This window comes from Mytilus trossulus, chromosome 14, assembly GCF_036588685.1.
Source record: "Mytilus trossulus isolate FHL-02 chromosome 14, PNRI_Mtr1.1.1.hap1, whole genome shotgun sequence".
NCBI classification, from domain to species: Eukaryota; Metazoa; Mollusca; class Bivalvia; order Mytilida; family Mytilidae; genus Mytilus; species Mytilus trossulus.
The window spans coordinates 79562222-79634310 of record NC_086386.1 but is presented as its reverse complement, the minus strand read 5'-3'; the positions used below and the strand labels follow the sequence as shown (position 1 = coordinate 79634310).

Genomic DNA, 72089 nt, shown 5'->3' with positions numbered 1-72089 from the left:
GAAGACTTATGTTTTCAATTACTATTAAAATTAAACGGGTAGTCGGACTCTAAAATTGTCTACTGTCTACAAATGATGGACATGTATAGTCCCCCTAACAAAAACATCTCAATACAGTACTTTCTTCTTGTTTGAAATAAAAGTGTAAAATTTGATTATACAGAGTCTTCATTTATGGTCTCATTAAATATAACATACCAATCATCTGTGGTGGTGCCGCTAAAATAAAAAAATATATAATTGGTTGCATAAATTATAAAAGAAAGAAGTTTTCTGATAAACTATTAAATGTAATTATTATGCTTAAACGTTATATTCACAAATCCCGAACATCAACGATAGGAATATTTCAATCAGACACCATGCAAGTGGTAATAGCGTTACTGGTGGACGCCTATCGCCAGGAAGTTGAATGCAAAGCCTTTTTTTGTGAATATTTACAAATCTGTAGCTTTTGGTAGTTGCAATCAGATTTTGATCTAAAATTGCAATAAACCTATTGTTTTTTTTATGTAAAAGAAACGTTGTCGCTTTAACAGAAGCAGAGTTGAAATAAGTCAATAAAATTTGTTCTATAAAGTTTTAATTGATAGATAAATGTCAAGGTAACAGTTAGAAACAATTTTTTTGTGTACAAAACAAAAGCACGAAAGATTTAAAAAAAAGTCTTCGATTCATCTTAATTAAGGATGAGGTTAAATTGTACTATTGAAATTTGTGTATTCCTGTCATTAATATTTGCTACTATTCATGGTTCATACATGTATGCCATTTTGTGCTTCCTTGTTATATATTTGTTGTTTTTTAGTGACTGAGATTATAAAAGAATGTTGCCTGTTGTATTCCTTTTTTTGACATTTTTACCTGTAATGACTGTTGTTTTCTTCACGCTTCGTTTTTTTAATATTATGAAATATAATACGTTTGTTATACGAGTTAGAGATTCAGCTAGCTATTAAAATAGGTTCAATCCACCATTTTCTACATCAGAAAACGCCTATTTCAGGTCAGGAATATGACAGTTGGTATCCATTCTTTCGATGTGTTTGTGCTTTTGATTTTACCATTTCATTAGGGACTATCCGTTTTGAATTTTACTCTGAGTTCAGTATTTTTTCTGATTTTACTTTCTTTTACACTAATGGATGTTGTAAACTGCCAAACAGCTTAATACAATGTTTTTTCCTAGAACACTTGTACGAAGAGATACTATCAGTTAACCAACAGATAAACCGACCCAGTACTTGTAAATGAAAATAAATGTGACACTTTGTTTGAAGTTGTGTTTGAAAAACAAAATAACAATATGCTGTTGAAAAAGTGCAAGACTAAAATTTTACTTATCAATTCCTTTCATTTTATTTCATTTATTTCAGAACTAAGGTTTAGCGTTATATATAAGAAGACTTATGTTTTCAATTACTATTAAAATTAAACGGGTAGTCGGACTCTAAAATTGTCTACTGTCTACAAATGATGGACATGTATAGTCCCCCTAACAAAAACATCTCAATACAGTACTTTCTTCTTGTTTGAAATAAAAGTGTAAAATTTGATTATACAGAGTCTTCATTTATGGTCTCATTAAATATAACATACCAATCATCTGTGGTGGTGCCGCTAAAATAAAAAAATATATAATTGGTTGCATAAATTATAAAAGAAAGAAGTTTTCTGATAAACTATTAAATGTAATTATTATGCTTAAACGTTATATTCACAAATCCCGAACATCAACGATAGGAATATTTCAATCAGACACCATGCAAGTGGTAATAGCGTTACTGGTGGACGCCTATCGCCAGGAAGTTGAATGCAAAGCCTTTTTTTGTGAATATTTACAAATCTGTAGCTTTTGGTAGTTGCAATCAGATTTTGATCTAAAATTGCAATAAACCTATTGTTTTTTTTATGTAAAAGAAACGTTGTCGCTTTAACAGAAGCAGAGTTGAAATAAGTCAATAAAATTTGTTCTATAAAGTTTTAATTGATAGATAAATGTCAAGGTAACAGTTAGAAACAATTTTTTTGTGTACAAAACAAAAGCACGAAAGATTTAAAAAAAAGTCTTCGATTCATCTTAATTAAGGATGAGGTTAAATTGTACTATTGAAATTTGTGTATTCCTGTCATTAATATTTGCTACTATTCATGGTTCATACATGTATGCCATTTTGTGCTTCCTTGTTATATATTTGTTGTTTTTTAGTGACTGAGATTATAAAACAATGTTGCCTGTTGTATTCCTTTTTTTGACATTTTTACCTGTAATGACTGTTGTTTTCTTCACGCTTCGTTTATTTGATATTATGAAATATAATACGTTTGTTATACGAGTTAGAGATTCAGCTAGCTATTAAAATAGGTTCAATCCACCATTTTCTACATCAGAAAACGCCTATTTCAGGTCAGGAATATGACAGTTGGTATCCATTCTTTCGATGTGTTTGTGCTTTTGATTTTACCATTTCATTAGGGACTATCCGTTTTGAATTTTACTCTGAGTTCAGTATTTTTTTCTGATTTTACTTTCTTTTACACTAATGGATGTTGTAAACTGCCAAACAGCTGAATACAATGTTTTTTCCTAGAACACTTGTACGAAGAGATACTATCAGTTAACCAACAGATAAACCGACCCAGTACTTGTAAATGAAAATAAATGTGACACTTTGTTTGAAGTTGTGTTTGAAAAACAAAATAACAATATGCTGTTGAAAAAGTGCAAGACTAAAATTTTACTTATCAATTCCTTTCATTTTATTTCATTTATTTCAGAACTAAGGTTTAGCGTTATATATTAGGAAGACTTATGTTTTCAATTACTATTAAGATTAAACGGGTAGTCGGACTCTAAAATTGTCTACTGTCTAAAAATGATGGACATGTATAGTCCCCCTAACAAAAACATCTCAATACAGTACTTTCTTCTTGTTTGAAATAAAAGTGTAAAATTTGATTATACAGAGTCTTCATTTATGGTCTCATTAAATATAACATACCAATCATCTGTGGTGGTGCCGCTAAAATAAAAAAATATATAATTGGTTGCATAAATTATAAAAGAAAGAAGTTTTCTGATAAACTATTAAATGTAATTATTATGCTTAAACGTTATATTCACAAATCCCGAACATCAACGATAGGAATATTTCAATCAGACACCATGCAAGTGGTAATAGCGTTACTGGTGGACGCCTATCGCCAGGAAGTTGAATGCAAAGCCTTTTTTTGTGAATATTTACAAATCTGTAGCTTTTGGTAGTTGCAATCAGATTTTGATCTAAAATTGCAATAAACCTATTGTTTTTTTTTATGTAAAAGAAACGTTGTCGCTTTAACAGAAGCAGAGTTGAAATAAGTCAATAAAATTTGTTCTATAAAGTTTTAATTGATAGATAAATGTCAAGGTAACAGTTAGAAACAATTTTTTTGTGTACAAAACAAAAGCACGAAAGATTTAAAAAAAAGTCTTCGATTCATCTTAATTAAGGATGAGGTTAAATTGTACTATTGAAATTTGTGTATTCCTGTCATTAATATTTGCTACTATTCATGGTTCATACATGTATGCCATTTTGTGCTTCCTTGTTATATATTTGTTGTTTTTTAGTGACTGAGATTATAAAACAATGTTGCCTGTTGTATTCCTTTTTTTGACATTTTTACCTGTAATGACTGTTGTTTTCTTCACGCTTCGTTTTTTTTAATATTATGAAATATAATACGTTTGTTATACGAGTTAGAGATTCAGCTAGCTATTAAAATAGGTTCAATCCACCATTTTCTACATCAGAAAACGCCTATTTCAGGTCAGGAATATGACAGTTGGTATCCATTCTTTCGATGTGTTTGTGCTTTTGATTTTACCATTTCATTAGGGACTATCCGTTTTGAATTTTACTCTGAGTTCAGTATTTTTTCTGATTTTACTTTCTTTTACACTAATGGATGTTGTAAACTGCCAAACAGCTTAATACAATGTTTTTTCCTAGAACACTTGTACGAAGAGATACTATCAGTTAACCAACAGATAAACCGACCCAGTACTTGTAAATGAAAATAAATGTGACACTTTGTTTGAAGTTGTGTTTGAAAAACAAAATAACAATATGCTGTTGAAAAAGTGCAAGACTAAAATTTTACTTATCAATTCCTTTCATTTTATTTCATTTATTTCAGAACTAAGGTTTAGCGTTATATATTAGGAAGACTTATGTTTTCAATTACTATTAAAATTAAACGGGTAGTCGGACTCTAAAATTGTCTACTGTCTACAAATGATGGACATGTATAGTCCCCCTAACAAAAACATCTCAATACAGTACTTTCTTCTTGTTTGAAATAAAAGTGTAAAATTTGATTATACAGAGTCTTCATTTATGGTCTCATTAAATATAACATACCAATCATCTGTGGTGGTGCCGCTAAAATAAAAAAATATATAATTGGTTGCATAAATTATAAAAGAAAGAAGTTTTCTGATAAACTATTAAATGTAATTATTATGCTTAAACGTTATATTCACAAATCCCGAACATCAACGATAGGAATATTTAAATCAGACACCATGAAAGTGGTAATAGCGTTACTGGTGGACGCCTATCGCCAGGAAGTTGAATGCAAAGCCTTTTTTTGTGAATATTTACAAAACTGTAGCTTTTGGTAGTTGCAATCAGATTTTGATCTAAAATTGCAATAAACCTATTGTTTTTTTTATGTAAAAGAAACGTTGTCGCTTTAACAGAAGCAGAGTTGAAATAAGTCAATAAAATTTGTTCTATAAAGTTTTAATTGATAGATAAATGTCAAGGTAACAGTTAGAAACAATTTTTTTGTGTACAAAACAAAAGCACGAAAGATTTAAAAAAAAGTCTTCGATTCATCTTAATTAAGGATGACGTTAAATTGTACTATTGAAATTTGTGTATTCCTGTCATTAATATTTGCTACTATTCATGGTTCATACATGTATGCCATTTTGTGCTTCCTTGTTATATATTTGTTGTTTTTTAGTGACTGAGATTATAAAACAATGTTGCCTGTTGTATTCCTTTTTTTGACATTTTTACCTGTAATGACTGTTGTTTTCTTCACGCTTCGTTTTTTTTAATATTATGAAATATAATACGTTTGTTATACGAGTTAGAGATTCAGCTAGCTATTAAAATAGGTTCAATCCACCATTTTCTACATCAGAAAACGCTTATTTCAGGTCAGGAATATGACAGTTGGTATCCATTCTTTCGATGTGTTTGTGCTTTTGATTTTACCATTTCATTAGGGACTATCCGTTTTGAATTTTACTCTGAGTTCAGTATTTTTTCTGATTTTACTTTCTTTTACACTAATGGATGTTGTAAACTGCCAAACAGCTTAATACAATGTTTTTTCCTAGAACACTTGTACGAAGAGATACTATCAGTTAACCAACAGATAAACCGACCCAGTACTTGTAAATGAAAATAAATGTGACACTTTGTTTGAAGTTGTGTTTGAAAAACAAAATAACAATATGCTGTTGAAAAAGTGCAAGACTAAAATTTTACTTATCAATTCCTTTCATTTTATTTCATTTATTTCAGAACTAAGGTTTAGCGTTATATATTAGGAAGACTTATGTTTTCAATTACTATTAAAATTAAACGGGTAGTCGGACTCTAAAATTGTCTACTGTCTACAAATGATGGACATGTATAGTCCCCCTAACAAAAACATCTCAATACAGTACTTTCTTCTTTTTTGAAATAAAAGTGTAAAATTTGATTATACAAAGTCTTCATTTATGGTCTCATTAAATATAACATACCAATCATCTGTGGTGGTGCCGCTAAAATAAAAAAATATATAATTGGTTGCATAAATTATAAAAGAAAGAAGTTTTCTGATAAACTATTAAATGTAATTATTATGCTTAAACGTTATATTCACAAATCCCGAACATCAACGATAGGAATATTTCAATCAAACACCATGAAAGTGGTAATAGCGTTACTGGTGGACGCCTATCGCCAGGAAGTTGAATGCAAAGCCTTTTTTTGTGAATATTTACAAATCTGTAGCTTTTGGTAGTTGCAATCAGATTTTGATCTAAAATTGCAATAAACCTATTGTTTTTTTTATGTAAAAGAAACGTTGTCGCTTTAACAGAAGCAGAGTTGAAATAAGTCAATAAAATTTGTTCTATAAAGTTTTAATTGATAGATAAATGTCAAGGTAACAGTTAGAAACAATTTTTTTGTGTACAAAACAAAAGCACGAAAGATTTAAAAAAAAGTCTTCGATTCATCTTAATTAAGGATGAGGTTAAATTGTACTATTGAAATTTGTGTATTCCTGTCATTAATATTTGCTACTATTCATGGTTCATACATGTATGCCATTTTGTGCTTCCTTGTTATATATTTGTTGTTTTTTAGTGACTGAGATTATAAAACAATGTTGCCTGTTGTATTCCTTTTTTTGACATTTTTACCTGTAATGACTGTTGTTTTCTTCACGCTTCGTTTTTTTAATATTATGAAATATAATACGTTTGTTATACGAGTTAGAGATTCAGCTAGCTATTAAAATAGGTTCAATCCACCATTTTCTACATCAGAAAACGCCTATTTCAGGTCAGGAATATGACAGTTGGTATCCATTCTTTCGATGTGTTTGTGCTTTTGATTTTACCATTTCATTAGGGACTATCCGTTTTGAATTTTACTCTGAGTTCAGTATTTTTTCTGATTTTACTTTCTTTTACACTAATGGATGTTGTAAACTGCCAAACAGCTTAATACAATGTTTTTTCCTAGAACACTTGTACGAAGAGATACTATCAGTTAACCAACAGATAAACCGACCCAGTACTTGTAAATGAAAATAAATGTGACACTTTGTTTGAAGTTGTGTTTGAAAAACAAAATAACAATATGCTGTTGAAAAAGTGCAAGACTAAAATTTTACTTATCAATTTTTTTCATTTTATTTCATTTATTTCAGAACTACGGTTTAACGTTATATATTAGGAAGACTTATGTTTTCAATTACTATTAAAATTAAACGGGTAGTCGGACTCTAAAATTGTCTACTGTCTACAAATGATGGACATGTATAGTCCCCCTAACAAAAACATCTCAATACAGTACTTTCTTCTTGTTTGAAATAAAAGTGTAAAATTTGATTATACAGAGTCTTCATTTATGGTCTCATTAAATATAACATACCAATCATCTGTGGTGGTGCCGCTAAAATAAAAAAAATATATAATTGGTTGCATAAATTATAAAAGAGAGAAGTTGTCGAATAACTATCAATGTAATTGTTATGCTTAAACGTAATATTCACATATCCATAACTTCAAAAATACAAATTGGTGGGATAAAAGGATTTATGTGTACAAACTAAAATGACGAAAGATTTGAAAAAAAATGTACCCAATAAAATAAAGATGAGCCGATTGTACTATGGTAAATTTGTGTATTCTTGTCTTTAATTTTTTGCTAATATGCATGGTCTATATACCATTTTGTGCCTCTTTTTATATTTGTTGTTTGATAGTGATTAAGGTCATGACACAATGTTGACTATTGTATTCCTATTCTAGACATTTTTACCTGTTATGTTTGTTATTTTATTTACTCTACGGTTTTTCATATTATGGACTTTGATGCGACTTTCATACAGGTGAGAGGTTAATCAATCAATATAACCAGGTGTAAGCCACAATTTTCTACATAAGAAATACCTGTACCAAGTCAGGATTATAAGTGATTGTAAACTGCAAAACAGCTTAATACAATGTTTTGTTCTGGAACGAAGAGATACTATCAGTTAACCAACAATAAACCGACCTAGTACTTGTAAAGGAAAATAAATGTGAAACTTTGTTTGAAGTTATGTTTGAAAACAAAATAAAAATAAAAGAAAAAGTGCAAGACTTAATTTTTACTAATCAATTCTTTTCGTTTTATTTCATTTATTTATGAACAAAGATTGGCGTTATATAGAGAGACTTATTTTTTCAATTGCCATTAAAATGAAACGGTTAGTCGGACCCTAAATTTGTCTACTGTCTATAAATGAAGGACATGTGTAGTCCGCCTAGCGAAAACATCTCACTACAGTATTTTCTTCTTGTTTGAAATAGTTGCGTTAAATTTGATTATACAGAGTCTTCATTTATGGTGTCATTAAATACAACATACCAAGCATCGGTTGCGATTGTGGTGCCACTAAAATAGAAACATAGTTAAAATTAAAAAATAATATAATTGGTTGCGTTAATTATTAAAGAAAGAAGTTTTTCGATAACTATCAAATTGAATGTAATTGTTTTGCTAAAATTTTTTGATTTTTTATTGCAATAAACCTTTTTTTTTAAATTTGTTGTTAGAAAAAACTTGCCGATAAAACAGGAACACGATAACGCTACATGTAGATTCCAACTTCCAGAAAGTGTCATACACTAAGGTGATTGTAAACGTAACGTAAAAGTAACAAGACAACACTAGGAATAGGAAATGTAACAAATATACTCATATTTTTTTTTTGTTAATGCTTTGCTATTCATTTGCTATTCTGTCATTAAAAAACAAATGGTCATCAGGAGATTAAATATAAATAAAATCATACTTATGTGTTTATTTATTTTTGTTTGTATGTGTAAAGGCCAATTTCTTGTTTAGAAATGTAACAAATTTCGTTTTGCAAATTCATTGATTTTTTATGAAACTAACCTAGATACATTGGTTACTTTCCCCATCATATTTTCCCCTGAACATTGAGAAATGGGTCACGACAATTTTGAACCCTTAAATTTTGAATTATATAGAAATATCAGAGTCAATAAATAAGGTATGTTGATTTTTACAATTATTCTATGCATTTCGTGATACTATGAAAGTTAATTTAACTATTTCAATGCTGTTAATGTGAACTTGAGACAATGACAAATATTGCCAATCTGATAATTGTTTATTTTCGAAAATACAAACTTTATTCATTACTTGTGTAAATCCTAGATGTTACAATGACTGTTTACTATATTTTCACACCTATGTTGATATTTTGTGAATGTTTTGAACATTGTTTTTGGTACAAATCTTATGATGATTGCATTTTCTTTGTAGTCAATCTCATCTTACTGTTTATACTTTGGATCCAGTACCTTCACTGTAACTTGGAATATTTTGGAATAAACTTGAGGTGTGAATTGTGTTATATTCATTTACGACTGATATAAGTGGGAAATATTCATTGACTTATTTGACGAATTTGAGCACGTCACAGAAGGAAGAACCCAGTCTATTAATAGATTTCGATTCGACTTTGAAAAGTGAGGACACAGATAACGTTGTCAGCAAAATAGATCAAAATATAATTTTGAAAAGTGTGGACACAGAGTTGGGAGAATTTATACAACCAGAATCAAATATGGATAAGAACTTTGAAACAAATAAAACGGATGAACAGGAAGAACAGAAGACCTCAGAGGCGATAGGCGGAGCTAGGCCAAGAAAGTATACCGATAAGGTAAAGAATTTATTGAAGAACAAATAACCAAATCCTATGATGGATTGAAAAGATTAAGTGAAAAAATAATAAGACTGATTTCTGATAACGAAACATTCGAGACAATAAGATTGCGCCATGGAAATTGGATGCAGGAATATGAACAATTTCATATCCAACATAGAATTCATTTTGATAAACTTAATGAGCAGGAAGATTATATGAAAATTCATACTACAAGAGATACTTTTCTAATGAACAGTAAATTCAAGATACAAGAATATCTCAACGCGAATCAAGTGAAAGTACAAGCAAGTGTTCATGGGAGATCAGTTAGAAGCGCGGGTAGCTCGTCAGTATCTTCAAAACGACTAGAAGTCGAGGAAAAAAGGATTGAGCTTGAGGCAAAACGACAAGCAATGAAACGTAAGCGAGAACTTGAAATGGCAAAAGTGGCATTACAGTTAGATGAAGATGATCTTCAGATGCAAACTGAAATAGCTGTAGCTGATGCAAAAGCTAAGATATACGACAAGTTTGAAAAGGGTGAAATTGACCATGTTGAAACTCCGAAAGTAATACTAGAAAATGTTGAATTGAAATCGAAACCTTTGCAAAGTACAGTACAGCCAGCTATCGAAAGAGCAATTTTAGATCCGATGGCAAAAATATTTCAACCAGTTAAAACGAAATCAGACATTTTAAAGGAAACAAGTAAGTTAGATTTCGTGAATCTTCCGTCCGTCAACATGATCAAAAACACTTCTAAACTTCCGAAACAAAATGTTCATGAATCATACGGACCAACTCAAAGTGACGATATAACATCTGCTCAATTCAAAATTCGGCTATAAATACTCTAGCCTAGTCATGGCAGTGTAGAAACAGCTTTTCAAAGTATGGTGCAGCATTTGAGAAAACCGACACTGGATTTTTTTTTAGTGGAAATCCATTGGAATATAGGAAGTTTTAAGACAATTTGAATCAAAGGTAGTTTTGAACTGTGAACAAGATGATGAGAAGATGAATTAACTCGAGCAACTGACATTTGGAGAAGGACATAAGGTAGTATCTAGTTACAGTCACCTGCCAGGCGATAGAGCATATAAGGCATCAATGCGTCATCTTGAAGAGCGATATGGTGATACAGATGTGATGGCCTCAGCCTTTATTAAAAAGGCATTGGATTGTCCAAATATTAAATCAGGAGATATTCAATCTTTGGACGAATTTGCATTGTTTTTGGTTGAATGTCAGTATGGCACGGAGAGTTTGGAAGCCGGAAGTGTTTTAGAGTATTCTGTAAATATCAAACGTCTGATGTCAAAATTGCTCTTCCATATGCATGATGTTGTTTTTCGTGTAAAGGATTCATAATTCATTCCAATTTAAAAAAAAACAACAACAAAAAAACAATATATTTTATATATAGATCTGGAAGACGAATGCTCGAAGACGGATGACATTGTTCTTGATATTTGGGAATGAGGAAAACATATTTTTCTCTCACTACGAATAAAAGTTTAAAAAAATTAAAATCCTCCAAAACAATTTTATTGATAAGCATTTTTTTTCTATATTGGGCTATCAATAATAAATCTAACCTGTTCTGGTGATAACATTTTTTTACTTTGTCAGATTCCAGATAACTCTTAATGTCGGATAACTAATAATGCTGTATATATGTTATAAAACTTTATGCTCAGCGCTCGCTTCTCATTACTATTTCCTCATATATTACAAACTAGATAAGATCAAATATAACTTATTTATCTAATCTACTGCTTAAATTGTTATCCCATATATCCAATATTATTTTTTTCTGTGTTTCGTTTCAATCAGATATTTAACAAATTTGATAAATGGTTTTATTTTTGTACTGCAAATTCTAAAGGGGCACATAATTTAAAGTATAAGCACATTTTTAATGCAGGAAAGATAAGAATGGCTAAAAGAACTACAGAACAAAGAAATGCACCCCTCCCCCCTTTGTTGTCCCTAATCTAGACCCTCACTGTGTCGGATAGTTTCGTTTAATATATTTGACTGTTTTTGTCTACAAAAAGAATATTGGTACAAAGTGTTGTTAATATTTGTATTTCAAATTACTGACGTAGTGAACACAAAGACAAATATTGCTTGACTCACGGCAAAGTTTGCTATGTATTCTAACCAAATCAAAATCGTAGAAAAATTTATTTGTGTTTAACCCGTTCAATAAAGAAAAAGAACCTCACTAAAAAAATATGGCCAAATAAACAATTAAACTTCAGACATTTATGCATCTTATGGTATCTATTTTATAAGATCACTCATAGACTTACTTGGTAATATTTTTTTTTGAAAAATACCGATTTTAGTTGAAATGATCAGACATTTTTTAAGTGGGAAATCACTTTTGTCCTATGACTGTAAGCGTCATATACCTTGAATTAATATCGAAAACGGACTTAAACTCTTTAGTTGTATTAATGTTGATTTAAAAATATCGCCATAATTCGCCATCCGTAATAATTTAAAAAAAAAATGTTTATTTGGCATGCCATACTCGATAAAAGTGCGGACGTGAAAGAAAGCTCTCTTCTCGGTTTACGATACACTTACGATGATACACACGACGTAACTTGCGGTCAACTTAGTAGTTCTTTACGATGCCTTTGTGAAACACACGTAACGGGAACGTAGAACCACACGTAAACCGATCGTAAACTCATACGATCATCGTAAGTTAAGAAGGCTTTGTGAAACGGTGGCCTGGTATGTAAAGACCAATTTCTTGTTTAGAATTGTAACAAATTTCGTTTTGCAAACTTATTGATTTTTGATGAAACTAACCTAGGTTCATTGGTTGCTTTCGCCATCATATTTTCCCCTGAACATTGAGAAATGGGTCACGACAATTTTGAACCCTTTAATTTTGAATTATATAGAAATATCAGTCAACAAATAAGGTATGTTGATTTTTACAATTATTCTATGCATTTCGTGATACTATGAAAGTTAATTTAACTATTTCAATGCTGTTAATGTGAACTTGAGGTATTGACAAATATTGCCAATCTGATAATTGTTTTTTTCGAAAATACGAACTTTATTCATTATTTGTGTAAATCCTAGATGTGACAATGACTGTTTACTATATTTTCACACCTATGTTTATATTTTGTGAATTTTTTTAACATTGTTTTTGTTACAAAATCATATGATGATTGCATTTTGTTTGTAGTCAATCTCATCTTTCTGTGTATACTTTGGATCCAGTCACTTCACTGGAATATTTTGGAATAAACTTGAGGTGTGAATTGTGTTATATTCATTTACGACTGATATTAGTGGGAAATAGTATGCAGTGATTGTAGGTTTCCGTTTTTTTTAATCATTTGAGTAATGTTTGACGAAAATCAATTTGATTTTTTTAATTTGTGTGTCTATAAAGAGCGAATTTTAAATCCCAATAATGCATACCCTTCCACCCAAATTTCTTTATGATTGCATTATGGTCCTGAATTAAATGTACAGTACTACCTGTGACATTAATTAAAGGTTGCCATACCAACTATGTCCACCACGATGTCCATATGTATCCGCCAATATACTCCCTGGTGCCTAATTAATACACACGTATTATTTAAAAACTAGTTTAGGATAAAGGGAAATCCTGATTGTATTGAATTATTAAAATTATACAACTTTAAAGTAAAGAGTCTTAGGTAAAATATTTGTGTTTGTTGAATTCATTTTTTTGTGATTATATGACAAGACCATAAAAAATAATGAAACAATATACTAATTGAACGTATAGCGCTTTAAAACATTCTTTTTATTGAATTGTCTCACGACTGTTTGATGAAATTTCTCTTAAATAGTTTTCAATTTATGTTACTTTTGACATGTATTTTTGGACAAGTGAAGGATAAACGAATACCATCTTCTACTACAATGCACAATTTCCTATTGACTGCTATTTTCTAACCACAATTTTTTTCTCAAATCTAAAATCGAAATTGTTTATACTTGGAGAAAGTTATTTGCATTCAACATCATGAACATTGTTTGCCAAATATTCGATATTACCTTTAGGACTACTTCTAAATAAAATTTAGGGCAATTCATCATTTCTCTATTGAATCACTATATTCAAAAGATATTCATTACAGCAAAATTTGATAATATTTTTAAAGTCATATATAGTTATCAAAGGTACCAGGATAATAATAGGTTTCTGCCCTCAGTTCTAATGACATTTTTATTAGGGATCCAATATTATAAGCATGTTCCATGTTATAAAGGTTTAGCATTTTTATAATTGTTTTGTTCATGGGTAAGAGGCATTATTATGAAAAGGTAAAACATTTACAATTGGATTATTTCCTAGTAGTTTAGTTAATAGGTAGTGTTGTTCAACGTCCAGCAAGCGTGACAGTTTACATTTTCAATCATTTCTAGGACATTTATATTATCCACAATTTGTTTTTCATAAACTATGACTACTAATTCTCAAATGAGTAAAGTTTACAGTTTTCATCATAAGATTTATTCTGTTTTCTAAAAATATTCTCATGTTTTTTTCTGTAAATTCATTTTAAGTGAAGGTATTTGAAGAGTCTTGATTAGTTCCAGTCCTTGCACTTTTTTTTGTCAAAAAGCCCTGGGTTAATTGTAATATTCTTGGAAAATGTATAACAAAGATTGTTTTCATGCCAGTACGGCAGTTTCGACAATATAATACACAGAACAAAAAGCGATTTAATAAATAGAACATAAAAATGTCATAATTTATAGAGGTGTACAAGTACTTTTATTTTCTATAGAAATATTTTGGCTGTTATTTGACATGCCCGAGAACGAGTTTATTTCGAAGTGCATTTCCTTTAGCCAACAAATTCAAATAAAAAAAATCGCATCTGCTCATTCTCAAATAATGTCAATTAATTAAGGGACTATCTTCATGGACAGAACGTCACAGGACATAAAGTCACATACTTGATAGGACATAAAAAACAATTCCCTGAATATTGATAAATTTTACAACTTTTTATCAACGTTATTGTAAAAGGGTTGAAATATATATATATAAATATATATATAATGTCTAAAAATAGCAACAATCAACATTCAATCTAATTAAGCGTGGATCAGTTTGTGAAAATAAACTGATACAGTTACTGAATTAAAATTATATAAATGTCTAAGAATATAACTAAAACACACTAATTGATACATTAAAAAGTTCTATTGGATGTTAAATAAAATTAGCAATATTTCGCTAAACAAATTAGCTTCATCAGGCGTGTGCATCTCTCAAGGTAAAATCGGATGCATGACAAAAAAATATTTTTGTAGCTTAATCTATACAAGATTTGAGGGACAGTGTAACATATTAATTCGGTCATAAAATATGTTTGTAGCTACAACTACATGAAATTGGAATAAAAGTTTAACACATTTATAGATGTTCGAATAATTGTATGAATTTTTATAAATTAATTTGTATGATTTCAAGATAACTATGGTTTTGATTTGCTTTGAAATCTTTTTTAATCTCTCTCATTGAGTCCATCAGGTTCAAGAGTTCGTAACTGGTGCATCCAAAATCTCTCTCTTTTTTGTCTTCCTTGTGTATCCCTATTTTGATTTTTCTCAATGATTTGAAATGTGATGTTTTCAAAATCATGTCCTGCTCTTAAAAGGTGTCTTGTAATTGGGCAGTTCCAGACTGTCTGGTTCAGTTGCTGAGACTAGTGCTTGAAAACAACAATTTTGTATTCAACGACCAGTACTACTTGCAGGTTGACGGTACCAGTATGGGAACCAAAATGGCACCTTCTTTTGCCAACATTTTCATGGGGAGTCTTGAAGAACGCATCCTTTCGAATGTACCATACAAACCCTTGTCTTGGCTCCGTTATATTGATGACATCGACATCAAATGGAACGAAACTGCAGAACGCCTGCAAGAATTTCTCGATTTCTGTAACAACTTTCATCAATCGATAAAGTTCACATCTGAAGTTTCAAATGAGAAAATTGCGTTTCTCGACACCACCATAACTTAAGAAAACGGAGTCATGACAACAGACCTTCACACAAAAAAAACTGATAAACACCAATTTCTCTCTCCGAAGAGTTGTCACCCGAAACACTGCTCCCGGAGCATTCCGTACAGCCAAGCCATCAGGTTAAAACGGATTTGTTCATCGGAATCAAAGTTAAACCATCGTTTAGGGCAACTCAGACAGCAACTCAAATCAAGAGGGTATAAGAACAAAAGTATTTCAGAAGCTTTCGGAAAAGCAAACGAAAAAGAACGAACAAACCTACTTGAATACAAAGAAAAGACGGCCCAGACAAAAAAATCCCGTTTGTTGTTAGCTTTCATCCTCATCTGACAAATATTTCATCAATTGTCCACAAACACTGGCGTCTTATTGAAAATGATCCTTCCTTAAACGAGATTTTTCCATCACCTCCCGTTATGGCTTACCGCAGACCAAAAAACCTCAAAGATAATCTAGTATCATCCAAAGTATCTAAACGGGATATATCACCAATCGGAGGTTATAAACAATGCGGAAGGGGCAATTGTAAGTGCTGCAAAGTCGCCAATATAGAAACCCAGTTCATCAGCACAGTCACAAAGAAAAATTACAGCATATTTATAACATCAAATTGCAAAACGCAAAATTGCATTTATGTTCTAACGTGTGGAACTTGCAAATTACAATATGTTGGTGAAACAGAAACCCCATTTAACATCCGACTAAATAACCATCGGTCATATTATACAAAAGAAAGGAACTGCCCATGAAATTACAAGACACCTTTTAAGAGCAGGACATGATTTTGAAAACGTCACATTTCAAATCATTGGGAAAAATCAAAATTGGGATACACAAGGAAGACAAAAAAGAGAGAGATTTTGGATGCACCAGTTACGAACTCTTGAACCTGATGGACTCAATGAGACAGACGAAAAAAGATTTCAAAGCAAATCAAAACCATAGTTATCTTGAAATCATACAAATTAATTTATAAAAATTCATACAATTAATCGAACATCTATAAATGTGTTAAACTTTTATTCCAATTTCATGTAGTTGTAGCTACAAACATTTTTTATGACCGAATTAATATGTTACACTGTCCCTCAAATCTTGTATAGATTAAGCTACAAAAATATTTTTTTGTCATGCATCCGATTTCACCTTGAGAGATGCACACGCCTGATGAAGCTAATTTGTTTAGCGAAATATTGCGTATTTCTATTTAACATCTAATAAATGTTTTTAATGTATCAATTAGTGTGTTTTAGTTATATTATTAGACATTTATATAAATATATATATATATATATTTATTGGTCATTCTATTTATTTAAGAAACAGGATTGTTTAATTACTTTCATCATGTTTTTCTTTAACCAGTTGAAGAATTGAATACAATGAACATCATATACAAAACCTGTGTTTATTACCTTTTCAGTGCATGGATCTAACAGAACTCACTGAAATATTGCGGGAATTTGATTGCTGTTATGCAAGGTTTTCATTAAAATACAGTAATCTCTTTTTTTGGCCAACGAGAATGTCTAAAATGCATTTTGGTATAAAGATATGCTGGCACAATATTATAAAGAAGAAGTACTGACTAATATTTTTCGTAAATAACAAAATGTGTTTATATAAGGAACATCCACAATTAAAAATGTAATTTTATCAGAACACTGCATAAAATAAATAAAGCACATGCCATTCATATATCAATTAGTATACGTTGTCCCTTTATTGAAATGTATAAGTCTTTGTTATCCCTACTCCTTATGCAAAAGCTCCAAGTGGTGAACTGGAAATCCTTCATTCGTATATTTTACGTACGCCAGCACGAGTTGTTTACCGTGATAAAATATCCCTTTCACAGATAATAGCAGATATATTCTACTTGTCGAATTCCGAATATCACCTACCTAGTTGGACAAATTATTGAGTTTATAGTAACATGAGCAACATGAGAAAAACGACTGGCGCCACTTTTGTAGCAGATATGCTTGCCCTTTCTTAGTATCAATATTTGTCCGTTAGTCGTTTTCCTCTAGCTATGAAGTTGTTGGTTTATTTTCGACTTATAAATTTGAATGTTCCTCTTATATCTCCGCTTTTTATATATAAAAGAAACACAAGAGGTCCATACGGAAATCATTATGGTAAGTTTGAATGATGCTTGTCATTGTTTTAGTTAGAAACATAGTGGAAATTAAGATATTAGTCTTTGGCACCTTATTTTTCAGTTTCATGCGATTACAAAGAACATTTTAAGTGAAAGATGTATGCAAAAAAAGATGATCTACAAATGTGCATACCTATAATTTGTTGCTGGTGTTGTTGTTGTTGTTGTTGTTGTTGTTGTTGCTGTTGTTGTTGTAGTAGTAGTAGTTGTTGTTGTTGTTGTACTAATTGTTGATGTTGTTGAGCAGACATATTGTAAGCTAAAACATAAGAAGAACCCAAAATGTTTTCAAATTTGAATATTCTTAATTGTTTGCAAATTAAACAAATAGAAAAGTGAGAAAATTGAGATAACTTTTATGTTAACAGCAATGATCTAAAGTAAACACTGACAGGAGATATATAACGACGGTTATGAACTTTGAGTAAGTTAGCAACTTTGAGACCGAAATCTTCCACTAAAGTACTAAGGTATTGCTTAGGTAAAGGTTCAAATAGAATAATAAAATGTTATAGTAAATTATTTGTTCATACACACAATTCTACATAACATAACGTCGCCCTTTTAGTTATGCAGGTAATTGATGCGTAATCATTTTCCTTCCCATTTAAATTACCAGCGTTTGGCATTTGCTTACAGTATAATCACGATAGGTCTAGTGTCCAGCTGGAATATTTTTTTCGAGCGATTCGATCGGGTATTCTCGAGTATGACTCAGTTTTTTTCCTAAATGAATATGAGAAAAGATGTGAACATACTTCTCTGATAAGCCTTTGAAAAACAAAATACAAAGAATAATAGCTGATATCATATTAGGTACTTAGTATATGTAATAATTTTTTTTATCAACCTTACGTATATTTTTTTAAATGTTTTTGATTAAATCTTTCAAATATTTATTCGAAAATACATTCAAAAGACATTTTTTATACACATACCAATGCAAATATATACTAACATTTACACATCAAGTCCAAAAGGATACAACATCATAAAAATATAATCATAAAATCATAAACAATGCTTAAATATTTTGGTTAATTAATACCCTGAATCAGTAAGATGTAAAATGTTTCTTATCTAGACATGTGGTAGTCGAACTAAAATTATAATAATATCGATTTTTATACAAAATATCCCAGATCGATACGGTCAGCATGGTAGATTTCAGTATTGATGTTTGGATGGGGGAATACATTCCTTCAATCTGTGAGATTCCTTTACTGAATCTAGAGTTACAGGAAACCAGTGACGGCATTGACTCATTTGACTTTATTGCTCGTTAATATGTGATAAACCGGCCCACCATACATGTTATATACGCCTGGTTGAAGGTGGCACGGTAGTATTTCCTGGCCCATAAGGGATAATGATAGCCTTTTTAGAACTTTCACCACTTTCTAACACTGCAAAAATTCTACATTCAAGTACTTTCATTTTACTATTCAGAAAAGAATTTGAACATGTATCATGATCGTTTACTTTTTTCGCTATTTTTAAAAACCTAAGGCCACTAGTACTTTTAGGCCTTTTATGGTGCAGTGAATACAAAATTTAAAAAAAATCTAAAAAAAATCATTTTCATCTGTATGTAAAATTATTTCATATTTTTCTACATCTGATTCATCACTCAGTTTGGGAAAGTATGTTCAGTTGATCCTGTATTTGTTGTCCAATCACACTGTTTAGATACATTTACCTAAGTAAGGTACGAAAAAGAGCAACCTAAATTCTGGCAAGCAAATACTACCGTTTCACCTTAATCAAGACATAACAAACTTGAAACCAGTCATGACACCTATGATGCATAGACTTCTTACTTTGGAACATTCAATCTCTATTTCAGACCAATATGAGAGCTAAATGAATAAGTAGGGACCCCTTAACCAATTACTGGTTCCCCAAAAGCTCCAACTGGTGTTATGTTACATCAGAACTACAAATTAAACCTCAAGAAAACTAGTATAGCTGTACTTGTGTTGAAAAAAAAAAAAGAAATTATGCAATTTATTTATCACGGTGAAAATAATAGGATGTACATGCAACCAAAGAATGTCACGTCTCAAATTTACGTCATTGCACATGTGTCAGACACTGCGAAAAGTCAAAGCGAGCATTTATAATTAAAAATGTATTGCAAGTGACATGAAAATAATTAAGTTCTAGTTTCTAGGTAAATTTTTACATTATTACCTACAGATCAGGCAAAATTTGCTGAATCAGCAATTTTTACTCTCAGGGGTGGAATTAAAGGCTTGTTTTTATCAATGTTGCCCTTAATCACTTAAACTTTACATTGATAAACTTACAAATCGCATAGATAAAAAAGTTCCGTTGTTGATTTAGTGTAAAAATGTATATCCCCCTTAAGGTGGCACGGTAGTATTTCCTGGCCCATAAGGGATAATGATAGCCTTTTTAGAATGTTCACCACTTTCTAACACTGCAAACAATTCTACATTCACAGTTGACTGAAGTACTTTCATTTTACTATTCAGAAAAGGAGTTGAATATGTATCATGACCGTTTACTTTTTTCGCTATTTTTAAAAACCATAGGCCACTAGTACTTTTAGGTCTTTTATGGTGCAGTGAATACAAAATTAAAAAAAATCTCAAAAAAATCATTTCCATCTGTATGTAAAATTATTTCATATTTTTCTACACTTGATTCATCAGTCAGTTTGGGAAAGTATGTTCAGTTGATACTGTATTTGTTGTCCAATCACACTGTTTAGATACATTTACCTAAGTAGGTAACACAAAAGAGCAACCTAAATTCTGGAAAGCAAATACTACCGTGCCACCTGAACATACCAGTAACACAAACTTATTACGGCAAAGGCTCAGGTTACCTATTTGTTTTAATTTCATTTCAGATATGTTTGAGAAATCGAGAAAAAGTACGGAAAATTAAGTTTTCAGTGAATATATTCAAATCAAATTTGATATAAAAACAATAATATATACGATTAAAGCTTTAGAAAGGCGGATCTGCATAAACATGATACACATATACTTATGCTAAAGAAAGAAAATCGTTTTAAGAACATATTTTGATAAAAGCACAAGTATGTTCACTTAATTTGGAATATGAAATGACAAAAATTTACCTTAAATATTCAGCAAAAGAAGAAACAAAATCCCTAGGTGTGTTAATTAAAATATACCTGTTGAATGATCAATAGAAAAGTTAAGCAAGTGTGCTGTTATAAAAATCAATGACCTATATCTCAGTTTCAACGTTGTTAAGTAGTTTTGTATTTAAAGTGTCTTTACGTGTAATTTGAGAAAAACACAAAGGTATTCGATTGATATGTTGTATTTATAAATATATCTAAAATGTTTTTTAAATGTTCAATGATTACAGATTATATTTCACAAGAAGCCTTTAACACTTTTTTACAAGTAATAATAGTTGCTGCATACCGATGAATGATTGGATATAGACAAAGCCATTTAAACACACATTCTTTTACATTTTATAAAGGAAACGGTTTATTTCTACATTTAGAATGTTATAGGTAAAATAGTAAAAATTAATTTAGGTGTACACATAATTTGTTTGTGAACAACGGGATTACGTCGTATTATGTTATAACAACACTAAGCTAATGATCTAAGTAATCCAGGTAAATCTTGTGGACAATAAAGGAAAAGACTATTTTATTTATTAATTTCAAAGTACAGTTTGCGTCAGTTATATTCAAAAACTCAAAATGAAATCCTATGAAGGAATACGGCTTTTAACAAGAAATTGAAAACATGAATATATACAACTTAATGGTTATCAACAATACAAATAAAAAAATATTCGTGTGTCAAAATAGGTCAAATTTTCGAAATTTTCCTTACAAGTACAAAATATAACCGTTGCAGACGTCTCAAATATATAAATTACACTCCCTATTTTAAGAATCGAATCGAGAATCGAATAAGCTCTCCATCAGGGTATGTAAACTTAATCATTAAATCTCCATCAGGATATCTATATTGAAGAAACACGCTATAAGGTGGTAAGGGAGTCTAAATAAAAAATGACAGAATTTGTTCATACTTTGCCAAAACGTAGTATCTATAGATATGCGTTAAAAAATATAATATAAAGGATAGGTCATCGTTTATTTATAGGTTATGACAAAATGACACATTTTGTATGGAGTATACAGGAAAAAAAACATCATGATGTGATTAGAAGCTAAACTTATTGATAGAAATGTAAAAATAAAATACGAGAAAATAGCTTTTGGAATATGCTTAGAGAAAATCAAAAGACAGGATAGGGTCACCGTGCGTTTTTTTCTGACTAGAATTCAAAATAGTTTATTTCCATGTCATAAGATACATGTATTACACATTAAGACAGAAGATATTTTATTTCCCTTAAGCCCTCACATGGGGTATGTTAGTACAACATTTTTTAACAAACAATAAAAGTGTGAACATATTTACATTAGAACATGGTTAACAAAGGTGCAATAATAGTATATATAATTAATGCAGATATTTGACAGGATGTACACATTATAGTAACATGATTAAGCACATGTATTAAAAGGTTTTAATAACACTTTTGCAAAAGTTCGCTATTCCAGTAAGTGTAAATAAATCTGATGTATTCATCAATTCTCTAAATTTTAAAACATTTGGGTTATTACATATATTTAAAGGTAAAAATTTAGCTCTTACATTGTTGAAAAAGGTACATTTGAATTAGTAATGAAACTCATCACCAAGTTCATTAGCATTACAAAGAATAGAATGTGTTTCAGTTCTATCAATATTAAAAAATCTGCACGTTTCAATGGGCAATTTATTACTAAGGAAACGGAATTTACATAAATACATTCTTAGATCAGATGGTTACACCGATAAATATTTATCAAAACAAAAACCAGAGTTGTAAAGTCTGTAATTAAGACATTTTGCAGAATTCATAACATTATTACTCCAGTTCAACATAAATTTATCACTTAAACATTTCTTGACATTCTTACTAATATTATCAGATTTAGCAATTATTTGATCATCCCACATCAAATTAAATCCACATTCATATAAAGTATTTTTAATTTCTAACAACCATTTAGAGTGATAGTTACCCCTTTTTACTAAGCTGATACAATATAGAATACAGAGTATATGATTTTTTTCTCTTTTACCACACATGATACGTTGCCAGAAACTAACCATTCTAGCTTTAATAAGAATATGTAAGGGTATTCTGCCCAATTCTCCATAAATCAAACAAAGAGCAGTACTTTTTTAACCTTCAAAATTATTTTACAAAATTGCAAATGCAAGTTTTCTATAATATTACAATTTTCAAAATCCCATACTCCTGCACCATATAACAAAATAGGTACAACCATTTTATCAAAAAGCTCTAATTGCATATCAATTGGTAAATTCAACTTCCTATCCTTTCTTAATGAATATAAACATGGCTTGTCTTGCTTGCCGTACACGCTGTGCTGTGGCGTCATTAAAATTACCCTTACGTGACAATTTAATATCAAGGTATTGAAAATTTGTAACAATATTTAGGCTTTTACCACCATATTTAAAGTTAATATTATCTGTGTTAAGTCTAGATCTTGAAAATATTACAACTTTTGTCTTAGATATCTTAACTTGCATTTTCTAGGTTTGACAATATAAATACATGGTATTTAATGAGGCTTGTAACTCTGCTACCGATTCGGCTAACATTACAGTATCATCTGCATACAATAACAAATATAAACGAAAATATACAGCGACTTCATCAGTACCAAGAAGACGTGCTGCAATACTCATATTAACTAAACCATTATATGAATGTGACATAAATTCGACCAAGTCATTTAAGAAAATGGCAAACAATACAGGAGATAGATTTTCTCTTTGGCGTACACCAACATTGGATTTGAAAAAGTTTGAACAAGAGTTGCCTTGTCTCACACAAGACTTTGCATTGTTATACATACTGTTTATAATCTTAAACATTTTGCCATCAATGGTACAGTTTAACAGGTTTTGCAATAAATACACTCTTCTGACAGAGTCAAAAGCTTTTCGATAGTCAACAAATACACAATACAATTTTCTACCTCTATGAAAGTATAAATCAATCAAGCATTTCAAATTAAAAACATGATCTGTCGTACTATAACCTTTTCTGAACCCTGCTTGTTCTTCACACAATAAACCAGAATTTTCTAAATATGTATGAAGCCTATTATTCAAAATGCAAGTAAATAATTTACCATAACAACTTAAAATAGTAATACCACGATAATTATCCACATCATTTGGATTACTTTTATTCTTAAATAATGGACATATATAACCTTCTGAACAACTATCAGGTATAATACCACTATGAAATACAATATTAAATATTCCTACAAAAACAGGCATTAACCATTTTGTTAACTTTACTGTACCATATTTCAAAAATTCATTCAATATAAGATCACCACCACATGCTTTATTATTTTTCAATGATTTGACAGCATATAATAATTCGTCTTCAGTAATATTTTAATTTAATTCAATATTATAATCAGTAGTATTATTAGGTAATACAATATCGTTATCATCAATATTGAAGTATGAAATACGATTAAATAACATAGGTGACACAATAGCATAATCAATTAGTGTGTGTGTGTGTTTACTTGTTGTAACAGCCCCTACTAATTGATCATTACTAATTCTACCATTAACAATATATTCTTTTGGAAGCAAATTTATGTTTGTTAACTGCATTACTGCATCAAATTTGGCTAACTTGATAGAAAATCTTGACCTTAGATTCTCTGTTTTTCAAAATCCAAAATGAAAACTCCCTCACCATCAATTCGACTAGTTTACTATGTGAAAATGTGGTCGATCGAAAGTGTTAGAGGTCACATTATTCAAAACAATGCGAAATGCATGTACAAATTGGACATTAAATTAATTACTGAACAAGGTGTGTATTTTAAATTACATATTCCTTTTTTTGTATATTTTTTTGTTTGTTAATGATAGCAGTAATAATGGTAATTAATAAATTATGGTCACCATACGGCTTGGTTGCTGATGAACATGTCTTTGATTCAGTGTATTGTTAATATACATGTATCAATTATGATAACAAATACGAGGGGATGCAGGGGTAGATTCAGCTATTTTTTAAAGGGAGTTCTCAACCCAGGAGAAAGGGGGGGGGGGCTGGTCCAGCCCTCGGATCTTCCCCTCCCTAATCCACCACTGAATTGGACAGTATACCTGAATCGAGGCCTGGGAAATGGTGGGAGTTAAGTAAGAGGGGATGGGAGTAGTGCGGGAACCAGGTGACGAGCTCAAGGGTACTAAAAAAGAAAAATTCTTTGCTTCACAAAAAAATTTAAAAATTAAGGGGATGGAAGTCTGAATTGCCTACCCAATGTTCCCCCCTATATTACAGGGCGGGAGCCCGGTGAGGATGGTAGGAAATAAAGAACGATGTATTCCTCACTGACATTAAAAAAATGTAAGGAGGAAAGTGGGAATCATCCCATGTTCACCCCTCAATTACAGGGGTCAGTGTATTAAGATACTAAATGAATTGAAGAATTTAGTCACCAAATTAATTAACGAATTTAGTCACTTAATTAATTAAAGAATTTAGTCACTAAATTAATTTAAGAATTTAATTTTTTAGGTTTCTTACAATTTCGTTTACCTAATTTAACTGTTTTATTGAAAGTAGTACTTTTAACTATTAACCAAACATCAAACAAACTATCTATGAGTCAATGTATTGAAGATTTTAGCTGTACATATTTTTATACGCCTGTGTTTTTGGACGGAGCAAGTTATGGTATACCGTTGCCTGATCGTCTGTCTTCTTCATCAGGTGATACAATAACTACAACCTGCTGTCACCAGTGCATGAGAACTTAGGTGTATTGTTCATGAATAAATATATATTCATGTTAGCTCCCTTCTCGATTTTCAGAAATTTCATATTTAATGTTTAAGAAAAGAAAAGTGGGATTGCAGTTTTCAGACTATAGCTCAAAAACACTTTCACCAATTTCTATGAAATTTGATGAATAGTTTGAATCTACAAATGTAAGGTTTCTTTCAATATTTATAATTAGATTTTATGTCTGGATCAATTTGTGGACTTATTATAAATTCACAAACGGGGATTTCCACGTAGTCGACATAAAGCTCGATCAGTTTCCTTCTAACCATACTAGGAGATGCCGGTTAAAACCATATGTCCTATTCGAATACATTGATCGTTTAAAAAAGGGGTTGAAAAAAATGATGTTCCAATCCCAGGACCATCTCCCCCGTCCTTTAATAGTATAGATCACATGTCATATTAACACAACATTGGGATCAATATAAGAAAGCTCTCTTTCGATTAAAATAACACGATTATGTGTTTTCTGTGGAAAAAGATATTGTTTGGAAGACGTTAAGGAAGTAAAAATCACTACGTTTATATGTCATATCATAAATAGTTTATTCAACATTTTTTCAGAGGAGTTCAATAAAATCGGTCTCTTCCTTTTGTAGTATGCATCTCATTAAATTAACAAGTTCCGCTTTTAAGAACGCTTTAAATAGTCTAGTCAACCGTTATTAATAGAAAATTAATCACATATTATTTAAATATAAATCCAATTGATATGAATACATAAACCGTCCTTTTGTCTTGTTGTAAAAATGAAACAGTACTTCTCTATAAGCTCTGAGACCACATTTACAGGACCTGTGATACAATGAATCCCCGATACATTATTAAGATAAATAGTCATCATTGCAGTATATTAGCGCAGAAGAATAATTACTTTGGCAACTATAAATTTTACTTAACAAAATTTACTAATTGCAATCTTCATATTTGCTCTTAATATGCATGATATATTTGGGACTGTACATCATGCAATAAACCACCAAGATGGATGTAATGCAAATGATTATGTTGAATAGTAACAACTGTCGTTGAACAAGCCAATGTTAGAGATCTAGAACATTAAGAAAACGTTCACTTGTCTAGTAAAAACTGACATGATAAAACTAAATGTTTAATATTTGTGAAATAGCTTCATCTAAAAATTGTACTTTAATAATCAGAAAGATTACAGTTTTATATGGACAAACCTTACTAAGAAATTAACACTTCAAAGGAACACAAATAGAACCATACACATATAACATGCTTACAGGTTCTTGGGTGATATTGTATATTAAAATCATATCAAGCAGAACTACACCTAATGTGATCCTCTTCTTATTTTGAGCTTTCCGATATCCGATATGAAAAGTGTGGAACATTTTTAATCGGAATCATTTGGCAATCTTTAGCTTCTTTACGTAAATCTCTGCAGTATTGGAGGCCACTCAGCTAGCTGTGTTCCATTAAATGATCATTGTAAAAATGTTAATGTATTCAAATAGAAGTTTTTTCAAATGTTGAAAGGAAATTCCCGAAATAAAAGTTCGATATACACAAAATTCATTTCAAATTCAATTACATACACTAAGCAGTCATAGTATGTTGGCCAATATGCAGATTTGATATTATATATTGATAAAATCTATGAAAGGTTGGCACTGATTTAAATTAGTGTCTTCTTCGTGACATTCTTGAACATTAAAACTAAATATTTAAAAAAATATACTGCTTAATTAGTGTTTTGTACAGGTTGGCTGTCATTGCTCAACACAGTTCAACATAGAAAACAATGTCAACCTCTCCAAATATCATGCATATACTATCCACACTGGTCTGTTTAGTTTTAATACAAAAAAGGGTGATGTAGTAGGATTGCATATGACAACAACACTTCACCATAGCTTCAAAATTAAGCAAAGCACATACAGAATATTCCACATTAAAACTACGAAATACATCTAACTTAAACACAGAGCGGACGTGGATATGTACCTGTACATCCCTACAACAAAATATTAGCACAAATCTAATCTAAGAGTACCCGCAGTTACTTACACCTAGTTCAAAGCTAAAAACAACTAATTAGAAATAAACATACATTTTAAACTAAAATTTCAATTATTACACATCCAACATCCTTTGGATTTAGAATAAAGATGGCATAAAGTCTATCATATTTTCCCCTGTATTTACTCTTTCCTAGAACACGTTTCAAATTAACTCTGTATTAATAAGTGTAAAAGTATAGAAGGCTTCTTCTTGTTGAAACAACTTGATCATGCTGATGAAATTTGGTTGAAGTGCATTGACAAACGTCTAAAGTTTTTCTATGCAAACCTTCCAAAATATATGTTGATCTTGGACTTTCTGGTTTTTTTTCAAAATCAGAATTTATTCAATCTTTGAAACTTAAGTTGAAAGTGTTGGTTACTATTTAATGCTGTACTTTTTCCTTTCGACAATTTTTTGTACACTTTAAATGCTTTTACTATACTCTTTCTTTAAAAAAAAGAAAAAAAATCATAAAACTGATGAATTTTACTATTAAAATTACATGCTTTTATTCTCAAGAAATTAAATATTAGAAACACTGAATATGATGCTTGATACATGTTTTCAAACAACAAATAATTTTATTTTTTACACACATTTCATATATATAATCATTTCTATAAAATTTCTACAGGTAAGATACATGTGATCTAATCTAATAACTAACACAACATATTTTGCAATAATGATATTTATATTTGTTCTTTCCATAATCTCCCATGTAGGAATAGCAAGATTTGTAAAATACAAAATGTAGGAGTAGCCAGAAGACACCAATGGACACTTCCCCCTTACCCTACTGCATTACACCAATATTCAAGACATTTAGCTTCCTTTCGCTATGCTTTGTGAATTTTTCTGATAAAAAAAAGAATAGAAAAATCGTATGCACGTATCACCCTGATATGAGTCGTAATGGATTTTTAGTTTACATACTTTTGACTTGAATATTGACAATATCTCTTCCTTAATTTGGATTTTTCTGACAAATACTTAACTAATGCAATGAACTCTTTTAGGTTCGCTTTCAAGGACTCCCAAATTTCGTCTAGTTCATTTTGTATACATGACTCAAAATTATATTCATACATACACATAAAGAATCTGTTACTTGCGTGCAATGTAAAAACATGATCTCAAATTATATACCTACTCATTTATTACATCCCAGCTCCTTTGTTCTAACAGGGGTCAGATCCGAGCCGGACAATCCCTACCAGATCACCCTAGTTTGAGTTTCTTTGTTATGCATGCTCTCGTTTGTTCTGTAACATTTTGTCGGGAATGTCAAATGCACTATAAAACTTATAATTGTAATAGGGTTCTTGGACAGAATAAAAGGATTCGTCAAGTTTAGGATGTTTTATTCATACGACATGAAAAAATTAACCCTGAAAGTACACAAATAACAAAACGTAAATACATAGACAGTACAGTGTACAAAGGGATATAACTCTAAATCATAAAACGGAAAGTACATGTATAAAATACGATAAACTAGCTCTTTTATGTAAGAATACAACCAATACGGTTTAAGTGAATATATTATAAATATATGAATTCAATCAAACTCAATTATCAACAAAGTCAGGATTAAGTGCTACATTATGTCCAGTTATGTTACGCTACTCATTCATAGATTTCTGAATGAAATATTTCTTACTATAATGTTTACATGTAATAATTGACAGACAGGTAACTACTATTCAGAAGACACAAACAATACATATACTGAACTAAAATTAAATAGACAAACACAGACAATACAGTAAACTAAAAATACATGTAACACTGATCTTACCATATATATGGTACAAAGGTCTATCTCCTATTTGGAAACATCACCAGATCAATACAATATGAAGATATTCTGGTCCTGTTAAAAATACAAATATAACCTACATAAGTCTAATGAACTAACTATATCAACATAGCATTTATAAACAATAAGTAAAATGTTCAGTAGACATTGTTTTAGACCTTTTATAATTATAATAAAATAACTGTACCAATAAATGTATCATTAATATATCTATGATATATTATTCTCTAAGTTCATGAAAATACTTCTTTAAAATAAAACATAATTCCTGCACAATCATTCTGACTTATTCAAAATACATTTTCTCTCAGATTCAAACTAAAGAAATACTGTGCAAATATTAAAGACTAAGAAATATTAGTAACTGACCTGATTAATATGGAATAAGTGTCCAGAATATTAAACTATATAACAATTTAAATATGGCTGCTACATGTAAAGCTTTTTCTCAAGGTATATCAAAAGAGTGGTAAAAAACTATGAACTCAATGACTGTGACCAATAGTAGACAAGATAATATGACACATGACTGACTGACTAATAAACCAGAAAAAATAGAGTAGAACTGTACTTAAAGATAAAAGAGAATAGAAGAATTGATGAACTCTTAATATACATTTCATAAAACCACTTATTAATATTAATTATTCTGAAAGAAAATAATATTAATGGTAAACACTCTACCACATAATAAATTACGGAAAAGACTATCTATCAAAATTCACGTACTAGAAAAAATCCAGTGTAAAGACTGGGATTCGAACTCAAGACCTTTCGCATATCAAGCCACGACACATACCACTACACCATGACGACAGGATACAAACTAACAGTAATTTAACATACTAAAAGGAAGCAATATCATTTTATAAGTGGGACAAGTTGGAAGATTTTCATTCAGTGGGGTTTAAGCCTTTTTCGTAAATAAGTGAGTTGTTCAGTTTGATTTTACACTTTTTCAAAAGTGGGGCGAGTCGATAAAGAAGAGTTGGGCGATTTTTTTTATAAAGAGGCAATATAGTGTGGGCCGATTGGCAAAAGGGGCGAGTTGCCATTGTTTGATGTCTACTCATTGTGTTCGGGGGTCATAAGGGGTATACATCATATAGTAATAATAAAGTATATTATAATGGTTGTTTGACTTTCTAAACTAGATTTTATGAATTGTAAATGGTTTTTATCTAAACTAAAAACAGCTGGAATATAAAATAGTTATCCCACTCTGACTTGGTGTGTCAGTGTTAAATCACCCTCTGGCCTCCGGCCATCGAGATGATCTTACACTGTCACACCGCGTCCTTTTTGGATAACTATTAAAGAATATGTTGCCTGCTTGGAATGAAAAAAACATGATCCCAAATTACATACTTACTTATTTCAGAACCTGTACTTGCGTTGGAATGTAAAAAAAAACATGACTCCAAACTACATACTTACTCATTTAAGCTTATTTTACTTGCCTGGAATGTAAAAATATGACTCAAAATTACATACCTACTCATTTCAGAATATGTTACATTTGTACTTGCGTTGAAATGTAAAATACATGACTCACGACTACATAATTACTCATTTAATAGTATTTTACTTGCCTTGAATGTAACATGATCCAATATAATCCTTGTTTTCGTTTTTTTTTGTATTACATTTTCCATGTTTGATTCCCATTTTGGAATTGACTAAATAAAGTTACAGTTAAATATTACTATGTTATAAATCATTTATAAAAACAATCGGTATACGGGTTTTATTACTTATTTATGCTTTGTTTTAAAATCATTTCTGACTATCGTTAGAAAATCCGATACATGAATGTGATAAGTGTTCTGGTATAAATGTAAACTCAGTTGTAAGAAAAGGAATGAAATTTGAGGCTACTCGAATATCTCCGAGCATTAGATAGAAAATAAAAAGGAGAAAGAATCATGAAAATCTGCAAAGTTTGTAAAAGACATGGGATGTGTCCTTGAATTGTAGTGTGTTTATCTAAGTGCATTTCGTTTGTTTTCGTTTTATGCAAATGAAAGTATAAAAACAAACGTATAAGCCCAAATATTAACAAACAAACATGTCACTGAAACGTATATAAAATATGTTTACCAAGCCATTGACGCATTCATAAGGTTATTAAATATATCTAACTTCAAAGATTTCCTGTCTGTTCCTCTTTTTTTTGTAGAAATGCTTTAGGAGTAAAAAGAGACAAGACAACCGTATGTTCAGGCTGCTGTAATGTTGATTTATGTAATTTTGTCGACAACTGTCGAATAAGTATATTATAATCATGAATCCTTACTAGTCCTAAAACACTGCTTAACTAAATCTACAATGAAATACTAACAAACACGATGTATCATTTTAACCATAATCTGTAATCGGTACGCATTGCTTATTCGAATCGACTATGGAATATCAACAAACACTTGTCAGCATATTTCTTACATGACGTGTAAATGATATAATTCCACCTTATGTAATAATGCTGTATTTTGCTGGATGAGAGACATGGTATTTTTCACCAATTTCTATGTATTGAGATTTTCTTTTCTCTGCCGGGTTATTTGTCATTAGGGAATTCCATGTCAGTCGGGGTATTTACTAGCAAATACCATGGAAGATGGGGAATACCGTGTCTAAAATAACTCAATGAATTATTTCTATTCAAATATGACAAATTCATAGTCATTCTAAATATACGGTTCCAGATGGTTTATTTATGATAAAAAGCATCATTATTAAATTTTGAGCGAATTACGTAAAAATTCCGCGAACCTGTTCTTTTAATGACGTCATAGATAAAACTCAACGGAAACGCGTTGTCAACCGGTCATACACATAAAAACTGGAATCGGCTTGTATTACGCTTCACTCAAACTAATGAACAAAGTGTAGTAGTCAGTCGATAACCAGCTTATCCCAAACAGGGATATATATATATCCGGATCTGGTGTACTAAAGATATATTGACACCGTATGTTTGTGGAACAAGATCGTGGCCACAAGTTAACATTTTTTTTTCTGTTTAGTATTAAATTTATATTAAGATCCATTTTGTTACATCTTGTGATCAATTTTATTTGGCAATCGCCAATGGTAGTCAGCAGGGTTAAAGAACATCTGATTCAGTTGTTCGACCTGTTAGTCAAATGCGCTTTGTTTAAATATACTTTTTCACTTTTTTGGTCTTTTGGAAAATGTTGTTTGTGCTGTTTTTAGACCCTTCTACAACGAAATTTGTTTGACATGCACAAGTATAAAAATTGCGGTTTTTATCCAACGCAATCATAGGTTTCAACGTAGTTTTCAATTTAAACTCGTTTATATTTTTTGTTTGGGCATGTATCATATTTTCCCTCCGGTTTATATGATCCGTTCATCCTATATTGACTCTTAAAATTCAAGAGTTGATCTAAAAATGAGGGTACTTTTTCTATGGTCTTCCAATACCGTTTCGATCCCTAACATCACTGAAGAGACATTTATTGTCGAAATCCGGATCTGGTGTACTAAAGATATATTGACACAAATTGCGGTTTTTATCCAACGTTTTCAATTTAGACTCGTATATATATATATACATCTTCATGCCTTATATATCATGTACTGTAGTACGCCGCTAGATTAAAACTGACGTGGAAAGGTAACATATGGCCACCGAAAGCTCTTTTTTTGAGAGCCCAGGTGGTCGTGTGGTCTAGCGGGACGGCTGCAGTGCAGGCGATTTGGTGTCACGATATCACAGTAGCATGGGTTCGAATCCCGGCGAGGGAAGAACCAAAAATTTGCGAAAGCAAATTTATAGATCTAACATTGTTGGGTTGATGTTTAGACGAGTTGTATATATATATATATATATATACAACTCGTCTAAACATCAACCCAACAATGTTAGATCTGTAAATTTGCTTTCGCATATATTTGCTTTCGTATATATATATACGGTCAGTGACTGTACATAAAAACGGATAAGAAATTAGTATACGACCAATGCAGTTTGACTGCGCAAATAGCACAGCTGCAGTGTATAACTTAATTAATTTTTGTATTCTTTACAAAAGTCTTTTGAAAATAAAGCAAAAGGTTAACGGTTGCTTTATTTTATGTATCAATTATATATAAAAATATTCAGTTAGCGACAGAGTCTTCAAGGAGCATCTAGTTTATATATATCGACGTTATAATCAGATTTTGACCAATGAAGAACTGAGATCTAACGAACCATACGCTGATTATATTAAAATAAGCCACACGTCGCGAAAAAAATAAATCGTGTTAAAACTAGAGACAATGTCTCATCACATCAGACACATTTGTGGACAATAAATTATATTTAAACTATTGAACAGATGCCATGGAAGTCAACCAAGGTAAACAAATAAATGTCAAATACGTGACTACTTTGAATACGTTGAAACAAATAATATAATTTTCATGAACAGTCACCAGTATATTCAAATATCAAAAACTATTTAACGCATGGCCTACTTCGATTCGTTTAACTCGGGTTGACTCGAGTTAAACGATCAGTGGTCATGCGGATGAACGCAACCTTTCACAATTGAAGTCAAAACTCTATAACGAGTTGGGTATCATAAGTGACAAAAAATTTAATCTACTGACCATTGAAATAATTAAAAAAAAATATATGTTTCAGAAAGAAAAGTCCGGATCCTGAATGCTTTTGCAAAAAAAGTTTGTAAGTGAAGAAATGTGAGATAAAAAATCCGTTCTGAAAAAAAAACCCAGTCTAATTTATTAACATGACCGACAGTTGATATCAACATGAACAATATTTTTTGATTCCAAAATTAAGGCAAAATTAAATTCCACTTGTCAGCCCCTTTCGTCGGCTGTATTTTTTCAAAAAAATAATTATTTTGTATCAAGGATTTTTTGTTGCAATTATTTGACGCCATCTTGAAACTCAACAAATCCTACCCCGACCTAGGGTTGATGTCGAGTTAACTCGGGTAGCTTCAAAAGGTCAAACACGGGGGAGGGGGAAACACTATACTAACCCGAGTTAGACGAATTGAAGTAGGCCCTGCAGCTGACCGAACGAAAACGTTAAAAATCTGATGCATTACGTTAAGTCATATATTAACATGGGAGACTACCGATAAATTGTATGTGTTATAAGATTACTGATTAAAATAGTAATCCTTAGAATGTTTTAGTTATAAATCTATTAATTTATCTGGACATATTATGCATATCTTGGGATGTTACACCTGATTGAAAACTTTATTTTTTGCAGCAGCTGATTTTATCGTATTCAACTATACAAGATATTGCTATTCATGTTCAAATTGAAGACAAACTTCAGACGATTGCAACCAAATTACACAGTATGGACTAGATAAGGTATTCAACCGATATGTACTATATTTACCATCTTTATATGACAAATCAAAACACACAAAATGAAAACAAAATAGAACGCAGAGAAGAGATTGAGATTGAGAGAGAGAGAGAGAGAGAGAGAGAGAGAGAGAGAGAGAGAGAGAGAGAGAGAGAGAGAGAGAGAGAGAGAGAGAGAGAGAGAGAGAGATGTATTCATAAAGTTTACGTGTTTGTAGCGATCTTCAGGTCAGGTCTTACCTTGACATAATTTTGATTTAGATGATGACAAAACATACCATCTATGTCAACAGTTCAAATGAAAAATGCAAAATAGACTTACTTTTGGTAAGATTCTATCCAATTGCTTGATGAATAGTTTCAACATTTTCCCGTTTTGAACTACTAGTACTGTTTTTAAAATCCTAATGACGTCTAAAACTGAATAAAGTTGGTAGACACGTCACCATTTTTTAATAACTAATCAAATTTTGTCATCTAATATAACCTAAAAGATCCTGGAAACTTAATTCGACTTTGTAAATATGATGATATTTAAGAATTTACACTATTGTTATAACAATGTTAGTATGCAGTGGCCTTTTTTTTTTTTACAGTTTTGTCAAATTAAACAAACATTTAACATATTGAATGAAACAAGATGGATAACTGGGTGTGCAGTAAAACAATTCGAACGAGAAAACCAACGGCCTAATAATGAACGGGAAAACAAAAATGTTACTCAGTTTACTCATCATAACTCTATGTAGTTAACATATGCATATTTATTTATTTATGGAGTTATATTGAATCGGGTACCTTTGTATGATAACAGGTCTAATTATACGGTGAATAAGTGTTTTTTTTTATACAATTTTATATATTTTTGTCTGAGTTCGATGTTTCTGTTATTCAGTTGTCTTCTTCTTATAGATAATGGAGCACTCGGTTTTGGTTAGTGACGATTTGTTTTCGCTTAATTGAAAAATGACTATTGAACAAGAGTATACTACTGTAGCTTTTACAAATTTTATAACTGTCAACTTTTATTACAGGATTAAATAAAGGCAACAGTAGTATACCGCAGTTCAAAACTCATAAATCCATGGAAAAAAACAAAATCGTGGTAACAAACTAAAACCGAGGGAAACGCATTAAATATAAGTGTTAAGATAATATTGAATATAACGCATTTTAAAGGAATTTATTGGTGTATAAACTCAACCAATTCACTCACAAACAAACAAAAGTCTAAAGGACTCTTATGAAATGTTTGTGTGTGACTTGTTCCAGTTTTATGATATGTTTGTGAGTGACTTGGTCCAGTTTAGACACACATAAATTCCTTTCAAATATGTCATACAAGTGAGAGGTTAAGCTATCTATGAAACAAGGCTTAATTCACTATTGTCTACGTGCAAAAATGCCTGTACCAAGTAAAGAATAAGACAGTTGTCATCAATCGTTTGATGTGTTTGGGCTTTTCATTCTACCATTTGATGAGGCACTTTCTGTGTCGAATATTCCGGTGTTTACTGCTGTACCCCTTTACTTGACTTTTTATCTATTATATTTGTTTGTTTTGTTTCCACATCGTTGCGAAATTTGCTGCGCCTGTCATACAAGCTATTTTGTTTATTTGTTTTTTTTTTTTACCTTATATTGTTTTACAGAAGAAGGGTGCTCAATTTTAATTATATCATATTCAGAATATAGAATAATTGGCCAAAAAAAATGAAGTATAGAGAAAATTGTTCTAGCAAAAAAAAAGATAAGAGATTATTGGTGAACTAAAATAAAGGTTGATATTGGAAAATTAAGAATATTGAAACATGGGCCAAAAAATATTTTGAGGTTTTTAAAATATTTAAAGAAAAGACGAATTAAAGTTGGATAGAGGAGAATGACATAAAGAATTAATTACAGTGAATTATGAAGACACTCATCATACAAACTACAACATTTTAGACTCCTTTTGAATAATTTGGTAGTCCTTAAAAGGACTATTTATTTTTGACTCTGTTTTTCTGTTAAATCAGTATTTTACTGCTGCATGTCTCTCTTTCACCTCTTTCTAATCAAGCCGATTTTGAATTGAATTTTCATCGGCTTTCAGACGAAAAGACGTGCCCATTTGTACTTCTTTCTTTTTCATTTTAAAGTAAGAAAACTACATAATGTTAGATGCATTTTAAGCTAGCTAAACCTTTCTCTGATATGACAGTCGCAACAAATTTCGTTATATTGACAACGATGTGTAAACAAAACAAACAGATATAATACGTAAAAATGTTGTTTGATGAATTAGTAACTGATTTGATTTTTAGCAATGCAATGAAATCAGCCAACAGATACACAATGATTGCAGTAACAGATGTTGCACCCAAAAGGTATGTTATACGGGGTGCAACAATACAATAATACCTACCCAGCTTCTATGTAAGTAAATTAAATTAAATATTAAATCAAAGTCATGCAAGTTTTCTCAATAAATGATATATATATATATATAAACATTTGTATTTTGTGATATTAATTATTCATGTGTTGTGAGTATAAAAATCAGAACACGGACTGCCTTTTTAAAAACATATTTTTAACTGTTAAATCTTCAAGCAATCGGCGGTGGCAATTGTGCTGCAGGACATACTCATATGTTCGGAGCATCGGATAGGAACCAAGGTTAATGTTTTGTTTGGGTTCGTGTTACACAGTCTTTAGTTGTTTTTATCATTTTGATTCTCCCTTCAAAACCTTTCGATTTTCTTTTAAATTACGCAATATAGATACTAAATATATGTAACATAATAATTATGAAAGTAAAGAATAATAGGATATTGAAACCGTAGTTTCTGAATGATTTTTGAAGAAAATTGTCTGCTGAGATCTATCTTTTTATCATTCAGTATTGATTACAAATAAGACTTTTGTAACAATATAGTAAATAAAAAAATAATTTGTTATGTATAAAATGAACTCAACATTGAATTGTTTATCTATTTATTTCTTTCCTAAGTTGATACATGTGACAAAGTTCTAAAGTGACCGATTTTGATATCCGCACGTAAAGACAGTTTGACAAATACCAAGACACTTTTTATATCATGTATCCCATTTTAAGCTGGGGGTTATTTGCATTGCCATTAGTTTGTGTTATAATAACCTTGATGCACATTTACAATTTTCAGCAAAATCCAGTTGTTCATTCGATGGGAAAAATACCTGTTACTGGACTTCAGAGAGAAAGCACCAATTAGGTATTAAACACTGGGAATTATCCGACAATAGACCTTTGTTTGAACACTCATGGTATTTCAAAGCTGGTAATGAATTATGTATTATTTGACATATACAAGTCACATCAAGTAGCTTTGGGACAATTGGTAAAGCTTCAAATCAAACTTATGAATAGATAATATGACTGCTGTATTTGACAACAATTTATATTTTTAAATAATGAGATAAATCGGTATGTATTGATCAACACTACGGGTGCCACATGTGGAACAGGGTCTGCTGACCATTTCGGAGCACCAGAAATCACCCTTAGTTTTTGGTGGGGTTCGTGTTGCTCAGTCTTTATTTTTATACGTCGTTTTTTGTGAACTATTATTTGTCTGTAAATACAAAGCAGCTGTATAAGTTTATCAGTAATAACAAACACAACAAATGGTCGAAGAATAAACCATGGTATACGTATTTTCTTCCGAATATGCCCTCACATCATAATTGTAATATTTAAGGACAAAATATTTCGCGTAGGCATTTTAAAAATATGTGACCACAAATGAACGGTTTTCAACATTTGTTCAATGTGTTAAGTTCAAGTGTCAGTGAATTAATTGACAAAAATTGGACCCTTACGGAAATATAACGAAAATTATGTCTTATATTTCTATTCAATTAGTCTTTTGTAATGTTGGTAGTTTTCTGTTTTCTTATGATGTGTTTTCGATCATATAAAGATGACTGTTTATTAGCTTATCTCTACCCCATTACAGATCAATCTACGTGCATAAACCAAAACATATTCCTTTATAAGCTTGATCAACCTCATCAAATATCTTTGAAAATACGAAAACATAAAATTATAAACAAACAAAAGTAAGAAAAATAGGCACTTGTTCAACATATTGCATCCAAAGGGTTTTTCAGCCCAAAATTGTCAGAACGAACAATTCACAAATACTTGACTAATAAAATAACGCGATGACAGTGGGGAATGGTGGTAATCCTTTATATAAACCACTCTTTGGAGAGGTGTTATGCTTCTCAGTCTTCATTTCTATTGGTTTAGTGATATATTCTAGATGTTTTGGTGTCCTGGCATTGTCAGTTTGTCTTCAACCTATGAATTTGATTACCTCAACGCTTGAACAATTTCGGTATATGGGATAGTGAATACGTTTAGTTACACAGTGTGCTATTGACCTAAAACGATATAAATGGGGTCAGTAAATAACATTTAGAGTTAGAGCAAAGCTCAAATTTTAATGGAAATTTCTTACTTAGTCCCTTGGCTTCTCCAGGGAGCATAGGCTACTGACGAACTTCCTCTATCTAACTCCAGTTAGCACCATTTTTTTCTAAATTTACTGACACTATTCATATCGTTTAATGTAATTTACCCATGTGTAACGAATTTATCCTAAAAGTGGTATTTAGACTAGTGGCATATCAACATGATCAAGTCTTCAATACTTTGTATTATCAACCTAATTACGTTTGTCTATATAAAACAAACGGAATCAATAGCAACGAGTTAGCTTGCACTTTGTTTAATGAGTTTAATTCAATCGTTCATCATCAATTTCATCGTAATGTTTGGCTTTATAAATATTTTGATTTGAGCGTCACTGATGAGTCTTATGTAAACGAAACGCGCGTCTGGCGTACTAAATAATAATCCTGGTACCGTTGATAACTATTTACACCACTGGGTCGATGCCACTGCTGGTGGACGTTTCGTCCCCGAGGGTATCACCAGTCCAGTAGTCAACACTTCGGTGTTGACATGTATATCAAGAATGTGGTAGTTTTTATAAATTTCCTGTTTTCAAAAGATTGAATTTTTCGAAAAACTAAGGATTTTCTTATCCCAGGCATAGATTACATTAGCCGTATTTGGCACAACGTTTTGGAATTTTGGATCCTCAATGCTCTTCAACTTTGTACTTGTTTAGCTTTATAAATATTTAATTTTAGCGTCACTGATGAGTCTTATGTAGACGAAACGCGCGTCTGGCGTACTAAATTATAATCCTGGTACCTTTGATAACTATTTGGAACCTTTCAAAATTATCATCAAACGATGTTGGTTTGACAAAGGGACATAACATAACAACTTACCGTGCAATGATAAGCCCTGCCTTCTAACCAAATATGGAACCAAATAGGGAACCCTACTAACAAAATAAGGAATACTTTTAAGTAATCCTATACCTAAAAATGTAAAGGAGGTAAGATGAAGTATAATATAGCTTTCATCTAAAGATGTGTTGTTTATATTTCTCAAACATTAGTCTTTCATAGTAAGAAATGAGTCTTGCATTATATCTATTACAGATCCTGGACATTTTTTGTGGGCTAAAATGGATTCTAATCACAGCGGTTATATTTCATTGACGTCACCGACATTTCAACCAGATGTATCGTATTGTGTTAGTCTTTGGTATTATACGCCGGACCAAAACTTCATAAGTTTATATGTTTTGGTAAAATTCTTTCAATATTTGGTCTTAAAATTGATATAAATTAAAACATGAAGAAAAAAGTAAAATCACAAAAATACTGAAATCAGAGGAAAATCAAATCGAAAAGTCCATAATCACATGGTAAAATCAAAAGACAAATACAGAAAAAACGAATGGAAAAATAACTGCACAAAATGTAAGCATTTAAAAAACATAGCTTTGATTGTACTTTAATGTGTTTTTTGATAGCATTGGAGTGATATACATGAACATACTTGTTCAAAATGCTATAAGTTCAGATCTACAAAAATGTAAATGACGAAAAGGCAAACGATGTTTATACAAAATCTAATTTAATGATCGAATGGTGTATGTGAAAACATAATTTTGATAAAGGGTGTCATCAACATTGAATATGATACGCTCTTCTGTATTGTAGGAGGACAGAGTCATGTGTAGCCTTATACACGAGTATCGTTTAGTGGCTAAAGTAGTAAATGAATGGAGAAAATTTCAAACAACTCTAAACCAAACAGATTCGTTTAAAATAAGGATCGAAGCACATATTATCGCACATTCAAACAGACAACAAAACCGAGTGTCCATCGACAATATTGAAGTTGAAGGAGGACCTTGCAATTAAATATTGACTACAAGCTTTTATATAACCAGCTTGATGGCTTTATTTTAGTGTTATCATTTCTTAAATATCTTTTCAATATTACCTTTCTACATGGATAGTTCCTTGATATGATATGAATGGCTCATTCATACAGTAAATTATCAGTCAATTGTATTACTTCACATTAACAAAGGTAAATCCTTTCTACCGAGAACGATTGTCTTTTTACCGTAGGTCTTTTTTCCCTGATGAAAGTTTTATAATATATGGTTGTCTCTCAATGTCTATTCATTGATTTTAAAATCTAATGGTGTCTATTTTGTTCATTGTTAAAGGCTTAAAATTTACTGTGACCTATTGTTACATCCATGTCATTTGGTGTCTTGTTGTCATTTCATTTGTTGGTCTTTAGTTTAACTCAGCATGGTATTCGCGTCAAAATGTCCTAATCTGTAATGTTCATTTTTTTACCACATAAAGGATCATTGACCTTAAATAATGTGATGGCAACAACACACATTAAGCAAATTTTTTTTATACCTCAAACTTGTCCAGTTCATAAGAAGATGACTGCCTATGAGAACACTATCCTTCACAATCATGATGTGTAAAAAGTTAACAATAATAGGTCAACGTAAATTATGTTTTAATTACGTAACTGTAGTCTGTACGCCAATAGTTGTCTAGTAATTGTAAGTATAGTTGATAAATGCACCATCATGACCATTTGTTAAACCTAAAAGCTACCCAACTTGAGGAAGTACTTGACACATTTTTGTGAATATAAATCCACTGAAAAACATAACATGGATCTAGACCCGGTCTCAAACTGCAAACATCACAAACAATTGAGTTGTTCTTCAATTTTTTTCCAACGGATTTTGTTTTTCTTGTTGTTAAAAGGAAACAACATTACAAAAATATCAATATTACATGAAAAATAGGATACGAATAGGAACATCAAACTCATTAGTCAAAAACAATTCACTGTTAAAATACCATGACCTGCATGTATCTTAAGTAAAACAACAGTATGCAAAAAAAAACAACGTACAAAACTAACTGAACATCAACGTTGTTTTCGCAAGTTCTCTAAAATCGTCGGCATTGTATGTTTTTCGCGGCTCGACTCTGACAACAATTATTGATTATTTTAATAATTTTGCGTGTCTTTTAATGAAAACAAAGAGGCATTTTTAAAACAAATTTAATTCACAGTTTATACCTCTGACAATTTCTTTGGTTTTACGAATAGAAAAGAAACTGTTGTCCTCGAATAGCGGTTTAAATTATTTTCTTTAAGATCCAAATGAAAAAGCAGGCAACTATAACATTTGTATAAACGTTTCCAAAATGATAGAAATTATCATTAACGTTTCTTTAGTTACAACGGAGATATAAGCACTATACGTTATGAGAATATCTAGCGTCTAAAAGTGGAACATCACGGCAGGAAATAATGGTCGGTGGATACGTTTGGGCTGGGTAAAAAAAGTCACACTTTGAGCGATGAAGATGCTAACTAGATATAAGAAGATCTGGTTTTAGTTAGAGCCAATGAAAAAACACTCCATTCAAGTAACAATTGGTAAATAAAACAAACTTCGTGCATAATATGCATAAGACATAACCAGTTATTTTTTCGGTGCCGGGATTGCAATCTTTATGTTTGAGGTTTTTATTCACATTTTCGTATCAATCCAGGATGTCATGATAAATAAGTAATGTACATATAAACAAAATTACATATAAAACAAAATTGATAGAATGCTAATGAATTTAAAATTGGAATATTATACTTAATAGGATTAATAGATTTTGTGTGGTTAAGTGTACAGAAGAAAGGGGAGTGTACCGGAAACGTATCAATATGTGATGTCGTAAATGGTTTCAGTGTTTCCGATACTACAATAATATGTATTGTGTTGATAAAACATTAATATCATACTATTCAACGTCAAAGATTTAAAATTGAGGTTAATCTGTATTGTTCAAAAGGTTATTTTAATCAATTTCACTTGTATTTTCGTCATATGTCCGAAAACAAGCTTTCCAAATATTGTTTAACAATGTGATATGGACCATATGTTGATTTAACACAATACCATCAGAAATTAATACATTGATTACTTATATCAAATTATTGTAGCGTACACATTCTGAATTCAAATCTCACTGTAACATGTTTAATCGTATTATAATATAGCATAAAGTATGATGCTTACAATAATTTATACAGGCATTCATATCATTATTTCATTAATACATAAACACAGAATACTATGACGATAAAGTGTCAACTTGGCTCCTATTTTAACTGTAACAGTATTTTCAATATGGCTAAAGTTTTGATCGGATGGTTTATTATTTATTGTTGCATTGGATTATTTGGTACAGGTAAGTAGACGTTGTTATACATAGGATAGATGTTATTATCTTGTATTAATGAAAATAAGTTAAAATGAGTGTTTCTTCAAAACTTTGATTGTGAAGGCCTTTCCCTAAGGATTTTTCGGTCTATACTTAACTGTAGGTTACCCACATTTGAATCCTAGTTCCTTGAGGTTCCACGCCATTTTGGCTTATTTCCTAACATTGGACCAATTGATAAATATATCAAAATACATGTAGCTTACTTTTAATAAAATTCAATTTGATTATTTAAACAAAAAATAATTATTTAGAGGCGAAGAATTACCGTGTAATCCTATTTCATGGCGACCAAACAATTATTATCACGACTGTACAACAATATTTGTAACTAAATAAGTCCTAAGGAATCGTGTTTATACGTGTTTTCAAGTAAATCAACCTTGGTACACGAATGAACAAATACAGAAAAGAAAAATCAACAAGTTAGAAATATTTATCATTAACTGAATTGTATAAACTTACTATTTCTTAAGTTTCCCTTTTCAAACAGTAAATAGGAGTGTGTATATCTTTTAACGAATCCCTTATTGTTTAATTGATTAATCACATATTTTTTTTATATTTTAACTTAAAAGAAATAATCTTGATGTTAAAGGGAATAAATCACCCCCCCCCCGCCCCCCCCCCCCAAAAAATAAATAAATAAAACAAAACAAAACAATAAAAATATAAAATAAATATCAAAAACCCAACTACTCTCACAATATTTTTCTTTTACTTTTATGTTTGATTCATTGTAGTAATTGGTGTCGCAATTCTGTTAATGGTCGCCGTTAACACAGACAATTATATCGCTTCATTTAAAACTAAAGACAAAACCCGACAAATCCAATTCATCCAATATGAAAATTTAAAAAGTAATGATTGAACAGCTCCTTAGTCGTCAAACAGCCTGCGGCGATCGTTTCTCATTATACGCCGGATTAAACAGAAATAATGCCCGAAATATTTGAATTTCAGCATAACGATTCCTGTTTTGATCCTTATCAGAAGGTGTGATTGTTCACGACTGTTTCACTATGTCACGTAATTAATTCCGAAAAGTTGCTGCGACCTTTTTGCAATTTTGCGTAAAGCATTTCAATTTTTCGATATATGCAACCGTGAAACTGTTATTATAGTTTGATATAAACGTCTGATACGGGTTTTAAGTCAAATTTGCTTTGAAGGAATTATTGGTTGTAAGCGCGGAGTGGTTAATATGACAGATATATTCCATGTATTCGGTACACACAGAAAAGCATTATCAACCAACCTAAATTCATGTATTACAAAATGCACAGATTTTTCGAATACAATATTTACATTAGATGTATGTTTAATTGTAATACGTTATTCTGATTGGCTACATTGCAATCTCGCGTTATTCCTTACTCAACTTCATTACACAATACAATTTATCTTTTACGATGACACGAGATCCCACAATAAAGTCCACAGGTAATTAAATAAAAACCTAATAAAAATCGTGTTTTCATAATCCTAGCTAAAAATGTAATCATAAGTATTGAATACTTCTTTTTGTAACTTCATAGGGTTGTAAAAGCGTTTACCATGCGCACATTTTTAGAATGAAGCGCTTCCACAATTCATACAAAATGTACGTAAGCCTACGCTTTTACATCCCAAAGAAGCATATAATTCTTAAATGTTTTACTGAACGAGCCATTCAAAATTCAAACTACATGTATCTTTTGTGAAAGAAAGCATATTAAACGGATTTGCATGGACGAACCATGTAAACACCATTACAGTGTTCTTAACATTCATAGTTGACAATGCTTTTGAGTATTATTGTTCCGGTAGTTGATCAAACAATAATATAACATATTTGGAAATGTCTGTTTATATAGGTTGCAAACGCAATTATAACAACCCTAGACATTTAAATGTATTCATAGGAAAGTTATATCTGAATTCTGAACAAAATATCACTAGGGTTCAACAGGTTCCGGGTTTTATCATGTGTCCGTGTGAAACATACGAAACACATTAACATTGGAAAATCCAAAATCTTTTAATAAAAAAAACACCTTACCAAAACTTCGAAACGGCAATCTGAAATTAAATTTTTCATAGATAGTTTTTAACGAAAATAATGTCTATTTTTTTTGTCTTAATGATCCATTTCTGGTCAATAGTTTAAGAACCGTTGATACACAAAGTTAAGTATTGAACAAAAAGGATACAAATGATCAAGTTTGAGTTTTAGATTTTTTCGTATTTGGTGTAACTTTACAGTTTTGAATGCATTGATGCGAATTATATTAAGCGATTGTAACTGATCCGCTAAGTTGTTAAAGATCAACGAAATTGTTTTCAAATGTTGTTTATATGAAAATATTGAACACAATTGTTTGGCTTTGAATTTTGGTCTTTTAATCAACGAAAAATCACTTTTTGGGGACAACATACATCCTTTGAATTACTCGTGAAATGAAAGTTTTTGTAAAAGATAACGTCACTGAGTAGCATTTATAGTTGTAATACCACCATTGATTTTTCCCTATTAGTCTTTGTTAAATTGGCACTTTTTAAAAAAATGTACAGTATTTACCTTAATTTCAACCAAAGAAATACTTTGCATGTGTAAAATTCAATCCTTTCCAGTGATACAGTGAAAATTTCACACTACATTTCATTGCATGTAAGAAAGTAATCACCGCCGGAAGTAAACAACCTAATTTTTATACTGTTATTTACTGGTTACCTGCTTTGGTAACTATGTAACCTTAACGTTCCGAAATATTTTATAAGACCATCAAATAAAAAAAGAATGATGTTTTCAGACATCCAACATACATATTTACAACTCAGAAAAATTTAAGTGCATTGAAATGCAGGGTTAATTTTCTACAACTGTCAAATTCAAGGGAATATTTTTTTAGGCCTACTTTCGTATGCAACCGGATGTGACGTACCATGATTTGGTGGTATTACATCTAAAGAACACCGTAATGTCAAATTAACTCAATGTAATTTTTTTCCCTCCAATTGCAAGTTATTTCAAGCATAACTGTCAAGTTTTGTGTCAGTCAGAACTATAGTTTCAGAGAAAATCACTATAATGTAAGGCCATATCCTACGGCAATTTCTGTCTAATTTCTTCGAAAAATCCTAATTTCAGTGTATCATTATAAAATGCAGTGTTGAATTATATCTGATCACAAAATCATGATCTATGCATTCAAACAAAAAAATAGAATACAAAAGACAACTTTAAGAAGATAAACAATTTTATTGCACCTTTTAGAGTTCATTTGAAGGTTTGTTTTGGTCTGTTGTGGTCCATTTTTCCTCCTTCCTTCCTTTTTCATCACAACTTGATATCTTTTGTCTGAAAAATAAAACAAATGTGATTATTTTCCCTCAGAAATGAAAAAAATGTAATGTTAAATCAATAATTAAAGTGTTTTAGCTGAAACAACTGTCTCTATAAATGTTAACAGTCTACACGGACGTTTCTATAAGCCCTTATGCGTAATTTGAGTTTTTGGTCTGTTCCCCTAGTGTGACAAATAACGGTTCCCTTTCAGTCAATCATTTATTGATACTGGTTTCAAGGTCTTTTTATTTACTCATAACAGTATGTTTCTAATAGATTTACACAAAAAGTCCACTTCTTGTATTTTACATTAAAAAATGGGGAGAAAAATAATAAAAAAATACCTCAAAATGTTTTTAAAAAGGGTTATGTCCATGGAATGCTGGTACAAAAAAAATTGGTAAGAATTATACAGTTTAAGTATGTGAGACTGGATTCTTAAGTGTACAAAACTCTTTAGTGTACAAATCCAGGGCAAATAAGTGTTTAGATGATTTATTGTCTGTGCAAAATGTAGACGGCACAATGGCAAATTGTAAACTTTTGCGGCCAAAACAAAAAAAGACCATGATTATAGTTGATACATACTTTAATGCTGAAGTGTCATCTGCAGACCAATTCACATATAAGATTTTTCAACAGAATGCTCTTCAGAACATGGTCAACACTGAAAAAAAATGCACATGTTGTATAAACAAAACTGTAAGGGTAATTTAAAATTTAACGCAGTAAACTAAATAAAGCTTCATCGTTCCACCTATTTGACTTAGAAAACACCCGTAAACCCCCATTTCAAGGCAATTTTACCTCAAACGTGCTTTCTGTGTTTAAATCCATTCCGAATAGTCCATGTTTACAATGTATGAACTGGTTTATTAATAACTTTTAAAAATGAAAGTACAATAAGGTCACGAGTGCACATGTAGTTTCCCTAAATAGGTGTAATACCACCATTGATTTTTCCCTATTAGTCTTTGTTGAATTGGCACTTTTAAAAAAATTGTACAGTATTTACCTTTATTTCAACCAAAGAAATACTTTGCATGTGTAAAGTTCAATCCTTTCCAGTGATACAGTGAAAATTTCCCACTACATTTCATTGCATATAAGAAAGTAATCACCGCCGGAAGTAAACAACCTAATTTTTACACTGTTATTTACTGGTTACCTGCTTTGGTTACTATGTACCCTGAACGTTCCGAAATATTTTATAAGACCATCAAATAAAAGAAGAATGATGTTTTCAAACATCTAACATACATATTAACGACTCAGAAAAATTTAAGTGCATTGAAATGCAGGGTTAATTTTCTAATAAATTTAAAATAGAGCACTGATTGCAAAACCGATGCATCAAAGTTAAATGCGGAGCTGGAGATTCGTGTTCACACAAAACGTCTTGTTTGTTATTCTTAAATAGTTAACACATTTGTGTGTTCATATTTGAAATTGAAATTATTGTTATTACCATACATATATATTTGTTTCTGTAATATTTTTCGTTATAGAAGTAACATGAGTACAATCTTTCAATATATCCGTTTATAACAGTATCCGACAATAACTGATCACCAAAAATATTGTTTAAACGATGAGAAGCATATTTGCGTTGAATATAAATATTTATCAATGAGTACATGTAAATGAATACCCCCCAACCAAAAACAAATATTGAAACATAGTAATCTACATATTATGGTTCAGTGGTAAATGTTTTAAGGTAAAATTCAAGGTTACAAGAATGATGAAAAAAAAAATGTCGTTTTAGCAATAATGTTTGAAGTGAATGAATAAGTAACTTAACTTTATGTTGAAGTCCTAACGGATCTATCCATTTTGGGGAATTGTCTCATTCGCAATTATACAAAGTCTTCGTATTTCAACGGGTAGATAATTTAAAATGCCTACAACAAAAGTTGCATGCCAATATAAAAATTGAGAAAAAAGAACATGAAAAATATATACTATATAATAATTGTATATCAAGACCAGGACAAATAAAACAACCATTGTTGGCCATCGTAAAGTCACCAATATTTTTAGCCCCAAAACCGACTATGGGAAACTGAATAAAAGAAAAGCTTGACGTCATATAGCCATTAAGCACAAACACACAAACAAAAAGGTATAATACAAAACGTACTGATCTAAGAGTACTCTACTGCGTATACTTAAAAGCTCTATCAAAATACTTTTATGATATTTGTTAATATGCAGTGTCTTGTCATCTTTTATTCCTCTTTTTGTTGTTATTACTTGTACCTGTATTATAACAAGTGAACGACAGTCCGATATTCCTTTACGGGTCAGGAACATGCATAATCAATACTCGAGAGTAACATTTGTAATCCCCCCCCCGAACAATGCTGCATGCTAAGGTATTTCCATTATATACTACTACTAACATTTTGTAGGTCAGAATATTCGTTTTCAATCTTCTTTTGGAAATATTATAACGTTGTCAGTTTTATTCTGATCTATGAGTTTGAATGTCTCTCTTGTATCGTACGTCCCTCATTTAATCTACTTTCATATTCAAACCAGATTTCTATCATTTTACAGATGGAACTCTTTTGGACGTTCATATCTCGAAGATAGTGACAGGAAAAATATACTTTCCTATGGACCAACCAGTGGAAGAAGATAAAAATTACAGCTTATCACAGTGTATATTGCAATGTCGGAGTAAATCAGCAACATGCAAAATGGTTATATATGACTCATCAATAAGCGACTGTGGACTAATCAGCAAGTTCTACGATGAAAAAAGTCTAGCAGACTGTACTGAGCAAGTCAGGTCCCTTCGTTCTGATATTTTAGCATATCAGATATGAAGAACACGTATTGAAACAGTTAAAGGTGACACATTGTGGATGTTTCAAGCAATCAGTTAATAACGATTCAATTTCAGAACAATATTCAATGGTTTTTCCTCTGGAGCAAGGTTATTTTGGAAATAATTCATCACTGTTTAATTTAAGACTGTTATAAAATTAAATATTACACCAACTTCATTCATTGATTTAAATTTGGCAATAATACAGAATTTTAGACTGTTAAAGATAAAACACTTCAGTATTTTTTTTCCTTTTGATTTGAAAACAATACAACATTTTATAGTTTTGACTGCTACAATTAAAACACCACAAAAGCTTTCATTTATAGATATGAAAAAAATACAAAAGTGTATTTATCTAGATTGTTACAAATAAAACACAACATAACTTGTCATCCATTGATTTGAAAACAATACTTTATTGTATAATTTAAGATAGTTACAAATAAAACACTACACCATCTTTCATCTATTGATTTGGAAACAATATAGAATAGTATCATTTTAGACTATTACAAATAAAATCCTACATAATCTTTCGTCCATGTATTAAGCAACAATACAGAAATTAAAACTGTTACAAATAAAACACTACATCATATTTCATCCATTGATTTTTGACACAATACAGATTCGTATTATTTTAGACTGTTACAAATAAACTACTAATTATGCGTACAATAAAATCAACAATCTGACCTTAGATATATATAGTTACTTCCTAGCAGACCGTGCATTCAAAATTTTGTGAGGAGTGCTTCAGCTGGTAAAATTGATATGCCGTGTAATCGAATTAAGACATGCGCGTTACATTGACCTGTGCATGAACTGTAGCAAGTCTTGTCTTCCTCTGATAACGTGATTTAACGGTCAAGCCCTTTAAATCGAATTATTTTGGAAATAATTCATCACTGTTTAATTTAAGACTGTTATAAAATTAAATATTACACCAACTTCATTCATTGATTTAAATTTGGCAATAATACAGAATTTTAGACTGTTAAAGATAAAACACTTCAGTATTTTTTTTTCCTTTTGATTTGAAAACAATACAACATTTTATAGTTTTGACTGCTACAATTAAAACACCACAAAAGCTTTCATTTATAGATATGAAAAAAATACAAAAGTGTATTTATCTAGATTGTTACAAATAAAACACAACATAACTTGTCATCCATTGATTTGAAAACAATACTTTATTGTATAATTTAAGATAGTTACAAATAGAACACTACACCATCTTTCATCTATTGATTTGGAAACAATATAGAATAGTATCATTTTAGACTATTACAAATAAAATCCTACATAATCTTTCGTCCATGTATTAAGCAACAATACAGAAATTAAAACTGTTACAAATAAAACACTACATCATATTTCATCCATTGATTTTTGACACAATACAGATTCGTATTATTTTAGACTGTTACAAATAAACTACAACGTCTTTTATCCTTCTATAAATTCTACTTGATTTGCATTAATTTTATGTACATTATATCAAACTTTTAATTATTCTAAACGCCAACATTCACTATATTTAGTATAAAGACAAAATATATGGTATGATTTCAAATGAGACAACTCTACTCAAATGACCAAATGACAAAGAAATTAACAACCATAGGTCGCCATACGGCCCTTAATAATTAGGAAAGCCCATATCGCATAGTCAGCTATAACATGCCACGAAATGACAAATATAAAACATTTCAAACGAGAAGACTAATGGCTTACTGTATGTACAAACAAAAAAAAAGAAAATCAAATTTGTAACACAGCAACTAACGACAACTAATGCTTTAAAGGCTCCTGACTTTGGCAAATGACACGAATAAAGTGGCATAGTTCAACATAAAATAAGTAAACAAAACAACATAAAATTAGGTGCCCAACTCGCTCGCTAACCTCGGAAAGTGGTGTAACAGTACAACATAATAACAAATTACTTGATAAAGAATAATTCATCAGATTGGTACAAATAGAAGAAATACATCCCACAATTTAACAAAACAAAAGTGTGGGCGTGGAGGGCTTCTTGTGCAAAAACACTACACTAAGTAAAGATCTGCAGTGATTTAATGTATTTAAGTATTATGTAAAGAACAACGCTACCACTAATAATTTAAAACTTTTACTAAATTTATTCATAAATACAAAGATTTTACTAGTAAATTCCACTTCCCTAAACATGCTAAAGTATACGGTAATATTGTACATCACTCTGTGATCCGTGTTTACTTATCTGCACATCAAGCCGTTAAACAAGCTCATTGTTAAAGGTGATCTTATCATTGTTGTTATTAAACATTTGAATATTATTATCAGTGGCAAAAAAATATCGATTTTGTCATTATGAAATACATAACGCCAGACGCGTGTTTCGTCTACATAAGACTCCACTATACTACTGCCTGTAGATACATGTATTTTTTGCATTGGACAAATCATTTCTTAGACTTGACGTTAAAATACTTTTTTTAGGATGTGTTTTTGTTGATATATGTCTCTGATGCACGATTTTGATTTTTATTATTACTTGTTCTTGATTTTTTTACTAGATTGCAGAAATTGCGTGTACTCTCAAATCGTGCTTTCGTGTTTCAACTTTTGATACAATTTGTAAGTTTTTTTGTAATTTAATGTTTACTTATTTAATTTAATGTTGACTTATTTAATACAATTTTTGATTCCAGCGTCACTGATGAGTCTTTTGTAGACGAAACGTACGTTTGGCGTAAATATAAAATTTCAATCCTTCTATCTATGATGAGTTTATTTAAAGTAATATTTCGTCTATCTATTTTTGATATATATAAATTCTTCGTACCATTAAAACGTTTAATCCCGCAGCGATTGTTACCACCAGTCCTAAGTTAGGAATGTGATGATCAGTGGCGATTGCCAGTTTATGTGGTTCATAAGTGTTTTTCGTTTTTTATTTAGATTAGACCATTGGTTTTCCCTTTTCAATGGTTTTACACTAGAAAAATTTGGGACCATTTATAGCTTGCTTTTAGATGTGAGTGTAGGCTCCGCGTTGATGACTGTGTCATGACCTATAATGGTTTACCTTTATAAATTGTGACTTTGATAGAGAGTTGTCTCATTGACATTCAATACCACATCTTCTTTTATCTATTTGATAATTGTATGTTAAGACTTTAAATTTCCAAATCTGTTTTCGCACTATGAACAACAAAATTATTCATTTTGTATAAATAATTACTAAATTACAGTAGACAATAAATTGGATTTTTCTGTGTACATTGTGCTATTTGTTCAAGGTTATTTTGTCTTTCTGGAATTAATCAACATTTCACTCCTTATTCTATAATTTTGTATTTATATTGTTTAATAGATTAATTTTTTCGTTCGATGTATATTCACTTGTTTGGGTTAATATTTCTTTTCATTGAGTTAAGCAGTTTTAATTTATATTTCAGACTATATTTCAGATTAGAATGTAATTAATTAAATTACACATAACATTGCAAAAATGATCCATTACACTAATTACACATTACACAGTTTTTGAAATGTAATTAATTAAATTAAAATTACTTTACTAAAGTAATTAATTAAATTACACATTACATTTCATCATGATATTTTTTAACAATATTATACATGTATATATATATTAAATGCATCTGTTAAATATGCATGTAAGCATAGTTTAAGCGTTGCATTTGATAATCATTAGTTATTTTAAAATAATTTTTTGTCATTTAGTCTGAATCTCTCTGGTCTGAATACTTTGACAGCAATTGTAAATGGTCTTTCGACATGAGCTAATGTGGCAGATATTGCTTTATCAGAACATGGACATTCCATGATTAGAAGATCATCATATTGATAGGAGAGGGAATTTGTTCTTATTAGCTTGCCAATACATCAAGGGGTATTTTGACTTCTCAGAAATTAAATTAAACATAATAAGAATAAAGAAATTATACATGTAAATGAATTAAAAATATTTTTGTTACTTAAAAAATATTAAAAGTGTGCTTGTCACAATATTGAAAATAATTTTTAGTACAAACAATGTATATAATGTCTAAATATTAGCAATATTTTGTTAATTAGATAAAATACATGTAATAGTTGCATTGCCCCTGGATATTTTAATCTGATAAATTGCTGTTTGTTTTTACAACTGTTAAATTTTATTTCTATAATCCTTTTGTGTATACTAATTTGATTAAATGATTGTGTGCAGTGATTTTAAATTTTAAATGAACTGTCTAAGAAAGATTTTTCACAGTGACACATTTTTTTGTTTTTGTTGTAGAAGGTGATTAATTACTTCTCAATCTTTTAAGTTAAATGATCTTACTTAAAAACTGAACAACACTAAGATATGATTCTCACCTTTTTTAAATTAAAAGACTATTATTTTTTTTTCTGTAGATCAAGTAAATGATATAAAAACTTCAGAACAAATACAGACTTCATATATATTAAAAAAGTATGTGATATCAATATTTGAAAAAGAAATATAATGTTACAATTTATATTATTAATCACAAATCCTTATCTTTAACACAATAAATGTACATGTAATTGAAATGTAATTCAAAAGTAATTGAGCATTACATGCTTTTTTCAATGTAATTAATTAAATTACCATTACATGTAATTAAAAAAATGCTCAATTACACATTACAGTCAATTACATGGAAAATTTTAATGCATTACACTTAATTACCATTACATTTTCAATTACCCCATCCCTGTTATATTTCATAGTTTTCTTGCTTATTATGTGATGTTGTACTATTGGTTCAGGTGAGGGTATATGTTGGTACCTATTAGATAAAGGCAATAGTAGTTTACGCTGTTTGAAATTCATAAATCGAGGGCTAAAAACATATTCGGGTTACAAACTAAATACATCAAATATTAGAGGAGATCTACAACACAACAGGAACGCAACATGTAAATGTAACACACACATACACGAACTATAATATAACAATGGCCATTTTCCTGACATGGTAAGGAATTTTAAATAAAAAAAATGGTGGTGAAATGTTTAAACCCGCTGCATTTGTTTGCACCTGACTTAAGGTAACACGATACCGAATGGCATATCTTCCGATTTCCCAAATTTTTGGCACACGTGTTCTTTGAATCAAGTTACATCGGAATATGTAATAAAAAATGGGGGTCACCATTTTTGTTTTCTTGGTATTTTCATAAGAAAACGTCAATTTTGGCAACAGATTTACTTAGGTATATAGGGGAAATGTCTATTTTTCGGCTTGCCTTTTTAGATTTTCCAATGGATGGCTATGTTCTTATATACGGAGAAAAACAAAAAACTAACATAATATTTAGGATTGCATTCTAAATCCATACACGTATAGAAACTTATATGTCACCATCCTTGTTTTTGAGATAAATGGCTTCAAAGTTGATTGATACCCTTACAATTTGGCCGAAAACGTGTGACGTTATTGAATACAGAATGTAACGTACGTTAATATTACTCAGAGAAATGGAAAACAAAATATACGGAATCTGAATGGTGTTTATTTTATTTTCATTTCCCCTGTCGGTTGTTGTAAATTTCCTAGTAATGCAATATGAAATATTTTGTCCTGCAAATGGAAATTACACTCAAATGAATTAACAATAATTTTGTCTAATTTTCACTGTTTCACACCAAACGAGCATATTGTAATTCAGTGGTTGTTGTTTGTTTATGTGTTACATATTTGTTTTTCGTTCATTGTTTTATATGAGTAAGGCCGTTAGTTTTCTCGTTTATATTGTTTTACATTGTCATTTCGGAGCCTATTATAGCTGACTATGCGGTATAGGCTTTTCTTTTTATTAAAGGCCGTATGGTGACCTACAGTTGTTTATTTCTGTGTCATTACGGTCTCTTGTGGAGTGTTGTCTCATTGGCAGTCATACCACATCTTCTTTTTTTATATATACTTGAAACTTGCTTGAAATGGTCGGTTCAACGTGAATCTTATGATAATAGTTCATGAATAAATCACCGGAAAGATAGAAGATCTTAATTCTAAAATTTAATTAAAATCATGAAAAATACCTTTAAATTTTTATAAAGTTCACGTGGAAATAACATGACAAATTCACGTGTGATTTGAATAACTGAGTTTTTTCTCCATCCTTTAAGACAAAGATGGTATCATCGCTTCATCCATGCAGAAATAGAAAAATATGATTCAGTTAACAGTTTTATGATTGCTCGGCCACGGTTTTTGGTGGTTGTTTAACGTTCAGTGGCAAATAGTTAATGCATGTTCGGGATGATACACTATAATATTGAAAACAGTTGTTTATAAAAGACACATTTAATGCACCAGTCAAAAAAGGGTGAATATTCTGTTAGTTGTGAAAATTATGAGTGAAAGTAATTATCCTGATAAAATACACATTTTAAAAAATAAAATAACAAAACTGAAAGAAAATTTTAGAACTCACATTCTTGATTTGCTACATACATATTAAGTATAGCGTACTCTGCGTGGTGTTAATGTGTCAGGTGGTTGCTTAGCAAGTCGGACAAACATTGCGAACTGTACGCAAGCATTCACAAAATTCAACAGTCTCTTATTTGTGGAAAATTATTTACAAAACAAATTTACAAATCTTGAGATTAGATTTGCATTCTTTATAAGTAAAACAAACTGCGAAATATAAAGGTTCCAGCTTGAAATTCCACATGTAGGAGATGTAAGCCGGAGTCTGTACTCTGCGTGCCTTTTTTTTTTTTTTATCAAAATGCCTAATCTAGCAACCTGTCATGAACAAAAATAAGGAAAATCCAGACGATATGCGCATCTTTAAGTTTAAACACCATGTACATAATTTTAACTTGAAGTAAAAAGACTGTAGTGCTAAATACCTAGCCGTATACACCCTATATACCAAGTGCGGGATTGACGGTTGAAAGGACACAAGTGACACAATATGATGATACGTACCTATTAGGATTTTGGTGACAAAACGTATTATTGAATATCCAGCTCATATAATTGAATAGTTATTTGGAGATCTAAAATGAAGTAGCAATGTAAGCAAACTTACATTTCAGTCATTTTGTCTTTGGTGGAAAGTTGATTAATTGGCAATTTTACCGCACGTCCACCTTATTTCATTATGGTTTGAATTTTCTACTGAAGAATAAAAATTTTAAGACCTAAACAAATATGTACCAAGAGACTGAAATGTTACTGGGATAATTATACTTATCAAAACTTTCCAATCTCGGGGACCAACGATTACTAAAACTACAAATTAGAAATAAAAGATACTCGTCCAATTAGCTAGCTCCAGTCACAATTTGCTTGATTTCTTTGGTTTTGATGTCGTTAGGTAGATATAGGAAGATGTGGTGTGAGTGCCAATGAGACAACTCTCCATCCAAATAACCATTTAACTTGAAGTAAAAAGTAAACCATTATAGTTCAATGTACGGCCTTCAACACGGAGCCTTGGCTCCAGATATTGCTTTCTTATAAATTGCATATCCCATATCTCCATTTATCATTATAACAGCCAACTGTTGTACAAATAAAATTTTCCATATAATTATTTGCTTTATTTATACTTATACTTTTACTAGTCTCATGTTACCCTCTTCCATAATGAGCAAACGGTAAAGTAGATATTTCTTTTTGCGTAAATGTTCGTAACTTTTGTCGATTACTAAGAAAAATTAGAGGCAATGATTTGAAATTTAACAACTAAAGTTTCAAATGACGGTTGTAAATTGTCGGATTGATTGCTGTTTGCTTAACGTCCAGTGGCAAATAGATAATGTATTTTAAGGACGAGAACAAGTTAACAATGAATACAATTGGTAGGTTATGTAATAGAGGCGTTACGGGATTATGGTCGAGTAAATTTGGAATGACACTGGAAAATGAGGGTATTTTGGAAAGGGTCAGAAATTTTATCTTGGAACAAGCTACCTACGGACCCCTCAAAGAGTTGCTGTAAAGGTTTTTGATTTTCAATTGCACTCTCTTTATTGGAGGCATCGGATTTAATGTCCCAATTCTGACCGGATGTAGCTGCAAACTTGATACATCCCGCACAGTCAAATATACGTCTCACTTTCGAAGCCGGCATTTTACTGTCGGTCGGAAGAAGACCAAGTGATCATTTCTATTCCCTAGTCACCCTTGTGGTGTAATTCGAAGAATAAAAGAAAATATGTAAAAAATTATGTAATTGTCAGAAATATAAAATGTATTTGTTCTCACTACGAAACAAGTCTCTTTCTGTTGTTTGAATAAAAAGTTAGTCAGTCGTTTGCTTGTAAATTTCAAGAGAGAAAAATTGTAACAGAACCAGTCTGATAAGAGCCAGTCCTGCATGACTATCAACTTGTGTTTATAGACGGAAGTGGATACATGGGGCTGTCTTTAATCAGACTTTAACTGGAATTGAATTGTTTTTAATTTTATTTTTGCCAAATCAAGTTCTCATGTATTTCTCAGTCTACGTTAACTTTCTCAGACCTCATTCCAAATTTGATGTCTGTCCCGTGTAGATTTGGTCTACAGGATTACAAAGCTAGCACTTTATTTTATAAATATTTCAGAAACTATATTGTATTCATTCTATACAGACCAATGAATTTCAGAGACTGTTTATACTTGGAACACAGGGAATGTTTTTAGGCAAAATAACAAAGTTAAACCACTTTTTTACATTCCATACTAACAAACCATTTTCTGTAGGAGTTTCAAAGTCTGATTGTACCACGTATTATTCTTTTGCGCCTAATTCTGTTCGAATTTTCATCTAGATGATAACTTTTTTCCATTTAGCCCGAGCGGTGTTTTTGACGACCATTTCAACACGAATTGATAGTTGTACAATTCCTGTTTTATTATGCATCATCCTAAGTTTCTATAGATTAGATTTCTACGAAAATTTCATGGGGATACGGCGTGCATCATGAATAAGCATTTATTGCAAATATAAACCAAGAATAAAATAAAGTGACAAAACTCAATCTTTTATGCATAAGAACATAATTATATAGATAAATCGTGCAGATGCTTCAATATTCGAGAAACAGAATATTTAAAAGCAAAGTAATACATTTTTAAAGGTTAACAATGAGCAGAAGTACTTTCTCATATCACGAGTATGGTATTACGAATAATCATATGATGATATGATATAATTTCTGTACAAAATAAGAGAAAACAGGAACTTTTAATGCGTTTAGCAGAAGTTGACACGGATTTTGTAAAGCAATAAACTTGTTACGTGAAACCTCTTGGGATGGTAGGTAAGTTATCTAAGCTATTTAAGGACCCAAAATGCCAAATGTAAAACTATTTAGACGAGAAAAGTAACCATCTAATTTTGTATAAACAACATATAAAATAAGTGAAGGTTTACGACTTAGGTCAGGCACATACACATTGTGGCGGGGGTAAACATTTTAGTTGGCGCCTTACCCTCCCAATAACTAGGGACTAACTGACAACTATTATCAAGTAAATAACCAAAAATTTCCGTTCTTTTTCGTTTATAAATTTTAATTTTAACGGCAGATTGCAGACATTTTCTGATATATATATATACGTATATAGCTTATTTGTACTCGGACCAAATTCATAATTTGCTATAATATACATGTAGTATTAAATGATCAAAAAGCAGGGCACGATGTGATTAGTCTTAAGATTTTAAAATATATCCTGTTAATGTAGCCGTCATATTCGCTAAATAATGCTTTAAAAAAATCGTTTATCTGCCAAAATATCGTTTTGACTGGAAATTATCACTAGTTAAAAAAAAAAAAAAAATTGAAAACTATAAATTACGAAAAGTTTAGTTAATACTGCGAAGGCCATTTATATCTTTGGTATTTAAAGTCCGGAAAAATTGGCTTCGCCATTACAAAAAAAGGACGAAGAGACAAACAAGCTTTCAAATCAGTTCATAATACTCCACTAGCGACAAGTGTCGTGCTAGTCATGTCCAATACATTGCTGATTCATATCTAGTGAATTATCATTTTACTATAGAGCATTTGTAAACGTTTTTTAACTAATACTTCAAAGAAAAGTGCTTGATTACTCGCTCCTTTATTTTTTGAAAGTTTTAAGGCCGTTAGCTTTCTCGTTTGAATTGTTTTACATCGTCTTATCGGGGCCTTTTATAGCTGACTATGCGGTATGGGCTTTGCTGATTGTTGAAGGCCGTACGGTAACCTATAGTTGGTAATGTCTGTGTCATTTTGGGTTTTTTTGTGGATAGTTGTCTCATTGGCAATCATACCACATCTTCTTTTTTTTTTATATTAGTATAGCAAACTATGATATCTAAGTAAATGTTTCTCTTTTTGAAGTGTGTATTTTCCGTACAAAGCAATATACAAAACTTTGTTTTCTGATTTGTGTTCTACTTGCAGATATTAACCAATGAGATGATGGGAAGATCAACAATATCAGTAATGGTTATTTTCATATGTATCGAGTGTTTTATGTGTAAACAATGCCCTAACCAGGTATGCACATGTTACAGATCTAGTAAATTAGCAAAATGTTCGAGGCGTTCATATATACCAACATTTCCGAAGTATGTCAAATCCATTCATTTACAAAACAACAAATTGTATACTCTGACAAGACGTTTGTTTTCAAATATAACACGATACTATATACAATCCTTATCTCTGGTTTCAAACTCAGTTCGTCATATTGATGACGAAGCGTTCGTCGACTTAAAGTGTTTACGCTCTTTAGAAATTTCAAAAGAAAAACGATTAAATATCACATATTTCAAAAAAGCATTTAGTGGACGTGGGACAACATTTGCGAAAATTCGTCTAGAAGACAATGGTTGGTCATTTGTTCCAGATTTTGTTGTATCTTCTTCAGCTTTAACAAACATTACCGAAATACATCTTGGGAGAAATAGTTTTTCGAATTTTTCCATGAAAGGAATAGCGAATCTCAAAAACTTGGAGACACTAGATCTGTCCCAAAATAAACTTATTACATTTATTATACCAACGATTGTGAATATACGTAAATTAATTCTGAATAATAACGATATTGTGCGACTTCCAAGGTTTTGCGTTAACAATAGCGATACAAGTAATGTTCCAAGACTTAGATCAATCTTTTTAAACGAAAATGCACTATCTAAGATAGATCCCAAAACGTTCAGATGTTTGCCATCTCTTGAAATCCTTCAACTCAATGGAAATAGATTAAATGTTTTGTTGCCTTCGGCTTTTGACACAATGCCTCAATTGAAAAATTTATCTATTGAAAAAAATAAGTTAACAAAAATATACGGAAAAGCTTTTCAAAGTCTATCCCTACACAGGCTGAATATTGGTTTCAACAATTTTCACTTTCATCGATTAAGAGGAGTCGATTAAGACAATATCTTTTTACATACTCCTAAGCTGAAATACCTTGATTTAACAAACAACTTTTTAACTGTATCAGACATATTACATAGAATGTTTAGTCCTCTAACAAATCTTACCAATTTGAATCTGGACTCTACTCGTCTAACATGGATACCACCTAAAGCTTTTCAATCACTGCGATCACTAAAATGGCTGACTCTACAAGGCAACTCTTTGTCCTCGTGGAATGACAGGCTATTTGAGCCGATGAAAAACTTGCGGTACTTGAATCTTCAAGGTAATTATATCAGCCTTATCAACGAATCATCGTTCCCAGATGAAATGTTAAACAGACTTGAAACACTTGATCTATCAAAAAATCATTTTGCCTGTACATGCAATCTTATGTGGTTTCGAGATTGGATCAGACACAAAAATCTTAGTTTACCAAAACTGACCAACTTTCCACGTGAATATAAATGCATTTATCCAGAAAAAATGCATAGAGTACTCTTAAAAGATTATAATCCAACGAAAGAGAGTTGTACGCCCTGGAACCCGTTATTCACAGTAGTGATAACGTTAGCATCATTTACAGTGTTGGTTCTTGTTCTATTACTAACCGCATACAAATGTCATTCCAATATCAGAAACTACTGCTACCTGTTCCGACTGAACACACTTAAACGCAAAGGCTATATAAGATTAAATAGTAGCGAGGATTACGAGTACCATGCATTTGTAGTATACTGTGACGCAGACAGGAAATGGGTCCATAATATTTTCTTGCCTAAACTTGAAAACGAAGGTTTCAAGCTGTGTATACATTTCCGAGACTTTGATGTTGGGGTCTCAAAAACTGAAAACGTAGATACTTATCTAAAGAAATGTTGGAAAATTATAGTTATTATGAGCAATGAATTTGCAAAGAGTGAATGGTGTCAATGGGAGCTAGAATTTTCACAAGACCGCAGACGCAGGCAAGGAAGAAACGCATTTCTACCAATTATGCTGAAAACCATTAATTCAAAGCACATGATATGTCCAATTAGGACATTGCTGAAAACAACTCCATATGTTACACATCAAACTGGAGTAGGAGAGGATTTATTTTGGAAAGCTGTAATTGAAGGCATACAGAAACCTCTGGGCAATCCACCCGTTGCAGTTTGACAGACTATGTACTCTTTAGTAAAATTTTCGTTTTTTTACATTGTTGTTATGACCTGATTTATTTCACTTGACTGGACGGGGTTTAAGAAGTTCGCTTATTAAAAACTAGTTCAACTATAGACAGGAGTTTCAGGATAAATTCATCAATGAAGTGACCAGTTATTAGTTCCGTATCATACTTTCATTTCATTTGTATATACGTTTTGGTGCCACCGATAGGTGATTTTAATTCAACAATAATTATAACAGCAATCATCCATGTCACACACATCTTCTAATCGACTGTCCAGGGTTATTAAAGTTAAAACATTAGCTCTGTCCGATCTGTTGAAATAATGGGGGTAATATTCTAATGCTGAAGTAAGATGATTAAACGTTTTATACCGAGGGATTTATAGATATCGCTAGGTCATGATGTCAAAATGCTTGTTAATTATTATATTGAATTTGAATAACTCAATTTGATTTCAAGCGATAACAAACTTGTACGACTTATTAAATCTTTTTTTGTCATGGTAATAAATCTCATCAGATAAGTGTTCGAAATATAAACAGTATTCGTTTTAAGTTGTTTGAATGTTTCAAAATGAATTAAATGTGACAAAGCGAATATTTTTAATTAAGAGTTTTTTGTAAATTATTGAGGAAGTCCTTTATCCCCGTAGACAAACAGAAAGACACAATTTCGTTGGATCACATTGAAACGAAATCATTTCAATTCGTATAATATATTCATATGAAATTATAATCTGTGTGATAAGGGAACGTTTTGTTCCCTGTTAACAGATAAATTTTCGACATTCTTTGTTTTTGTTATGTTATCGAGAAGATTAAAAGAAACGCATGTTTTACGGTAAAAGGAAACCTGAAGTTGAAAGGCATACACATACTAGAAAGACTATTGTACACGCTACAAGCTGACAAAACAACTAACGGTAACTATTCTAAAATACATATCAAGTGTCTCTAATGTATATGCTATAAGTATTTTTCAAAACCAAACTAATTTTTTTTTGTACTGCTTTGAAACATTCTACACCAAGAATAAAATACGTTTAAAATATTTGCGATCCGACTATTTCATTTGAATATCTGTATGTATAGAATATATGCAATGGAGACAATGCATATTGAAAATCGTATGCTGGCATTTGTAGGATGTAACGCAAACCATTTTATACCGATCCAATCTTCTGTGTTAAGGGAGGGATTTAGAAGTGTTTAATAATTTTAATAACCCCATTGTCATTTCATTTAAAAATTTGGAAAAATAGATCAAAAAGTAAATTGTATTTATATAAAAGTTTAAAGCACAATTTAGAAATGGAAAACTACTCAAACTGTAAATCTTTTGAAAATAGAAGTAACATAACAAAAATGAGAATTGGCGATCATAAATTGATTATAGAAAAAGGAAGACATTTAAAAATACCTAGAGAAAAAAGACTATGCATTTCCTGTAATACAATGGAGGATGAATCCCATTTTATATTATACTGCCAAAAAATTGCTAAACTAAGAGATAACTTTATAGGAAATGTAATTAAACATATACCAGAGTTTATGTCCTGGCAAGAAAGCTTAGGGTCCTATTCAAACAGGCATTAGAACTGATGACAGGGGACTCTTGATTTATTTATAAAATATATTAATATATCATATAGATAGATTGTTTTGCCTTTTTTGCTTTTTTTGTTTTCATGGTTTTGTTTGTTAAATGTATTTGGTGTATATTTATGTTATTTGTTACAAACTTATTGTTCAGAGTTTATATGACAATAAATATTTGAATTGAATTGAATTGATACAAAATATAAATGAAAAATAAGCTAAAATGCTAAATAAGCTGGCTTGAGGGCATCAAATCTTGGTATGATATTTGTAAAAGCAGAATGTTTGTCTGGTTCACTTCATTTTTTCAAATGTTTAAAGGTACTCTTTTAAGAATAAGAATAGTAAATTTTAAATGGATAAAGCAGAATTCAATAGTGTTACCCAATTTCTCGCTGGTACTTGAAGCTTTGAAGTAAAATGAAAAAGAATGATCTACATAAAGTGGGTCTCAGTGTGGTCTAAGCGTGACGCGGGATGCCGATTTTTTTGTAAGCGTCACACGTGAAAGTCAAATTATTGTGCCCTGAAAAAGGGAAATGAAGTCTAGCGGGACACGGGAGATTACAAAAAAATGAGAACTGCTTACGTACATAGTGTAAACGGAATACGGGAATCTAAAAAAAAAAACAGTAAGTGGGATCTGGGATCAGACCCTCCTTTTATTAGACCTTCCTAAAGGATTTGGTTTTATTTCAGATCGCAACTAAATCATCTCATAAACTTCGGAATCGCGACTTGATCATGTTAATAGTAAAGTATTAAAAAGTGAAATAGTGTAAATGTATAGCCATCTATATGTAGACATGTAGAACATACATTAACAATCAAACTCATATAAACCGTTAGTAAATGTATTTAGTTTAATAATTTTCTTTTTGTTTGCTTGAGAAATGTACATTGGCTTGATAATCACACGTGCATTGACATTTACAACCGCCATTCATGTTTAAAGTAGATAGCAGGTTAAGCATTTAAGCTAGCTATAAAACAAACACACCATGTTCTTCAAGAAATAGATATAGGAAGATGTGGTGTGAGTGCCAATGAGACTGCCTTTTTACAAGATTTTTTTTTTATAAACATGATAAAGACAGCATGTTATTTCAAATTATTTTAAAGGCAAAAACAAAGACCAGCTGGTTAAAGTTTAAGATACAAGGTCACACTTCACTATCACTATTCAAGTTAGAATGTAAATACCAATAGGGAAGTTGTAGATATAGATTTGGTGTCTATTTCATCAAAGATGAGATTGATATATTTGAGTTTTACAAGCTGAAAGCAGCTGATGATTTGTGTAAATATCATTTTATCAGCACGAAATAATCTATTGAAATTAAACTTTTCTAGATGATCAAATAAGTGAGACGATAGTATATTTCTGTCAAAAGGTTAATGAACATCCTAATACACACATTTACAAATATATTTTACTATTGTATTTAGCTATATATAAGATGTGATACAAGTATCAGATATACGATGGAATCTTAGTCACCATTTCGTTCACGTTTTATTAATTTAAAAAAGTTCATACAAAAAAAAATGTAAAATTAATTGTTTTCCTCAGTAATTCAGCTGATGTAATGGTCAACAAAAATATGTGCCTAAGTATTTCAAGATTTTAAAAATCAACTAATTAAGAGTTTTAAAACGTGCACTACATTTATAATGTACAAACATAAGTATGAGGTATAATTACCTAGACAACTCTTCACATGACACATAAATTAACATTTAGAGGTGACGGTGAGTTTTTTTCTCTCCCAATTTAGAGTACAAAATAATTGGCTCAAAATATTGACACACTGGCGGATTAATGAAGGAAGCAATATTTAACTGCTATTCAAATATACTCAACCGATTACGAAAGAACATATTACAAAGATCGAAAAACGCAGATCCTAAGTAGAAGACCGGGTGCGACGTTTATGTTAATGTCTCTGGCTATGCATACATGATCCACCAGGCAAATGCACCGACAGTCAAATAAACTCAGCATAGATACCAGGACTAAATTCTGTACATACGACAGACGCGCGTTTCGTCTTCTAAAGACTCATCAGTGACTCTCGAATCCAAAAAAAATAAAAAGGACAAATAAAGTACGAAGTTGAAGAGCGTTGACGACCAAAATTCCTAACATTTGCCAAATACAGCTAAGGTAATCTATGCCTGAGGTAGAAAAGCCTTAGCATTTAAAAAAAAATCCCAAATTTTGTAAACAGTTAATTTATAAACAAAACTATATCATTGATAATTCATGTCAACACAAAAAGTGCTTACTATTGGGCCTGTGATAGCGGAATCTACCCAAATTGTCATAATTTGGAACATTAAAGATCAGACGACCTCGCCGGCATCAGCATATTTGACAGAGAAATCATGAATTGAGTAAGTTGAGACAACTACAAATCCAATCGTGACCTGTGGACTGTTAATTCAGATTATTGTGTGTATAAATATATATTTGCGATTTTTGAGAAATAAACAATGATGCAAGATGAATTAATGTGATATAATGACAATCTGGATACTGGAAGCTTACCCCGTCGCATTATTCACATTAATAAAAACATCGCAATAATAATTTCTAAATTTACAGAATAGGTTTAACTTACATGTATGTTATGTTTTATAAGTATCGGATAACATGTCCATCTAATGTTAAACTGTTAATTTTTTTTTATATAACGAACCCGTAATACAACGTAGAACGCACTGAGTAAAAGTTCAAAATAAGCTAGCATTAAAAAGGTATCAACATTAAATTTCAATATAGATTTAAATGTAGCAAGATGCATCGGGGTTCATATCAAACAAATACTTTCATGTTTTAAATTAGATTTTTTATCTCAGAATAGTGGATTTTTTTCTTTTTAAACTGTACGTGTATGATAGCTTTTATCGCATCGGTTACTGTCTCAGCAAACTAAATGAATAGAAAAGGAAAATATCTCAATGAAGCTCGTATTGACCACCATACAATGATTAAAGCTGTTAGTAAAGGAAATTATAAAAGACTTACAAAAATTAAAAGAACTCGTCAAATTATTATGACAATTAGGATATTTTTAAATGTGTTTGTATTTACTTTAAGCTTTATGTAGAACTGCTATTTTGTACAGATGAAACGTTTGTTACTTTTCAATTAACTAAAAATTTACGATTCCTTTTCTAAAACAGAAAAGTGTTCGTTTTATAACCATTAAAAACCCATGAAGATTTCCTCTCAGTATAACGCAACGTTATTGTGTGTTAATATTTACCTATTCAAATGTTCCTATTTATAACTGACATGGTATAAAACGAACAAACAAAGTAGGTTAAATTTTCATATTTAAAACACCTTGAACCTTTTGAAAAAACATTTATTTTTACTTGACAATATCTCCTATTTCCTCTACAAATTGTGAAGTGAACGATCTTTATCAATATAGGATAACCTATTGCCTTTAGCATATATCAAAATCAGTAAGGAAGTTATTTTGATACATCTGTAGAAGTTGATATGTATACAAGCAAGGTCGCAGTAAGTAAAATAATATAAACATGCCGTCAATACTAAAACTTATTTCAGACTAAAATGTGACTTCATAATATTTTAATTCTTTTGTGTAATTCTTATAATAAGATATTTATATAAAGTATTGCAGTCTTGGTGTAATATGCCAAGTCTGCCATTCAACATTTTAATCTAGGTATTTATGATGATAGATATAGGAAGATGTGTCAATGAGACAACTCTCCATCCAAGTAACAATTTATAAAAGTAACGGTCAAGCTTCGGTCTTCCACACGGATCCATTGTACATCAGATTCCTGACTCATGACAGGTGCAAACAATTGCAGCGGGATTAAACACTTTGATTGTACCACACCTTCTCCCTTTTCTGAGACAATAGTATCACATCACAACATAGAAAGACACACTATAAAATATTAGTTTATTCACGAATACTGGTGTATACTTAACTGCTGGTGGAGGGTATTTCGGAGGCATTACCAGCCAAGTTGTCACTATTATTGATATGGTCATGATAATAAATTAACTGTTTACAAACTTTGAATGTTTAAAAATATGTGGTATTTTCTACTACCAGGTATAGAAAAAGATAAAAGCTATTATAGAAAAAACCATGAAGAAGTGACGCTCCAATCAAAACATTGGGTTGGCCAATAATCAATTTTCATGAATTCATCTCGGGAGTCCTTACAAATTTTCGACCTTTTTATGAATGTTGTTATAGAACATGTTGAGTTGTCTGTTACTGTCAATTTGAGCACTTTCAGGGCGACTACGGTGCATACATTTCTAGATCTGTATATTGAATCTAGTGTGAGGTATTCATCCATAATACAGAAAACATACTAAATATTCTCCCAACATCGGATATATCTATATCAAAGGAAGAATGCAAAGATCGTATGTGTTATATATTTTATGAATTAGCTTCTGAGGACAGATAATTTCGATATAATGCATTTGATTTTAATATTGCATTTGACTATACAACCATACTCTTTAATATATATACATGCACAACAAAAGACTTAAAAAAGAAACAGCACAGTGGGACTTCATATGTTTATATTTGGTTCTATACAGTAGTATAATAGATCGACCTTGTAGATAATTGAAAGGCTTCTATTTTGCAGATAAAAGATAACGTGTCCAAGCATTGTTCGTTGTTTCCTGTGGAATTTATATACTGAATATACGTTTAGTATTTTTTAAATGAAGTAGTAGAATTTGTGTCTAATACTACTAGGTGAACATGATTTTGATAGCTTATATACCCTCAATTGACAGTTGAGATTCGCAGTCTTTCCTGGTGAATGATAGAACAGTAATAAATAATTTCCGTACGTGTACTTTATACTAGTTAAAGTAATGAGTATGTTTTTATCTTCACAATTACAGAAATGCCTAATCAAAAAACATATATCCTGTTTGTTTTCATGTGTATTTATTACGGCTGTTCATCTTGTGACCTAAAATGTAGATGTGATGTAAAAACAAGATCAGCTTTTTGTTCTAAGCTCACATACATACCAAGATTTCCAGAATATGTGAAATCTATCTCTTTAACCAACAACAAATTTCACATTATCAACAGGGAATTTATGTCAAATTTAACGAAAAACGACATAACATCTCTAACGCTTACCTCGAATGCAATTCGAATTCTAGATGAGGACGCGTTTTCTGGTTTGCCAGTTTTGAAAAGTCTCATTTTATCAGGTGAGAAGGAATTGAATATTCCTGATGTCAAAAAGGCATTAAGTAAATTAATAGCTTCTCTGGAATACATTGGCTTAATGGAAAATGGTTGGACTTATATTCCTTCTGGCATATTCGATGCAAAGGCTTTTAAAAATATAAGGAAAATTCATCTTTCCAAGAATAAACTCCTAGAATTTACTTTTGCCGAAGTCGCAAATCTTACGAACTTGAATCGACTTGATCTCACAACAAATAAACTCATCACTCTTAATGTGACACACTATATTACTGTGAAAGACATGATTGTTGATGGAAACGATATTGTTCGTCTTTCGAGTTTTTGTAACAGCATTGACGGGACAAGTCTACTGCAAAAACTTCAATTACTACGCATAAACGACAACGCTCTTTCTGAACTAACACCGACCATGTTCAAATGTTTGCCGTCACTTAAAACCCTCCAGCTGAGTGGTAATAGATTGACTGTGTTGTTGAACGATACGTTTAGCAGTATACCTCAGCTGACCGAATTACATGTGCAATACAACAAATTGAAAAAAATTGAGCGAAATGCTTTTAAAAGTTTATCGTTGCAAAGGCTTAGATTTGGATATAACGGATTTCATTTTGATGAAGATCAACGATTTCATCCAAATTATATATTTAAAAATGTTCCTAAGTTAACAGAGTTAGATTTGAGGAATAACTTTTTACCATCAGATAACGAACCTGTGTTACGTCAAATGTTTAGTCATTTAAAAAACCTTACTTCACTGAATCTCGCTGCAACATATCTGCAAAAATTACCAACTAACGTTTTTCACTCAATGTCATCACTTCAACGCTTGATTCTTCAAGGGAATAACTTGCGTAATTGGCAAAAAGGAACATTTGAAAACATGACACATTTACAAAGCCTAAGTCTCCAAGGGAATTATATTCAGTTGATTAACTCTTCGTCTTTTCCGAATGAACTGTTAATGAGACTGAAATCTCTCGACCTCTCAAACAATCATTTCTCGTGTACATGTGACCTGATGTGGTTTCGTGATTGGTTAAGAAATAAAGATAAAAACCGACCAATTTTGCTTAACTTTCCACACAGGTACAAATGCATTTCACCGGAGAATATGCATGGGAAATATTTGATAAGATATAACCCAACCAACGTCATATGCACACCTTGGAATCAACTATATACAACGGCCATTATTTTGTCATCATTTGGCTTTATAATAATTACTCTTATAGTTGGGGCATACAGATGCCACGCAAATATCCGAAATTATTTCTATCTGTTTAGAATACACAGACTAAAACGACGGGGATATATTCGTCTAAATAGTAGCGAAGATTACGAATATCATGCATTTGTAGTTTACTGTGACGCTGATAGAGAATGGGTTCATAATATTTTCCTGAGAAAACTCGAAGATGATGGTCTCAAGCTGTGTGTTCATCATCGAGACTTCGATATTGGCGCATCAATAACAGAAAACATAGACACTTACTTACAAAAATGCTGGAAAATTATTGTAATTATGAGTAATGATTTTGCTAAAAGCGAGTGGTGTCAGTGGGAAGTAGAGTTTTTGCAGGAACGTAGGCGTCAACAAGGAAAAGATGTATTTTTACTCATCATGTTGAAAACTATAAATTCTAATCATATGACGTGTCCTGTTAAAACTTTGATCAAGACAACTCCATACCTCACCTATAAAGGTGGAGTAGGGGAGGACTTATTTTGGAAAGCTGTCTTTGAGAGTATCAAAAAGCCTCTTGGCGATCCACCAGTTGCAATGTGACAAGATACACGACACTGTCAGTTTACCCCAGTTGTAGAAAAGCTCTCACCTGTATCAAGACTAACAATTACCTAGACATGTTACACTGCATTTAAAAAATTCATTAAAAGATAATTGTCTCTATTAAAGATTTACGTTTCTTTATTATAATTGGAGATTCAATAAATATAAGAATGGGTGTAGGAACTGCTTACCCTTCCGGATATACAGCTCATGAGTTAACCCCCAGTGTACAGTGACATTCGTTTTGCTCAATAGGTACTTTTTGAAGTTTTCTTGTTTGTCGTTCGTTGTTTCTCTTTTTTAGCCTTGATTGTGTGTTCTTTTTTTATACTTTTCTTCTACTTGTTTATCAATTTAGCAGGTTAGATTTGCACGGAACGTCTTAAATCCTTTCATTGTGAAGTGACAATAGGACCAAGGTAGTCATCTTGATCTTGAATGAAATATTTAATCAGTTCGTGACTAATTATTATGACATAATAAACAATAGTTAAAACTACGTGAAATACGAATTGGTCATAAATAACAAGGATATCAAATTTCTAAATTGATGTTAGAAAGAATACCAAAATGTTTCCTTTGCTCTTTTACACATCCGCCGTTGGCGTGTAAAATCTACTTTGAAGTACAACAAACCGATATTAAGTGCAAGAAATCATAATTACTCATCAGTAGGTTCAGAATTATTAGCAAGCTCTCTTTAATATTGTATAATTTGTAATTTAGATGATAACCTGGCCCTAAAGATTGGGTTCTAAGTGCAAGACGATCTGTTTCGTTTAGTGATATATTTACATATACAGAAACCTTGACACACATTTCATCAATGGCACAGCTATTCTCCCCAGAGGATTCAATGGCCAAGTAAATAAATAGATGTCTTAAAAATAAAATCACAGTTTATTAACTTTTGAATTGTTATAAAATACAATTTGATTGCACAGTTTTTAGAACAAATAGTGTAGAATTGTAAACATAAACGTGTTAAAGCAAAGGAATTATCAAAACTACATATGGAATGTCAAATTAATTTCTGGAATGCTATTGGAATAGTGTAAAAAATATTAATGTTTTGAGGAATTGCTATCATGACATAGTTTTGGCAACACACATTATCTAAATG

General features: G+C 30.9%; 3 protein-coding genes and 1 long non-coding RNA gene across 4 annotated transcripts; 3 read left to right on the top strand and 1 right to left on the bottom strand.

The window, feature by feature from the left end:
* The first annotated feature begins 43345 nt into the window (after positions 1-43345).
* Positions 43346-49939, top strand: LOC134697073 (uncharacterized). Its single transcript, XM_063559105.1, has 2 exons — positions 43346-43570; positions 49494-49939. Exons 1-2 carry the CDS (start codon positions 43456-43458, stop codon positions 49763-49765), a joined length of 387 nt encoding a protein of 128 aa, XP_063415175.1. The 5' UTR covers positions 43346-43455; the 3' UTR covers positions 49766-49939.
* On the bottom strand, positions 47520-48057 carry LOC134697118 (uncharacterized). The gene is made up of 2 exons (XR_010103071.1): positions 47947-48057; positions 47520-47598 (listed from the first exon to the last, which is right to left on the bottom strand). It is a non-coding gene; the product is annotated as an uncharacterized LOC134697118 (long non-coding RNA).
* A 10263-nt stretch (positions 49940-60202) lies between the features above and the next one.
* Positions 60203-71048, top strand: LOC134698114 (uncharacterized). The gene is made up of 3 exons (XM_063560404.1): positions 60203-61169; positions 61242-62294; positions 68856-71048. Exons 1-3 carry the CDS (start codon positions 60209-60211, stop codon positions 70961-70963), a joined length of 4122 nt encoding a protein of 1373 aa, XP_063416474.1. The 5' UTR covers positions 60203-60208; the 3' UTR covers positions 70964-71048.
* LOC134695921 (toll-like receptor 7) lies at positions 61149-62329 on the top strand. Its single transcript, XM_063557409.1, has one exon. The coding sequence runs from the start codon at positions 61256-61258 to the stop codon at positions 62315-62317; it is 1062 nt and encodes a 353-aa protein (XP_063413479.1). The 5' UTR covers positions 61149-61255; the 3' UTR covers positions 62318-62329.
* Positions 71049-72089: the final 1041 nt, after the last annotated feature.

Coding starts and splice junctions, on each gene's coding strand:
- LOC134697073 (XM_063559105.1), top strand. CDS start 43,456: ATGACGATAAAGTGTCAACTTGGCTCCTATTTTAACTGTAACAGTATT. Junction 43,571..49,493: donor CATTGGATTATTTGGTACAG/GTAAGTAGACGT, acceptor ATCATTTTACAG/ATGGAACTCTTTTGGACGTT.
- LOC134698114 (XM_063560404.1), top strand. CDS start 60,209: ATGATGGGAAGATCAACAATATCAGTAATGGTTATTTTCATATGTATC. Junction 61,170..61,241: donor TCGATTAAGAGGAGTCGATT/AAGACAATATCT, acceptor TAACTGTATCAG/ACATATTACATAGAATGTTT. Junction 62,295..68,855: donor AGGCATACAGAAACCTCTGG/GCAATCCACCCG, acceptor TCACAATTACAG/AAATGCCTAATCAAAAAACA.
- LOC134695921 (XM_063557409.1), top strand. CDS start 61,256: ATGTTTAGTCCTCTAACAAATCTTACCAATTTGAATCTGGACTCTACT.